The 61,298-nt window shown below is 43.7% G+C and overlaps 1 protein-coding gene across 1 annotated transcript; it reads right to left on the bottom strand.

Annotated features, from left to right (window-relative positions):
• Nucleotides 1–32,651: 32,651 nt before the first annotated feature.
• LOC128948940 (kinetochore protein NDC80 homolog) lies at nt 32,652–45,943 on the bottom strand. Its single transcript, XM_054293697.1, has 16 exons — nt 45,843–45,943; nt 45,268–45,354; nt 44,390–44,513; nt 44,090–44,262; nt 42,795–42,897; nt 41,886–41,975; nt 40,524–40,617; nt 39,296–39,402; nt 38,337–38,481; nt 37,834–38,039; nt 36,495–36,647; nt 36,133–36,222; nt 35,248–35,340; nt 33,622–33,752; nt 33,144–33,246; nt 32,652–32,789 (listed from the first exon to the last, which is right to left on the bottom strand). Exons 1-16 carry the CDS (start codon nt 45,941–45,943, stop codon nt 32,652–32,654), a joined length of 1,938 nt encoding a protein of 645 aa, XP_054149672.1.
• Between the last annotated feature and the right edge of the window lie 15,355 nt (nt 45,944–61,298).

The raw sequence follows: 61,298 nt of genomic DNA, 5'->3' as shown, positions 1-61,298 counted from the left end.
TGCAGTGCAGGTGGCTCTCCCCCCATTCACTGCTCTGGTGGGGCGGGATGCAGATGTTTCAAAATGTCCCCTGGGCTTCACCAGCTGAGCCGGCCTGTTGCTGCTTAGGGGTGCCAACGCTGCATTCAGTAAGCCCTGGTAAAACTGATAAAACATTGCATTCAAAGGGCTGCCTCACTTTATTGTAATTTGGCATTTTTGTCGTACGGTGTCGGAGGAAGGAGACCCAGACACCGGTTGGTTCATCCAAGTCCAGTTTATTGATCGAATACGGCGGGTTAAATACAGTTCTTAATAAGCTTCATACATATTGCAAAAGTTGAGCTCAGGATTGGTTAGTTACATATCAGCAACTACACCTACTTCTACATTCTTGTGCTTATTCTTCTGTTACATTCTGCTGATATTCAGGACTAATCTCACCTCCCTTTCCTCATGTTGCAGCAAGGCCATCCGGCATTCTTGCCTGTCAGCAGTCACTGAATCAGAGACTGCTGACCTCCCTTTCAAACTTAACCAGCGGCATTAAGTCAGTATGGCCTTTCTCAGCCAACCAACTCTTAATAAAATCCTCCACAGTCCAGTATGGTCCCAGTATGGTCCCAGTTTAGTCCCAGTGTAATCCCAGTATGGCCCCAGTATAGTCCCGGTTTAGTCCCAGTATGGTCCCAGTATAGTCCCAGTATGGCCCTGTATGGTCACAGTATGGTCCCAGTACGGCCCAGTATGGTCCCAGCATGGTCCCAGTATGGTCCCAGTATGGTCCCAGTATGTTCTCAGTAAGGTCCCAGTATGGTTCCAGTATAGTCCCCTTACAGTCCCAGTATAGTCCCAGTACAGCCCCAGTATGGTCCCAGTATTATCCCAGTATTGACCCAGCTTAGACCCAGTATAGTCCCAGTATGGCCTGGTATGGTCCCAGTATGGCCCAGTATAGTCCCAGTATGGTCCCAGTGTGGTGCCAGTGTAGTCCCAGTATAGTATCAGTATGGCCCAGTATAGCCCCAGTATGGCCCAGTATGGCCCTGTGTAGTTCCTGTATGGTCCCAGTATGGCCCAGTATGGTCCCAGTATAGTCCCAGTATAGTCCCAGTATGGCCCAGTATGGCCCAGTATAGTCCCAGTATGGCCCAGCATGGTCCCAGTATGGCCCAGTGTAGTCCCAGTATGGTCCCAGTATAGTCCCAGTATAGTGCCCGTATAGTCCCAGTATGGCCCCAGTATGGTCCCAGTATAGCCCCAGTATGGTCCCAGTATAGTCCCAGTATAGTCCCAGTGTAGTTCCAGTATTGTCCCAGTATAGTCCCAGTATAGCCCCAGTATAGTCCCAGTATGGCCCTGTGTTGTCCCAGTATGGTCCCAGTATGGCCCTGTGTTGTCCCAGTATGGTCCAACATTATCCCAGTATGGCCCAGCATGGCCCAGTATGACCCATTATGGTCCCAGTATGGCCCAGTTTGGTTCCTGTGATTCCCAATTTGGTCCCATTTGTACTGGTGATGGGCCAGGGAGAGGTTGTGCTCCTGCGGTGTCATGGTTGTGTCACCTGTGTGTGTCACCTGTGTCACCTGTGTGTGTCATCTCTGTGTGTCACCTGTGTCACCTGTGTGTGTCACCTGTGTGTGTCACCTGTGTTACCTGTGTCACCTGTGTGTCACCTGTGTGTGACACCTGTGTGTGTCACCTGTGTCACCTGTGTGTGTCATCTCTGTGTGTCACCTGTGTGTGACACCTGTGTGTGTCACCTGTGTGTCATCTGTGTGTCACCTGTGTCACCTGTGTGTGTCACCTGTGTTACCTGTGTCACCTGTGTGTCACCTGTGTGTGTCACCTGTGTCACCTGTATCACCTGTGTGTCACCTGTGTCACCTGTGTGTGTCACCTGTGTGTCATCTTTGTTACCTGCATCACCTGTGTGTGTCACCTGTGTGTGTCACCTGTGTCACCTGTGTCATCTCTTAAAGCTCTGTGTCACCTCAGTGTGTCACCTGTGTGTCCCCACCTGTGTCACCACTGTCTCACTTGTGTTCCCATGTCCCCGTGTGTCCCGATGTCACTGCTGTCCCACCCCTGTCCCCGTGTGTCCCTATTGATCCCCTGCTGTCCCTGTGTCCCTGTTTGTCCCTGTGTGTCCCCGCTGTCCCCTCACTGTCCCTGTGTCCCCTCACTGTCCCTGTGTGTCCCTGCTGTCCCCTCACTGTCCCCGCTGTCCCCTCACTGTCCCTGTGTCCCCTGCTGTCCCTGTGTCCCCTCAGTGTCCCTGCTGTCCCTGTGTCCCCTCAGTGTCCCTGCTGTCCCCTGCTGTCCCTGTGTCCCTGTTTGTCCCTGTGTGTCCCCGCTGTCCCCTCACTGTCCCTGTGTCCCCTCACTGTCCCTGTGTGTCCCCGCTGTCCCCTCACTGTCCCCGCTGTCCCCTCACTGTCCCTGTGTCCCCTCACTGTCCCTGCTGTCCCCTGCTGTCCCTGTGTCCCCTCAGTGTCCCTGCTGTCCCTGTGTCCCCTCAGTGTCCCTGCTGTCCCCTGCTGTCCCTGTGTGTCCCCGCTGTCCCCTCACTGTCCCTGTGTGTCCCTGCTGTCCCCTCACTGTCCCCGCTGTCCCCTCACTGTCCCTGTGTCCCCTCACTGTCCCTGCTGTCCCCTGCTGTCCCTGTGTCCCCTCACTGTCCCTGTGTGTCCCCGCTGTCCCCTCACTGTCCCTGTGTCCCCTCACTGTCCTGTGTGTCCCTATCTATCCCCAGCTGTCCCTGTGTGTCCCTTCTTGTCCCCATGTGTCCCCATGTCCCCAGTGTCCCCATGTTTCCTCAGCTGGCCTCGCTTGTCCCCAGTGTCCCCTCACTGTCCCCAGGTGTCCCCGATATCCTCATTGTTCTCTCTGTCCCAATGTCCCCTCGGTGTCCCCAATGTCCCCAGACATCAGCGAGCTGAACCTGCCCACACCGTGTGAGATCCATGTGTCCCCTCAGTGTCCCCAATGTCCCCTGTGTCCCCAATGTCCCCAGACATCAGCGAGCTGAACCTGCCCACGCCGTGTGAGATCCATGTGTCCCCTCAGTGTCCCCAATGTCCCCTGTGTCCCCAATTGTCCCCAGACATCAGCGAGCTGAACCTGCCCACGCCGTGTGAGATCCATGTGTCCCCTCAGTGTCCCCAATGTCCCCTGTGTCCCCAATGTCCCCAGACATCACTGAGCTGAACTTGCCCAAGACATGTGAGATCCATGTCCTGTCTCTGTCCCCTCAGTGTGTCACCATCCCCAATGTCCCCTGTGTCCCCAATGTCCCCAATGCCCCCTGTGTCCCCAGACATCAGCGAGCTGAACCTGCCCAAGCCGTGTGAGATCCATGTGTCCCCTCAGTGTCCCTGTGTCCCCTCACTGTGTCAGTGTCCCCTGTGTCCCCAATGCCCCCTGTGTCCCCAGACATCAGCGAGCTGAACCTGCCCAAGCCGTGTGAGATCCATGTGTCCCCTCAGTGTCCCCAATGTCCCCTCACTGTGTCAGTGTCCCCTGTGTCCCCAATGTCCCCAATGTCCCCTGTGTCCCCAGACATCAGCGAGCTGAACCTGCCCAAGCCGTGTGAGATCCATGTGTCCCCTCAGTGTCCCCAATGTCCCCTCACTGTGTCAGTGTCCCCTGAGTGTCCCCAATGTCCCCTGTGTCCCCAGACATCAGCGAGCTGAACCTGCCCAAGCCGTGTGAGATGGATTTCTCAGACCAGGACAATCTGCTGCACTTCCGGCTGCTCATCTGCCCCGGCGAGGTGGGTGTGGCACCTGGGGCACCTGTGTGGCACCTGGGGAACCTCTCTGTGTCACCTGGGGCACCTCCCTGTGTCACCTCTGTGTCACCTCGGGGGCACCTGGGGAACCTCCCTGTGTCACCTGGGGCACCTGTGTGTCACCTGGGGCACCTGTGTGGCACCTGGGGAACCTCCCTGTGTCACCTCTGTGTCACCTCGGGGGCACCTGGGGGGCACCTGGGGGGCACCTGGGTCATCTGTGGCACCTGGGGCACCTCCCTGGGGAACCTGGGGGCACCTGGGGGGCACTGGGGAACCTCCCTGGGGCACTTGGGGGGTGCCTGGGGGGCATCTGGGTCACCTGGGGAACCTCCCTAGGGCACCTGGGGGGCACCTGGGGGACCTGGGGGGGACCTGTGGAACTTTCCTGGGTCACCTGGGGCACTTGGGTGACACCTGGGGGCATCTGGGGAGCCTGGGGGTTTCCTGGGGGCACCTGAGGCACCTGGGGGGCACCTGGGGAACCTCCCTGGGGCACATGGGGAACCTGGCACCTGGGCGCACCTGGGTCATCTGTGTGTCACCTGGGGGGCACCTGGGGGCAGCTGGGGGGCACCTGGGTCATCTGTGTCACCTGTGTGTCACCTGGGGCACCTGGGTCATCTGCGTCACCTGGGGAGCCTGAGGCATCTGGGGCATCCCTGTCCCCATCCCTGTCCCTGTCTCTGTCCCTGACCCCATCCCCTCTGTCCCTGTGTCCCCTCAGTGCCGTTTCTGTGTCCCCATCCCCTGTGTCCCCATCCCTGTCCCCGGTGTCCCCTCAGTGCCGTTTCTGTGTCCCCATCCCTGTCCCGGTGTCCCCTCAGTGCCGTTTCTGTGTCCCCAGGGTTTCTACAAGGGCGGCAAATTCGTTTTCAGCTTCAAGGTCAGTGCGGGGCCACCCCGGGGGGTTGGTGGCCACCAGGGGTGACTTGGTGGCCGTTGGGGGTCACTCAGCGGCCACCAGGGGTGACTTGGTGGCCGTTGGGGGTCACTCAGTGGCCGCCAGGGATGAGCTGAGGCCACCAAGGGCCTCTGAGGGCTGGGGGGGCTGGTGGCCATTGTGGGGCTCGGTGGCCCCTGCCCGGTGGCCCCTGTGGGTTGGTGGCCACCAGGGGTGACTCGGTGGCCACTGGGAGTGATTTGGTGACCACCGGGGCAGTTGGTGGCCACAGGGGAGGTTGGTGACCACCAGGGGTGACTGGGTGGCCATTGGGGGTGACTCGGTGGCCACCAGGGATGACTTGGTGGCCACTGGACACTGCCTGGTGGCCCCCGGGAGGTTGGTGACCACCAGGGGTGACTCAGTGGCCACCATGGTGACTGGATGGACACCAGGGGTGACTTGGTGGCCACTGGGGGGGTTGGTGGCCCCTGGAGGTGACTCGGTGGCCACCATGGTGACTGGGTGGCCACTGGACACTGCCTGGTGGCCCCTGGGGAAGTTGGTGGCTGTGGGCGGTCACTGGGGGGTCGGTGGCCACCAGGGGTGACTCGGTGGCCACCAGGGGCCTCCTGAGGGCTGCGGAGGGGTCGGTGGCCACTGGGAGTGATTTGGTGGCCCCTGGTGGCCACTGGGGGGTTGGTGGCCGCTGGGAGTGACGCGGTGACCACTGGACACGGCCCGGTGGCCACCAGGCCAGCTGTGGGCTGGGGAGGGTTGGTGGCCACTGGGAGTGACCCGGTGGCCACCAGGGGTCACTTGGTGACCCCCGAGCGGGTTGGAGGCTCCTGGAGGTCACTCAGTGGCCCCTGGGAGGTTGGTGGCCACCATGGGTCACTCAGTGGCCATCAGGGGTCACTCAGTGGTCACTCAGGGGTCACTCAGTGGTCACTCAGGGTCACTCAGTGGCCACCATGGGTCACTCAGTGGCCATTGGGGGTGTTGCTGGCCATCAGTGTCACTCAGGGTCACTCAGGGTCACTCACAGTCACTCAGGGTCACTCACGGTCACTCACGGTCACTCAGGGTCACTCAGTGGCCACCATGGGTCACTCAGGGTCACTCAGGGTCACTCAGTGGTCACTCAGGGTCACTCACGGTCACTCAGGGTCACTGAGGGTCACTCACGGTCACTCAGGGGTCACTCAGGGTCACTCAGGGTCACTCAGGCGTCACTCAGTGGTCCCTCAGGGTCACTGAGTGGTCACTGAGGGTCACTCTCGGTCACTCAGTGTCCACTCAGTGGTCACTCAGGGTCACTCAGTGGTCACTCAGGGTCACTCAGGGTCACTCACGGTCACTCAGTGGTCACTCAGGGTCACTCAGGGTCACTCAGGGTCACTCACGGTCACTCATGGTCACTCAGTGGTCACTCACGGTCACTCAGTGGTCCCTCAGGGTCACTCAGGGTCACTCAGTGTCCACTCAGTGATCCTCAGGGTCCCTCAGGGTCACTCAGGGTCACTCAATGGTCACTCAGTGGTCACTCAGGGTCACTCAGGGTCACTCACGGTCACTCAGGGTCACTCAGGGTCACTCAGGGTCACTCACGGTCACTCACCGTCACTCACGGTCACTCAGTGGTCACTCAGGGTCACTCAGGGTCACTCACGGTCACTCAGTGTTCCCTCAGGGTCACTCAGGGTCACTCAGTGGTCACTCAGTGGTCACTCAGGCGTCACTCAGGGGTCACTCAGGCGTCACTCAGTGCTCCCTCAGGTTCACTCAGTGGTCACTGAGGGTCACTCACGGTCACTCAGTGCTCACTCAGCGGAAACTCAGGGTCACTCAGGGTCACTCATGGTCACTCAGTGGTCACTCAGGGTCACTCACCGTCACTCACGGTCACTCAGGGTCACTCCGTGGTCACTCAGTGGTCCCTCAGGGTCACTCAATGGTCACTGAGGGTCACTCAGGGTCACTCAGTGTCCACTCAGTGATCCTCAGGGTCACTCTGGGTCCTGGACGCTGTCGCTGAAACGCTGCAGGGCTGCGGAAATTCCAGAACATTCTGGAGATTCTGGAGGATTTTTTTTTTTAATTTTGGGGATTTTTTGGGAATTTCCAGAGAATTTTGGGGGTATTTCGGGGGAATTTTCCTGGGTTTTTCAGGGAATTTTTGGGGGAAATTTGGGGGATTTTTTTGTTAATTTTAAGGGAATTTTTTGGGGGGTTTGGGGGGAATTTTCCAGGGTTTTTTGGGGAATTTTCGAGGGGATTTTGGGGGAATTTTCCAGGGTTTTTCAGAGAATTTTGGGGGGATTTATTTGTTAATTTTCAAGGAATTTGGGTGTATTTTGGGGGAATTTTCCAGGGTTTTTTGGGGGCATTTTGGGGAATTTTCCAGGGTTTTTCAGGGAATTTTTGGGGGGATTTTGGGGGGAATTTGGGGGGATTTTGCATTAATTTTCAGGGGATTTTTGGGGTATTTTGGGAAAATTTTCCAGGGTTTTTCAGGGAATTTTGGGGGGATTTCAGGGGAATTTTTCAGGTTTTTTTGGGAATTTTTGGGGGAATTTTCCAGTTTTGAATGTCATTTTTACCATAGCAGAGGGTGCATTTCATGGAGCCGGCCCGGGCCGTTCCCAGCAGGGGCAGCAGCGTCCCCAGGATGGAGCTCAGGAACGGAACCATCCCGAAAACTTGGGGAAAAATACAGGAAAAGGATCAAAAACACGGAACACCCAACCCCAAATCCCAACAAATCCCAAAATTCCCAGCCCCAAATCCCAACATTCCAAAAACTCCCAAAATTCCCAACCCCAAATCCCAACATTCCAGCCCCAAATCCCAACATTCCAAAAAATCCCAAAATTCCCAACCCCAAATCCCAAAATTCCAGCCCCAAATCCCAACACTCCAAAAAATCCCAAAACCCCAGCCTTAAATCCCCAAAAATTCCAAAAAATATTTTCCTTTTTTTTTTTTTTTTCCACTTTCCTGGATTAATTCCCAGATTTTCCTGTAATTCCCAAATAATTCCCTGAAGACTGTCTGTCATTCCTGGATTTTCCCAGATTAATTCCCAGAATATTTCCTGTAATTCTCCCAGATTAATCCACAGATTAATTCCCACATTTTCCTGCAATAATTCCCGTATTAATTCCCATTTTTTCCCCATTTTCCTGGAATAATTCCCAGATTATTTCCCATACTTTCCCTATAATTCCCAGATTAATTCCTGCATTAATTCTGATTTTTTCACAGATTTTCCAGCATTAATTCTCAGATTTTCACAGATTAATTCCTGGATTTTCACAGATTAATTCCCAGACTTTCCCACATTTTCCAGGATTAATTCCCAGATTAATTCCCAAATCAATTCCTCTATTTTCCTTCATTGATTCCCAGATTATTTCCCCTATTTTCCCCATAATTCCCAGATTAATTCCCAGATTAATTTCCAATATTTTCCCCATAATTCCCAGTTTAATCCCCAGATTATTTCCCCCATATTTTCCTGGATTAATTCCTGGATTTTCCAGGATTTATTCCCAGATTTTCCCAGATTAATTCCCAGATTATTTCCCATATTTTCCGGAATTATTTCCCATAATTTCCCAGATTCATTCCTGCATTTTCCCGGGTTAATTCTGTGATTTTCTCAGATTAATTTCCAGATTTTCCAGGATTAATTCCCAGAATAATTCCTGTATTAATTCCCATATTTTCCTGAATCAATTTCCAGATTTTCCTGAATTAATTCCCGCATTTTCCCATAATTTCCAGGATTAATTCCGACATTTTCCAGGCTTAATTCCCAGATTTTTGCAGATTAATTCCCAGATTTTCGAGGACTTTTTCCTGGATTTTTCCAGATTATTTCCCACACTAATTCCTGGAGTAATTTCCCAAATTTCCCAGAAAAATTCGCATAATTTCCCATCTTTATTCCCTGAATTAATTCCCAGAATATCCCCAGATTTTCCCAGATTTTCCCGCATTAATTCCCAGATTTTCCCAGATTAATTCCCACATTTTCCCGCATTAATTCCCAGATTTTCCCGCATTAATTCCCAGATTATTTCCCACATTTTCCAGGGTTAATTCCCAGATGAATTCCCAGATGAATTCCCAGATGAATTCCCATTTCTGTGGTCTCACCGTCGGCCGCGGCGAGGTCGGCGCGGGCGCGCACGAGGCCGGGGCGGGGCGGCGCCGCGGGGGCCGCAGCCGCTCCTCCATTTTCCCCATCATTCCCACATTCATTCCCGGATTAATTCGGATTTTTTCCCGGATTTTTTCCCGGATTGTTCCCCCTTTCCCCTCTCACCGTCGGGCGCGCACGAGGCCGGGGCGGGGCGGCGCCGCGGGGGCCGCAGCCGCAGCAGCTCCTCCATCACCCGCGCAGGAAGCGCCGGCCCAGCTCCACCGGCAGCGCCCCCGCCGCCTCCTGCAGCTGCCGCTGCGCGTCCTGCAACACCGGAAAATTGGGGAAATGTGGGGCAATTATGGGGAAAATATAAGGAAAATTACAGGGAATTATGGGGAAAATATGGGGAAATTCGGGGGAATGATGGGGAAAATTTGGGGAAAATTCGGGGGAATGATGGGGAAAATTTGGGGAAAATATAAGGAAAATTCAAGGGAATTATGGGGGAAATTTGGGGGAATTATGGGGAAAATTTGGGGAATTATGGGGAAAATACGGGGAAAATTTGGGGAAATTATGGGGAAAGTACAGGAAAAATAGAGGGAATATTGGGGAAAAATCATGGAAAAATATGGGAAGAGTTGGGGAAAATTAGAGGAAAAATCATGGGAAATTATGGGGAAAATTTTGGGAAAATTCGGGGAAATTATGGAGAAAATTCGGGGAAATTATGGGGAAAATTTTGGGAAAATTAGGGGAAATTATGGGAAAATTCGGGGGAATTATGGGGAAAATTCGGGGAAATTATGGGGAAAATTTTGGGAAATTATGGGGAAAATTTGGGGAAAATACGGGGGAATTATGGGGAAAATTCGGGGCAATTATGGGGAAAATTGGGGAAAATTTGGGGAAAATTCGGGGGAAAATTTGGGGAAAATTCAGGGAAATTATGGGGAAAATTCGGGGGAATTATGGGGAAAATTCGGGGGAATTATGGGGAAAATTTGGGGATAATTTGAGGAAAATATGGGGAAAATTCAGGGAAAATTACAGGAAAATTTTGGGGGAAATTCAGGGAAAATATGGGGAGCATTTGGGGAAAATACAAGAAAATTACGGGTAAATTATGGGAAAAATGTGGAGAAAATGGTGGGGAAATTTGGGGAAAAATAGGGGAAAAGTCGGGGAAATTATGGGGAAAATACTGGAAAAAATTGGGGAAAATCCAGGGAAAATTCAGGGAAAATGACAGGGGAAATGTGGGGAAAAAAAGGCAGAAAAATCGGGAAAATGTGGGGAAAATACAGGAAAAATGGGGGAAAATTTGGGGAAAATTTGGGGAAAAAGAGAGGGAAATTATGGGGATAATTTGGGGAAAATGCGGGGGAAAATTCAGGGGAAAAGAGAGGGAAATTATGGGGAAAATGCGGGGGAAATTTGGGGAAATTATGGAAAAAATATGGGGAAATTCAGGGGAATTATGGGGAAAATTGGGGGAAAAATCATGGAAAAATATGGGAAGAAGCGTGGAAAATCTGGGGAAATTATGGGGATAATTTGGGGAAATTCAGGGAAAATTTGGGGGAAAATTGGAGAAAATTTGGGGGAAAAGTGGGCAAAAATGGGGGAAAATAAAGGGAAAAATTTGGGAAAAATTCAGGGAAAATGTAGGGAAAATATGGCAAAAATTCAAGGAAATTATGGGGAAAATTTGGAGAAAATTTGAGGAAATTATGGGGAAAATTCAGGGAAAATTCAAGTTAATTATGGGGAAAATTTGGGGAAAATTACGAGTAAATAAAAATGATGGGGAAAATGTGGGGGAAATTTGGGGGAAAATTTGCGGAAAACACTGGGAAAATCTGGGGAAATTTGGTGGAATAGTCAGGGAAAATATGGGGAAATTCTGGGAGAAATACCAGAAAAATTCAGGGAAAATTCAGGGGAAAAATATGGGGAAAAAATTGGGGAAAATACAAGAAAAATATGGGGGAAGTTGGAGAAAATTTGGGGAAATTCAGGGAAAAATTCAGGGAAAATTTGAGGAAATTATGGGGATAATTTGGGGGAAAATTCAGGGGAAAATTCGGGGAAAATTTGGGGAAAATTCTGGGAAATTTGGGGAAATTATGGGGAAAGTACGGGAAAAATAGGGGGAATATTGGGGAAAATTAGGGGGAAAATCATGGAAAATCTGAAGAAATTATGGGAAAAATAAGGGGAAAATTTGGGGAAATTCAGGGGAATTATGGGGGAAAATGGGGGGAAAAGGTGGGAAAAATCAGGGAAAATTCATGGAAAATACAGGAAAAATTGGGGGAAATTGAGGAAAAATCGGGAAAACCTCAGGGAAAGTCAGGGGAAAATACAGGGAAAATTCAGGGAAAATATGGGAAAAAATGGGGGTAAACACAGGAAAATTCGGGCAAAAATTCAGGGGGGAAAAAAGGGGAAATTCAAGAGAAAATACAGGAAAATTTGAGGAAAATTTGGGGAAACTACACAAAACATTGGGGAAAAATATGGGAAATTCAGGGGAAAATACAGGAAAATTCGGGGAAAATTAGGGGAAAAATCATGGGAAAATTTGAGGAAAACTGAGAAAATTACAAGCAAAAATCAGGCAAAAATCAGGGGAAATTCTGGGAAAAATATGGGAGAAATACAGGGAAAATTCAGGGAAAAATAGAGGGTAAATATGGGGAAAAATTGGGGAAAATTCAGGGAAAATATGGGAAAAATATGGGGAACATTTTGGGAAAATACAGGGAAATTACAGGGAAAAATTGAGAAAATTACGGGCTAAAATCGGGGAAAAATATAGGGGAAATTATGGGGAAAATTTGGGGAAAAGTCAGGAAAATCATGGGAAAAGTATAGGGAAAATTTGGGGAAATTATAAAAAAATTGGGGAAAAATTCAGGGAAAAATTCAGGGGAAAAACTGGGGGAAAATCGGGGCAAAACATGGGAAAATTTGGGGAAATTATGGGAAAAATGCAGGAAAATTAGGGGAAGCATTCAGGGAAAAGTCAGGGAAATATACGGGAAAATTATATTAATACTTGGGGAAAAATTGGGAAAATATGGGAAAAATACAGGGAAAAATCAGGAAAATACTGGGAAAATTCAAGGGAAAATACGGGGAAATTCTGGGAAGAATCGTGGAAAATTCAGGGAAAAATATGGGAAAAATACCAGGAAAAATCCAGGGAAAAAATCAGGGAAAAATAGGGGAAAATATGGGGGAAAATATGGGGGAAAATCACAGAAAATTTGAGAAAATAACAGGGGAAAATTTGGGGATAATTTGGGGAAATTCGGGGAAAAGTTGAGAAAATTACGAGCAAAAATCAGGCAAAAATCGGGGGAAATTCTGGGAAAAATATGGGAAAAATACAGGGAAAATTCAGGGGAAATTATGAGGAAAATATGGGGAAAAAGCAGAGAAAAATGGGGGAAATTTGGGGAAAATTTGAGGAAATTATGGGGAAAAATCGGGGGAAATTCTGGGAAGAGTCTGGGAAAAACAGGGGAAAATTATGGGCAAAAGATGGGGAAAAATATGGGGGAAAGTTGGGGAAATTCTAGGGAAAAATTGGGAAAAATACGGGGGAAATTCAGGGAAAATATGGGGAACATTTGGGGAAAACACAAGAAAATTATGGGAAAAATGTGGAAAACATTGGAGGAAAATTTGGGGAAAAATATGGGAAAATTCAGGGAAAACTTGGGAAAATTCAGGAAAAATCTGGGGAAATTACAGGAAAATTACGGGAAAATTAAGTGGAAAAATTTGGGGAAATTATGGGGAAATACGGGGAACATGTGGGGAAAATATGGGGAAAATTGGGGGAAAAATCCAGGAAAATTATGGGATTTGGGATCAGGGATTACCTTGGATTTGGGATGGGAATTTTGGGAATTTAGGGAATTTAGGGAATTTAGGGAATTTGGAATTTCTCACCTTGGCCCTGCTGATCTCGTGCGCCCCCAGGGCGATGGCGTCGTTGGGATTGGGAATTTTGGGATTTGGGAATTTGGGAATTTAGAGAATTTAGGGAATTTGGAATTTCTCACCTTGGCCCTGCTGATCTCGTGTGCCCCCAGGGCGATGGCGTCATTGGGATTGGGAATTTTGGGATTTGGGAATTTGGGAATTTGGGGAATTGGGGGAATTTAGGGAATTTAGGGAATTTGGAATTTCTCACCTTGGCCCTGCTGATCTCGTGCGCCCCCAGAGCGATGGCGTCGTTGGCCGCGGCCTTGCCCAGCTCCCCGAGGTGGCTCCGAACCACGGCGCCCATGGAGGCCAAAATCACTGCCCACTGCGGCGCCGGCAGCTGCAATCACCAAAAAACCCAAAAATTGGGAATTTGGGATGGCATCCACAGAGGTTTGGGGGTTTGGGGTCAGGGGAGTAGCTGAAATTCCCAAAAAAACTGAGAAATCCTCAAAAATCGCCAAAAAAATCCCCAGAACATTCACAAAAAAAAAAAAAAATCTGAAAAATCCCCAGAAATGCCCCAGAAAATTCCTAAAAAATCCCTGAAGATTCCCACAAAAATTCCCACAAAAATCCCAGAAAATCCCCCCCCCCAAAAAAAAAACCCAAATCCTCAGAAAACTCCGAAATATTCCCAAAAAATTCTAAAAAATTGCCGCAAAATCTGCAGAAAACGCTGAAATATTCCCAACAAATCCTTAAAATTCCCCAAAAAATCCCCCGAAAATTCCCCCCAAATTCCCAAAAAATCCCCAAACATACCCCCAGTTACCCAGCAAATTCCCTAAAAATCTTAAAAATCCTTCAAAATGCCCAGAAAAATCACAAGAATTCCTTTAAAAATCCCCCAAATCTCCATAATTCCCCCAAAATCCCCAAAAATCCTGGAAAATTCCAGAAAAGGGAAAACAAACAAAAAAATCCCCCCCAAATCCCAAAAATTCCCTAAAAATGAAAACCAATTTTTTTTAAATCCCAGAAAATGCCCCAAAAATCCCAGAAAATTCCCCAAAAAATGCCAAAAAGTCCCAAAAAAATCCCCAAAATTTCCCAACATCCCAACCTTGCAATGCACCCTCAGCACTCCAGGAGCTCCTCAGGATTGGTGGCTCCAAGGCCGCTCAGGGCCTCCCAAAAATCCCCAAAATCCCCAGAAAATTGCCAAAAATCCCCAGAAAATTCCCCCAAAATCCCAAAAATTCCCCAAATTTCCCAAGAATTCCCAAAAATCCCCAGACAATCCCCAGACAATCAGGAATTCCCACCCTGTGGTGCAGCCTCAGGAGCTCTGAGGGCTCAATGGCTCCAAGGCCGCTCAGGGCCTCCCAGAAATCCCAAAATACCCAAAAAAATTCCCCCCAAAAAATTCAAAAAATCCCCAAAATCCCCCGAATTCCCAGAAAACTCCCCAAACATTCCCAAAATGCCCAGAATTCCTAAAAAATTCCCAGAAAATCCCCCAAAATCCCCACCCTGAGATGCCCCCTCAGGCTCTCCCCGCAGTGCTCCAGGAGCTCTGAGGGCTCGGCGGCTCTGAGGCCACTCAGGCCCTCACAGAAATGCCCAAAAAATCCCCAAAAATTCCTTCTGCCTTCAAACTCAGCCTTGGAGAGTGGGCTGTACCTGGCCTCCTCCCCTTGCCTGGGACAGTGTTAGTGTCTTTGCTTTCCTTATCAGACAGGAGTTGTCCACTGGTGTCTGATAAAAGTGTCTGCAAAATTGAACGTTTTTCTTTGCAATGGTAGTCCTCTTTGTGTTCTGTAGTAAAGGACAAGAGCTTGTCCTCTGCTTCTTGCTGGTACTTAAGTGAATCTGGAGGAGGTTCTTAGGTGTTGCAGCTGAGGGTGGAACTTAATCTACCACCAGGCCACAGACCCCAATAGAGTCACCGATTCCATTTCAGCTCTCAGTGCAGGTGTAGAATGCATAATACATGTAATGTCATGTGGTTTTAAAATATGCAATTGACCTTTGAATATCATGTAGTGCTCATGTTAGGCAATTGCAAACATGAGAGATTAACAAAATGGGGAGAAATTATTATTCTTTTTCTTAATCTAAAGTTTTACATTACTGTGCTTGTGGAACTCTGAAAACATAAAGATAAATCACATTAAGAAAAAGAACAATTCAGTTTCTCAAAATATGTCAGAGAGCCTTTGAAGAGCAAGAAGGATGTAAGTAGATAAGCATACATTCTGAAGTAGCAGAAGTACTTTTGTCTGCTACTGAGGTTGTTTGCTTCACGCGAACAATTCTCAGGTACGTTCCACATTTGTCAGAGTCATGTTTACAGAGCCCTTTTCTCAGAGTGCTTAATCTTCTATTTATAATGCTTCCATCAATTAAAAGAAAGGAGTCCTTGAAGTGTAGTCTACAGCTATTTGCTGTATGGAAGGAATAGTATATTTTATATGCATTTTTAGAAATCAGTTGACTCAGAAAATCTAATGTGATCAGAATCCAAATAAATAAGAACAAGTCAGCACCTAATTTCCTTTTCAGTTTGGTGTGTTCCTATATATCAGTTTCCCCCTGTAATTTCCAGTGATGAATCAATGAGAATAAATTCTATATATTTTATATTAGAGCAAATTGGTGATAATGGTAAGTGAGGTCTCATGGCTGCCTTGTGCAGTAGCCTTATGCTTTCCTGTCTGTACTAGAAATAGCTAATACATTTTAAATAATATTTAGCCTTTTCATAGCTGCAACATATTGGTAGCTCATAATGATTAATTAGTTGGCTCAACTCTATTTCCTGTCACAATGATGAACTCCTATACTGTAGCAGAAGTCCTTGCTGTTAATCTGTCCCTTCAATATTGCCCATCATACTTTAAGGCCTATATCCCGTAATCCAAGGGTTCCTGTTATTTCTGGCTGATACACTGATCCTCCTCTATATTTCACAAGACTTTCCTGCTCTGTATTATGAGTGAGGTGTTTTAAAAATTTAAATCCCAGCAGTGCAATTAAAAAGATTTATGAAAATGCAGGATTAAAATCCCCTCCTCACAGAAATGTGCTGGATTATCTTCTGGATGGCATGGCTCACAGACTTAGAGATTCACATTTCTTTAATGAAAATAATTTTTGAAGTTACTTTTATAGGAAGAGATTTCAGGCTGCTTTTTGTTTTTACTCTCTCTAGCTGGACAAGATTTTATACAAATTCATATCCTTCTACTTGCCTCCATTTCTGAGCCAGCCATTGATCCTCTACTTGTTAGGGAATCATATGACCTTCATGTTGACTATTAATTTTCCTCACCTCAATAACCTCAGTAAGATTAGATTGCCACGTTCAGCTATGGCAACTGAAAAGAAGATATTTTGGTTATCATATCATGCTGGTTTCAGCTGGAGTACAGTTAATTAACTTCACAGTGGCTGCTGTGGAGCTGCATTTTGGATGTGTGCTGAATGGAAGGTTGATAACATCAAGATGTTTTTGTTATTGCTGGGTAGGGCTCACACAGAGCCAAAGCCTTTTCTGCCTTTCTGCCGCACTGGTGAGAAGGTGGGGGAGCATGGGAGGTTGGGTGGGGGCACAGACACGACAGGCGAGCCCAACTGACTAAAGGGATATTCCAGGCCATGTGGCACCACGCTTGGTGTATAAAGTATATAACTGTTCTTTCTGTAACTAACATGAACGTGGTAGAAAACACAGCAAGTTCAAGATTATGTATTAACATTTCTGTATTTTTAGGGGCTTAGATTTGGGGTTTTGCTTTTACATGAGGAGTTATTCCAAAGCTAAATTCAAATATCTGGTGTAGTAACACTTCAATGACATTTCTTATTGCTTCTCTCGATTTATCCATAGGAGGCAAATATTTTCTTTTGTTATTTAACTTCTTGTGGGAAGTTAAATATCTACAGAATATGTTAAAGAGGCTCTAAATGCAGTTTGACTGAGTTAAATGGTTTCTATTAGATCCCTTGCCATTATCTGTATCTCTTTGTCACTGATAATCTTCCACTTGTTTTAAGAGAAGTATTTTAGCATTTCATTGCAGAATGGAAAGTACAGGCACAACTGTATTTTTCCATTTTATTTATTTTTTTATATTTTGTCTTGATAAGACACAGGTAATTACTTAGACTAAGCCTCTTTCCATAGAAAGTCACTGTAGTATGACCCTATTAGAAGATGAAATAGGGCGGACTAAAAAAGAGAATTTTTTCTTGCTAGAAAATTTTTAGGGACTAGGTTGAACAGTGGAATTGTGTTTTGAACCATAAGCAAAATTAGCATATTGAAAAATCTATCTAGCCAAGTCTGGGAAATACTAGCAAGCATTGCTTGCTCCATAGTGAAAATTTAAAACTAATATGCCATTATGCATCAAATATATTAAAAGAAAGAACCCAAAAACTGTGAAATGCACAGGCTTCACCTTGACTATTTGTACAGGATATTGGAAGGAAAAAAAAAAAAGGTTGAAAGAAATCTTGGATGAAAAAGTGGAAAGGAAGTTAAAAACTGAGACTGCTGAAAAATGTTGCTGTTTTTCTTTTTTAATTAAGCTAAAGAACAGACATTAAAGTAAAACTTAAGAGAAACTATTATTTTACCAAAGAATCCTTACAAAATCTTTACAAGCTTTATAAAAACTCCTGTTTGTCCTTATCAACCCACCAATTCTAGAGTTTCTTAATTTTAATGCCTTAGACCAAGACATTAAATGAGTACGTACATAGTTAGATATGTTTCTGGGAGATCAAATCCAGTATTTGGATGATCAGATCAAAGACATGGTACAATATAATCAGTTGTGTGAAAGGAGATGGAAAATTAAATTATGTGGCTTAAACACTACTTTCCAAAACTTGGGTTTCTCTTATATTTTACTAGATCATTTTATATAAAATTCTTTAAGGAAGACCAATGATACAGTTGTTGTCAAAGTTCTTCTATACCTTAAATTATCTCAAACAGTTTGTTTTCTTGATCTATCAGACAGATTATCCACAAATCTTATTTTTCTTTTGTCAGTCTAAAATCTTTATCTGATTTTTCTTTGTCTCAGCAGACTTGCCACTTACTATGGGCTGCTTCATAGGAACAGATTCTCTCCTGGACAAATTGACTGTGATTCTGCAACTAGTTTCCTCCCATCTTGTACGTTAGTTTTATGTAACAATAAAGCAGCACTTATTATCTGTGTATTGTTTTTCACCTAGAGAGCTTTTAGAACATATAAGGATCCTGAAAGTTTCATGAAGCGTAAGATTTTACTGACATTCTATGGTTAATTTTGTTATTTAATCATATATTATGCATTAATTTTTATTAGTGCCTCTTTACTGACATTCAGAGGCTATGTCTGCAAAATTTACAAACCACTAGTATAGAAGTTCATAAGAGTTATTGTGAGATTTCTTCTTAAAATCCATAGCTACAGCATCATTGCCAGATGTAGACAAGTTTGCCAAGAATTTGAGCATTAATCAGCATTTTTTGTGGGTGGATGTAAAACACAAAAGGATGTTGTAGGCAAAACCAGAAAAATCACATTTTTCTCTGAACAGCTGTATAATAGCCACTTTCAAAAGCTAAATAGTAAACACAGAAGGAAAGAGTTTCACACCATAGAATGTAAGACAAAACATTTCTGGCTTCCATATTGTGGGAGTTATTATAGAGCAAAAAAAGCTATGTAAAAATTGCCTGTGTGCTTGGACAGCTGACTCTTCAAGAAATAAGTTAGAAATCAAAATCATTTTCGGAGCCATGTTAGTTGCCAACCATTTAGGCATTTGGAACTAATTAAGGAGTACACACAAATACTTTATAATCACTAGCTTGTCATGTGTCTATTTTGTAAAAGATTTCTTGTAATAAATGTTTTGTTCTGTGTGTAAAAATTTGAGTTGTTTTTAAATCCTGAAGTCATATTTACCTTAACGTTGATATATCATTCCTATGTATATGTAATGTGCGACCATAATTCAGAGTTGATAGGTAAGGATATCTTTTATTAACCAGTTATTATTACTGAAAAACACTGACAAGCTTCTGAGTAGAGAAGTTTTCTTCATAGCTGAAAGAGAAAAAGCATATTTGAAGCACAAAAAAAAAAAAAAAAGAAAAAAATTGCATAGAGTATCAGAAGCGCCAAATCTTTGAGAAGATAACTGGCACTTACAGTTAGGGGAGGTATTAATGAAGACTGGGAGAAAAGAAATGAGGCATATGTGTCCTTGGAGCAAAACAGATGCAAATTCTGATTCAGTAGCTGAACATGGATGGGTGTCAAGGACATTTTTCACTGTGGAAATACTTTTAAGTTTTAAAAGAGTTGTTGAATACCCATGTAAGGAATACATTCTAAACCCCATCTCAGTAAGACAGCTGTGGTAAGGTGTTTTGCCTGGTGAAACACCTCTCACCCTCAAAAAAAAAACAACCTAGCATTCCTAATTGTATCTCTGTCTTTAACATCTGAAGCTTTTGCCAGATGCAAGTTGCTGTTACAGGTTTTGGTTTTGATTTTCTGAAAATAAAACATTCAATACCAAAAAATTGTACGTTACGAATTGAACATTAAAAAGCTATATTAAATAAAGTTTTATTGTCCTATTGACAAAGAACATGAAAAAATTGCTTCTTCTTGGTCCTGCTTTTTTGTCAATGATTTTTTGACCTCCTGGTCCATTATTGCCTGATACAACTCTCTTGTGACTTTTGGAGATGACTTCTTTATCATCTACTGAGTATTGCTAGTAGCATGCTGAATGTCCTCAAGAAATACAAACCCCATCAATAAGGAATTTCAATGTCTTTTAATTCTTGTTATTTATTAATAATCACAATATTTAATTTCTTTTTGTTACCGAATTATTTTGTTATTTTTGAAATGTCTCAAAAATTGACCATGGTATATCCACAGAATTATATAATAATAGAATCATTGAGGTTGGAAAATACTGTGATGTCCAACTGTTAACCCAGTACCATCACCATGTTCACCACTAAACCATGTCCTCAAGTGCCATAGCCACAGGTTTTGAACACTTCCATGGTTGGCAACTCCACCGCTTCCTTGGGAAGTCTGTTCCAGTGCTTTACAACACTTTCTGTGGAGAGATTTTTCCTAATATCTAATCCAAACCTTCCCTGGAGCAACTTGAGGCCGGTTCCCTGGGTTCATATTGACTATAAAGGCATCTGATTTTCTTCTTGTAAAGCAAAAAGGCAATGAGAAAAAAAAATTATAGTGAAGCAAACAATATATGATGTTGATGAAACAGGAAATGTGAGTTTCCTTTGTCCTTCTCCTGCATGCTCCACTACTGGAACTTGATTTCTTTCACATCAGTGAATAGGTATTATGCCATTGCCCTTTTAATGTCCTGTAAGAGATCAACAATCAGTGCATGTGAGGCTGTGTTAGTATGTCATTGCACTGTGTCTGCCAGTAGTGAGACACTCACAGCAAATGCATAATACTTACTTTCAAGTATCAGTTCCGGTTAATTTTGATTTTCATGGATTGATCTCCTTCAACATGAAAGACGGAAGTCAGTAGCTAAGGTGTGCCAGACCAGGATTCAGATCTACTCAGTCAAGCAAGGATAAAAATGAACGATGGTGTCAAACAGAGAATTTCTACGTGCTACTTCCTGACTGTGTGATTTACCCAAGAATTGTAAAATTTAGTTCTTGGCTACTTTATTTCAGATTTCCACAGTTCAAGTGAGACTGCAATTTCTGTTCTGAAATAAATGGGTGGGATTTTGGTTTTGCTTAACCTGACAAATTTTATCCAGGATATTTGGAGCTTTAGCTTGACCTATGTGACAAAGCTTGTTAGGTGTGAAGAATCTTACCTGGATACTACCAAATCTCACTGGAAAAATTGGGCAGCAGCTTAGCAGTGCTTTAAAGATGGAAGTGCATTCTTAAAGAGATGGATTGGTCTCCAAGTGATTTGGAGGATCATATTCTTTTCAGAGAAAATTCATTGCTGTTGAATTACTTCTCAGCTGTATTCAGAGCTTTGACAGGCCATAAACAAACTTCAGTTTCTCCCTGGCTAGCCTGAGTGTCTGTGGTAGAGTCCTAATGGGTAAAAGAAGGAAAAGGGAAGGGAACTAGAGTGCAAAATCCCTCCATAGCTTGTTAAGATTAGCATACTTTGCAATTTAGGTTTGGAAGGAAATTCCTTTTAAAAACAGGTACATAATTTCTATACCTTTTCTTCACAGTAGAGAACCATGGAATTTCTTTATAATTCTGCTCTTGAAATTAATAGGAAATAAACTAGGTCAGTATTCAACAAATTAGGGAATTGTTGTACAAATATTGACTTATGTGCTGTGCTCACAGGATTGTTTCTCTTATTTGTTGTTTTGAGTGTCCAAGTGAAGATATAACATCAAATTTTTTTGAAAGAAGCAGAGTATTGTTCTTAAAAGGACTGGTTTGATTCCTGTGTAACTTGCAAAGTGTGTTAGCAAGAATATAAGAATCTGGTACTGACTTTTCAAAAATTGAAAATTTGTAGAAGTATACTAATTTTTATTTTCTTCTTTAGTTCTAATATTTTTGTATTTTAATATCTTGTCATAAACCATACCTATCATTCAATATATACTGCAGTGATAAAAAATGAATCATTTACTAAACATGCCTGTGTAAGTGGCATGAATTATCTGTTGGCCTGACCGCATTGTATTAGTACTGAAAAATTGAATTTATCTGTTTATTTATTTTGTATTTTCAGGTACAGATTGAAGAGCTGGATTATCATTACTTTCTGCCTTTGTTCTTTGATGGGCTTTGTGAAACGGAATTTCCATATGAATTTTTTGCTCGTCAAGGAGTCCATGACCTGCTGGAGCATGGTGGAAGCAGGATTCTTCCTGTTGTTCCTCAGCTCATTATCCCAATAAAAAGTAAGTGAACATGTAGGAGAAAAGTCCATAAATTGTATTTATCTTATGTAAATTTTTGAAAAGTTGCTAATTAAGCTGTAAAACATGACAGCCTGAACATCACATGAGAAATTACTGCAAATGTCAGTAAATTTCAATATATAAGGCCAGAAAGCTTATGCCTTCAATCACCTGATATGTGCAGTATTTCAGAATAGACTCTCTGGTTAATGTTTCTCTTATTACAGGGTTGCTCTTGGTCTTTGGAAACGTGAAGTGACATTTCCTTAGCTGATTTTCTATATTTACAATGTAAATCTGCTACTGTACAGACCAGTTCATCTAAAATGGCAGGAGAAGTCATCAGGTGGCATCTTAAAAATATTACTTTTGAAGGTTTTATTTTGTCAAACATAGTTTTTTTGCATAAAGAAGAATTGTAAAAACCAATGAATTATTTTAACACAAATTTAATACCACTAAACTTCAAGTGTATTATCACTAAAATTTATTTTCTTGAACCACCTAGTCTTTTAGATATACTGTTTTGTCCTTTCATTTCTTTAGGTCAGTACCTTGAAGAGATATTATTCTGAACCATCATCATTGTCTAGTTAGTTATGGTGATTCTTAAATCTGCATGCTACACTTATATGAATATATGCTCATTTTTGTTAAACTTGGCTTCTTTTTTATGATTAATCATTAATGGTATCATTGCTGCTCTTTTTCCTGTCCATGAGACAGTTCAGCATTAAATACAGTTTTGTAAAACAGGAGCTGAATATAGTTTGGAGCCTGATAATACTGAAATAATAGTGTGGGAAGGGTCAGAATTATGGTTTTTTCATTCAATTTTTTCTCAATTTAAAAAGATTGATTATAGGTGTCGCTATCTCTATCTTACCATAGTTTTGAAAATGTCAAAAGGATTATATAATCAGAATGCTTACTCTGTGACACTTGAGAAAGGTTATGAAAGCAATGTTACCATTTTTTCACTCTGAAGGGGAAACATGTAAGGAGAGGAATGATATCACTTCTTCAGAACTGTATTGCCAACATCACCCACATGTATTTGCAGTAGTATCATGTTTTTTGAAAGGTGAAATTTCTTTGGAAAAGGCTGCAGGTTTGTGACAGCATCTCCTCAGTTGGGATTTAAAAATCTTTCTAAAAACAGAATCTAGCTTAGATTTAATTACCTGGAAGCTTTAACTGTTACATAGCATTTAGAATTAGAAAGAGTTTTCTAGTTAAGGATATTTTTATGGGTTTGATATGTAGTGTTAAGTCATAATTTATGGTGCTGGAACACATTCAAGAATCTGCTAGCTAAATTTAATTGTTGTTTCTGCTTTATTTTATTCTAAAGTGCTTATTTTTTATTTTAAAAATGCTTCTCTATCAGTTTTAATATGTGGAGAGTCTAAGTGTTATCAATGATAAAGGCTTCTTCCTAATTAAAGCCATACTAATAGTAAAAGAAGACACCACCCGCCACCTCCAGGAGTCTGAAAATGTGTACTTTTAAGAGTTTTTTTAATTTGCTATGACTGTGTAATACAGCAGTGTAGTCGTAGCTATACATTTCTGTGACTCAGCATCCACAATAAACTCAGCTCTGTTTTACACAGATTACCGTCTCTAAAGTGTCCCACTGGGTGAGTTATTTCTGATTAACCAGTCTTCTTCTAGACCACTACCATCTTTTTACCGTGAAGAGTGAATCAATTGATTGTTAGGAAAGTTAATATATATGATCTAGGGCAAAAGGCTAAAAGGAGGTCAGAAAAACAACTCTACAGATAGAATGCTTTTAAAAGCAGTTTTCTCTCCTGCATAGACGTCAAAGGAATACGTTAGTAAAGACCTAAATGTTCTCAAAAGCCTTTAAATTAAATATTAGAATTCTGTATTATATTTTAATGATTTAAGGAGGAATTTGTCTTCCAGCCATCCTTGCTTAAAGAGCACACATTTGAACACTATATCATTAAAAATGAAAATAATATTATTTAATCCATCTGTGGGTTATTCTAAGCCCAAATCCTTTCATTTTTTTTCTTGTTAACCAAGCAGTGACTTAAAAAATGACAGGCAATTGAATTGAACAGGCATGGATTCCCTTCTAAAATACCTGAAACATGATTAAAATAATGAAGAAGAATGCATTCAGTTAAAAAAGAATTCCTTTTTTTTGTTTGTCACACTGGAAGGAACTTTTTTACTAGAAGGAATATTTTTACTGGGAATTCAGAGGAAGAAAAAAATCCCTCAGGTTGGAGGCATTAATTTCTGAGAGAGAAAAATGTTCAAAATACATTTTGAGTTCTCAAAATATAAATTAAGAATATATTGTATCACGCACTGGAAAAACATTATAAAATAGTTTATAAACGCAGTCATTGCATGACATAAAACTCAGAAGAAACAAATTACCTGTTTATGTCAAACTTGTAAGGAATCCAACTAAAAATAAATACAGCACAAACACAGAAAAACAGGATTACTTAAGATATAGGACTTTTTGCTCCCTTTCACAGAAGATATAGGCAAACCCATTGGCTGAGTTATTTCAGCTTCAGCAAAGATATATAAATTGAGATATATGGCAAATAGCAAAGTACTTTGCAGCAGTACCATGAAAGTTCTGACGCACAATAAACAGGCAGATATCTCCTTTGCCAGGAAGATCCGTATTGCTCTTTTCACATTACACACAGGTAAAAAAGCGGAGGAAGGAGGCTAATTTTGCCCCACATTGCAGATTGGATTGGTGGCAGAGGGCTGAACAGAACCCGGGCACAGCCCCCTGGGCTGGCAAACAGAGATGTCTGTAGGTTACATGAGGGTTCCTTTATTTGTAGGAAACAGAGGAGTCTGTCTAGCCTTTCGATGTTCTTCTCTGTGGTCATTATGGGAGTGTAAAATTCCCTCTGATGTTCATTTTTGGGAAAAATTATTACTTTTAATATTACATTTCCCATAACAAATGGATCGGAAAAGCCTGAAGTCCTTTTGCTGGCTTTTGTTAGGCTTCTGCAGCTCTCAGATTCCTGACTTCAGGGCTCCCAAATGTTCTCTGCGTGAGACACACGCGTAGACATAAACACTGAGGGAGCCAGAAGTTTCTGCACCTCTGTCTGCTGTTTCTGTGAGTGACATCAGCGGCATGCAGCGCAGTGCGTGGAAGCGCCTCCCCTGCTTTCAGAGGCAGCAAGCATGCTGCCATTCGCATTTGCTTTGCTTGCAATGTAGTTGTAGGAGTCTTCAACCCCTGCATGCTTAAAATCACCAATTGTTCCAGCTCCCACACTCTGATTTTTGCTAATGCAATTGTTTATGGAGCAACTTGGTGGTATTTGCATCTAGATGTGTAAAAACAACAACAACAAAAAATAGCTAAGGAACCCAACAGTAAAATAAACCAAAATTATTTTTAAAGTAGCATTACTTTTAAAATCAAATCATTTCAATAGTCTAATTTATAAATGCACTCCAATATATGAAGGAACAGTACATCAGAGCGCATTCATTGGAATGAATGGCTAGAAACGATCAATAGGAAGATCATCATATGGTTTTGCTAATGAAGATAATATTGTGAAATTAAACACTTGAGTATCTTGGGTCACTCACTTGCCAAAATCTTCTCTGTTCTGTGCTGTGAATCCTAAAACAGATATGTAGACAATCTGAACTTAGGCCTAAAGCTAGAAAAGCTCTCATCTTTGCACTTGTAACTTAGAAGGAAGTATTGTTTCTACACAGTTCCAGTCAGCAGACCGGTTCTTTTGATTGAGTCCAGAAAGAATAATCACCGTCCTAAGGAACACTGAAGTTTTCCTTCTTGAGACTTTTACCATGTTGTTAAACATAGCTTCTGTGATACAGTAAATCAAGGATACCTTAAACTTTGTTTAAAATATTTAATTAAGGTAATAGATATTTTTGTGAGTCAGATTTAGAGAATTGAATAGAGCACTCCTCTCTGTGTTACCTAGAGTCCTTTTTAATGTTTAATAAAATTCCAAATAAAACTGATTTCTCTTTTCTTATTGTTCACATTCTGTTTGCACTTGATTTCCATTTTCTTATTGTTCATTCTATCTGCATGAAAAATGTTGTCTTGGATTACAGTGTAGTTAATTCCTATTTAATGTCAAATCAGTGTCACTTTTGCATTTAGATATGTAAAGCTGGATGTGTTGCTAGCAGCTGTTCTAAGCATATTCGTAGTTCTCATATATTCACAGTATTTAGGCGTACTTAATGACTGTTAAATGCTTCCTTTCACAAAGTTCTGCAATGTTTTTATGGAATAAATATGGTTTTCTGGTCTGTTGTCATTTCCTTTCTCCAAATCATATAAGTTGATTTCTCTCACCTACAAAAAGTAAGTTAATACACTAACCTATTGTAATTTTCCTCCTGGCTGACTGTTCTTGAGAACCAGTACTGGTTATTAAGGTCACAAACTGAAAGATAAAAGCAAACAAGCCGGCTTTTATAGACTTAAAATGCTTTTAAAGAAATCAAAGATCTCTGATTTTTTTTTAAATTGTTCTGATATTCAAATACTAAAGCATTTCCCCTGCAGGTTTCATCAGCCAGTGCGAGTAGTTGCAATTAGGTTTATGTTCGATTCTTCTGCCCAAAACTGGTCATTCCAGGTATTTTCAACTGTTTTAGGAAGTAGCTCCTTTATTATCCTCTTTGCTCTTTTATATGAGGAGAAACCGTGTTCCTTATTCAATAAAGATAAATCTCATCCATGTTTGGAAAGTGAAATCTGTAATTAACATTTCTGACTTTTAAAGTTGGAGTTAGAGGTATTTATTCCTGAATTCATAAATGTATTATATTTAGCATTTATTAGTAATGAATTTCATCTGCAATTTTATCACCCAGTTTTTCTCTACAGTTCTTCAGAGTCAGCCCTTGTCTTTGGCATCTGGAATAACTTGATATTATCAGCATCTTTGTTATCATCAGTGAAGATTCTTCCAAATCACATTTGGATCTCGTGAAAAGGATGAAATTCAGCACAGATTCCTGCAAGGCCTTACTAGCGATATTCTTCCTCTGCCCACGGTTTCTAACTCTAAGTCAGTATTTATTTCCACGGATGCCATGGAGGTTCAGTGAGGGACCCTATTAAATTCCTTTTGAAAGTCTAAGAAAACTGTTTTAGCACATTCTTCTTCTTCAATGATCTAGAGAACATTTAGAATTCTAGATTGGGATTTGCAGTACAGATGCCTATACTTTGATTCTGCAGACCTTTTTTCTAAATGGCATCACATTTCAGTGATAGCAGACCTGTTTTCATCAGGACAGTCGATACTCAGTGCAGTTTTAGTATCTTAGCACAGAAAAAGGAATGTACACCTAGGAATGGATAGAAACTCTAGACTGGCATAGCCAATGAGCAGGTTTTTGGGACTCTCTTCTAAGTCCCAATGCTATATAATTAAACTGGGTCCACAAATGTTAATAGAATTCAAGCTTTATAGGAGCTGATGTAGTAAAATGCTACAATTGGAAGCACAGCTAAAGCTGAAAGAAGCCACTGACTGACTTTTCCTTCCCTATTTTGCTATATCATGTTTTTTGAAAGCATCAGTGTTTCGCTATGTATCTTAGCATTTTCTGTGCCTTAGATTGGCTTTACAAAAAAAGGTCTTTGATGACAAAACTGGCATAAAGTTTTCATGTCTTACCCCCTATTTATCCTTCCCATGGTTTCACTGTAACACATCATTCTTTCAGTTGTACAGAAAGAAATTTTTGTACATCTGCATTATTTGGATCAGGCTCTTTCTGGACTTCTAAAAGGTACGGAACACAAGGTTCTTATTCTGGTTTTTATTCACTCTTGATTGAAATGCTGTGTTTTGTAACAGTCTTCATTACTGTTCTCTAAGTTTAGCATAATACTATTCTGTAAGTACAGTTAGTTAAGTATTATGCACTTTGAAGATTTTGAACAAAATTTTCTAAACGTATGTATCACTTTAGTCACTTGCATTTTGAGAACATTTGATGTTAGGACTTCTTTGAACCTAACTCTGTGAATTTAAAATAGCACCTTAGTTAACAGGATTAAGTAGATCACAACAGTCAAGCATTTTCATCCTGAGTGCTTTTTACCTCACAGGACGGTATCTTGTTCTGCTTCAGGCAAAGAGTTGTCCTAAACTGTTGCCTCATTTACCAATTGAGTGAGAGATATGAATGCAAAATAAATTGGTTTTAATGTTTGCTTGCAAGACCTAAATGGAAAACGGAAATGTTGGTGCACTTCTAAGCATAGATTCACGTGGTACTTGAAAAAGAAGTTGAAGAGAAGAATTACATTATCAACATAACTTTTAACATAACGACCAAAATCTAGAGTTAGTAGTTGAGAAGAGACAGAAGTTTAGGCAAACTGATTCGATTCTGTAAAGCTCAGGATATCAATGTGCTATCTGGGAGAAAATGTTGTGATTTGCTCTGTTCTCTTCAGTGGAACTACATTGTGTCATGATAAAGATCCACTGTGCATTGGGAGAAATGCTGTCATGTTTCCTGACCTATAGAATCTATCCATTTTATCTGTCAGACGAGAACTGTGGCTTCTATTATAGACAATGTCTGGGACTGAGATAGGATTTTCCAAACTGCCGCATAAAAATAAAAGATATCAACTTATATAATTCCTAGGTCTTTGAGAGGTAAGGAGTTACTCAAGAAAAAGATTTGAATGTTTTAAAATAATTATTTCTATTGCTTTATATGTAAACATCTAGCTAAATGGATAAGCAAACAAGTGGCGTGTATCTTAAGGAAAGCTTTTGCTCTTAATGGAAATTAACAAAAGAAACACTAAATTTACATCAGTTTACATGAATTACCGATAAAATTTGTCTGAAATTAAAAATATAGTGAATTAACATTGATGCCTTGTGAAGGCTGACCTAGAAGAGAGGCTAGACAGCATTAAAGTCTTCGCTGAAGTCAATGAATTGGTATCTTATGTTGTCTCATTGGCAACAAGCTTTAATAAACAGCACCATGGTGTTTTGAATATGCTTTCAAATTTCATAACTATCTCTTACTTTGGCTTTGAATAGTAGAAATAGCACAAACTCAGCTTTTAAATCAGATATTAAGCTGATATCATTGTAAAATTTTCTTTAATTAAGAAAGTTATTATGAACTTCAGAAAATATTTGTTTGGAAAAGCTATAGCAGTACGAAATAACGTATGTTTGAATGAAAAATACTTCATTATATACTTCAATTGAGCTATTATTTAAGCTGGAGGATTTCTTGGAAAAGTATATCCTAAATCAGAAGCAAAATCTTTAGTTCATACCATTAAAGTAGAAAACATCAAAACTACCAAGCAACAGAGTGAATTTATTGGGTTGGAGTTTTTTGCTGCTTAAGAGAATGTTACAGTAGTTAAAGGACCAAAGAAAAAGATGTACCGATGAGGGAGGAAAGTCCTCTCAAAATCCTTCAGGGAGCAGAAAGGTATCTTTAACTGAGAAGCAAACCAGTTGTGCACTTTGCAGTTATTGTGAAGATCCATGTCTTCACAATAACAGATCCAGCAGACTTCTAGGCCAAGAGGCAACAGCCTAGAATGCTTTCTAAAATTGAATACTTTGAATATTATGCGTCTTTCCTTCATTTGGGCTATGTAGCTGTAGTGTACCAAGATTCCTAAATGGTCTGCTTTAATCCTGTGTAAGGATACTTTCTTCAATTTATGTTAACCTCTAGATGCCACTGATATTTTCCCATGTATTGGAATATACTTTTTTCATATACTGCATTCATATTTCCTTCCTTCCTTTTATTCTTGTGGGAGAATGGATTGTAGTGATGGTAGTACACGTAAAATCATTACCAGATTTTAAGAATATAAACAGGTATTTGAAAGTGGTGTATCTTTGGGGCAGGGACTGCCTCTAATTGAATGTTTATAAAGTGCCTAATATAATCAAGCCAGGAGCTGGTTGGCTGCTATGTGGTGATGTGGTGGCTGCAGACCTTTTGGGCACAGTGTTCATGTAATGATAGACTTTTCAATTATCAGAGAAGGAAGGAGATAGGTCAGCAGACCTGCAGCCTTAGACTTACAGAGGGCAGACTTTGGCCTGTTCAGGAGTACATTTGACAGATCCATCTTTGGGATCTTTCTAAGCTGGGCTAATGAAGGCCCACTTACAATTCCCAACAGAGTATAGTTTAATTAAATTTGTCCATTGGAGGACTCCTCCCCCTCCCTTTACATTTTAGAAATTAATTCTGCTTTCTGCCTGTTGTTCTTTTTGCATCGCAGATGCACTGAACCTTCGTAACCGACAGGTCCTCTGCACCACGCTGAAAGTCATCCAGCACCTGGTTGGTGGTGTCAGCTGAAGTGGTGGGGGAGGCCTTGGTGCCCTATTATCGGCAAATTCTCCCAGTCCTAAACATCTTTAAGCGCATGAATGGTGAGTTATGCTAACAGACACCGTGTCTTTCAACTCCTAAGGCAAAAAGGGGCTTGAGGCAGGGTTAATTAACAATGTAGTTAAGATTTATTACTGCATATAAACTCAAATCCATTTGGAGCTCTAAATAATGTAAACTCTCCCTCTTACTATTCCCTAAGGATGCACTGAAATTAACAATTTCATTTATTACTCCTTGCACATACAGTTTATTTAACACAGTACAGAAGCAGTGAAGCAGTTCTATAATCTTCCAATAATTAAATTGTAAACTTTGTAACAGTCTTTTGAATACATTAATAAATTGCAAAGCTTTTTTCCTCCCTCCAACACGTTAGTTTAGTCCAGCTGTTTTAGTCCACCTGGCTGCAAATGGTGAGGGAGAATTCCTGGGAAAAATGGGAATTACAAACTGGGAGAACTGGGAATTGGGAGAATTCAAACTGGGAATGGGGCTGGAGAGATCCTGGCTGCAAATGGTGAAAATTCCAGGGAAAAATGGGAATTCTGAACTGGGATAAATGGGAATTGTGAGAATTCAAACTGGGAATGGGGCTGGAGAGATCCTGGCTGCAAATGGTGAGAGGGAATTCCAGGGAAAAATGGGAATTGTGGGATGGGAAATTGGGAATTCAAACTGGAAATGGAACTGGGATTGGGGCTGGAGAGATCCTGGCTGCAAATGGTGAGAGGGAATTCCAGGGAAAAATGGGAATTGTGGGATGGGAAATTGGGAATTGAAACTGGAAATGGAACTGGGATTGGGGCTGGAGAGATCCTGGCTGCAAATGGGGAGAGAGAATTCCAGGGAAAAATGGGAATTGTGAGCTGGGAGAACTGGGAAAAGTGGAAATTCTGAACTGGGAAACTGGGAACTGTGAGCTGAGAAAAGTGGGAATGGAACTGGGAAACTGGAGTGGGAAATTGGGAAAAGAGGGAATGGACCTGGAAATGGAAATGGGAAACTGGGAATGGGACTGGGAGTGGAACTGGGGGAACTGGAACTGAGAATGGGAAACTGGGAATGGAATTGGGAATGGGAAATGGGGAATGGGAATTCAAACTGGGAAACTCGGAAAAGGAAACTGAGAAATGAACTGGGAATGGGAAACTGGGAATGGGAAATTGGGAATGGGGCTGAGACACTGGGAGTGGAACTGGGAATGGGGCTGGAGAGATCCTGGCTGCTCATGGTGAGAGAGAATTCCAGGGAAAAATGGGAATTCCCAACTGGGAAACTGGGACTGGGACTGGGAAAAGTGGGAATTCAAACTGGGAAATTGGGAATGGAGCTGGGGAAACTGGGAATGGGAAGCTGGGAATGGGAATGGAAATGGGAAATTGGATTTTTGCTGGGATCAGGGTTATGGGATTTATACAGTCAGGGTTTATGGGATCATTCCCATCCCAGGTCTGTTCCACGAGGCCCTGGCCCAGCACCGTGAGGAGCTGCAGCTCCCGCAGGGCTCGGGGTTGTGGGATATCAGGGCTATGGGGTTTGTAGGATCAGGGCTATGGGAATTTTGGGAATGTTGGGAAGGGGTTTGAAGGGAATTGGGAAGGGATTTGAGGAGACTGGGATTGGAATTTTGGGAATTTGGAAGTGGATTTGGGGGATTTGGGGATTCTAGGGATGGATTTGGGGAGTTTTGGAGAGGAGTTTGGGTGGGAATTTGGGAATCCAAAATTCCGATCCCAGAATTCCCAAAATTCCAATCCCAAATTCCCAGCCCCATCCCCAGCCCCTCTCCCTGCCCTGGCGTCTCTCGGACCCCTCAGAGCAGCAAATTCCTCTCAATTTCTCCCAATTTTAACAATTTTTTCCATTTTTTCTCACTTTTTCCTATTTTTACCAATTTTTCCCTTTTCCCCCCAATTTCTCCCAATTTTTTCCCCATTTTCCCAGCCCCAGCTGCAGCACCTCTCCCTGGGCCGCTCCCAGGGGGACCCCTCAGAGCAGCAAATTTCCCCCAATTTCTTCTCTTTTTTTCCCCAATTTCTTCCAATTTTCCCCAATTTTTTTTTCCCAATTTTTCCCCACTTTTCCCCATTTTTAACCAATTTCCCCCTTTTTTCACCATTTTCTCCCCATTTTCCCAGCTCCATCTCCAGCCCCTCTCCCTGCTCTGGCGTCTCTCGGACCCCTCAGAGCAGCAAATTGCTCACAATTTCTCACAATTTTAACCAAATTTCTCCCATTTTTTTTTGGTTTTTCCCCCAATTTTCTCCCAAAATTCCCAATTTTCCCCATCTTTAACCAATTTCCCTGTTTTTTCCCCCAGCACCAGCTGCAGTACCTGTCCCTGGCCCGCTCCCTCAGTGACCCTGTGGAGCAGGAAATTGCTCAAATTTCTCCCAATTTCTCCAAATTACCCTAAAATAGCAAAAAAATGCACTAAAATGGGGCTAAAATGGCAAACAATGGCACTGAATGGGACCAAAACCTTATCTTCATCTTTCTAGTGATAAGACACTTTCAGCCTTCTTTTTATAAGTGTCTAGGATGCTGGTCAGGTTTGACAATAGACCTTCAGGCATGAATTCTTCATCGTCTCTTTCTATTCTTGCATTCTGTTCTTCAAGGTATTTCTAGAAAAGAGGTACAGAGAGCTTTATTAGCTCTGTCATGGCCTGTATTTTACTGATTCTGCTAAAGCATTTTAAGCAGTCATTGCACAGGTTAACTGATTTCAGTTAAACACCTTCCTGAAAGACGCCTCTCAGAAGCAGGTTTAACCTGACAGGATGTTACTGCTGACACTTAACAACCAATTCTGATTATTTACACCAAAGGTTTTGTCAGAAAATTTAACTAGAATCCGCAGGCTTAGTAGCAGCTAAATAACTGATACTTCCTTAGAAAGAGTAAGCTCTAATTTCCAAGTGTTTAACTGCAAAATGTCTCTAGAGAGATTTAATTCTGAATATCAAATTTTAGCTTACCACTATAGATTCTATATGAGTAGCAACTGTTTCTACAAGACGACTCAAGTTAGAATCAATTTTTCTGTTCTCTTCTGTTGTTCTTTGCAAAACAACTTGATATCTAAAAGGTAAAGATACTCAGAAGGTCATGTCCATAATTGGAGAATTCCTGACATTTACAACAATCACTTCAAGTCTGATTTATCATCACGTTTAGCCATACTTTTTTTTCCATTAGTATTAATTTGAACCGAGTTACAATATATTAATGCTCAACTTAAAGAAAAACCCTTACGTGGAAAACAGGAGTTCTGATACAGCAGACAAATATTTTAGCAAAATACTGTTGAGGAGAAACATCTTTCAGTTGTTAACTTGTGAAATTAACACACTGAGATGGATACCTGATGAAACAACTGTATGTTACATTCCAGAAAATATCTTTATCCTTAAAAACCAAAATAAACAAGGCAGACATGGAAGTTAGGAGCCTTACTCTCTTTCGATATCATGCAATTCAGTTGCAGCTTCACTGAGCCCATCATAGACACCACTCTCAAGTAATTGTTTATGCTTCTTAAACAATTCCCATTCATTTGCATATTTCTTGTCTTCTTCTTCTATCTCCTGTTGTCATAAGGAAGGAGAAGAAAAAAAAATGGCCTCTCTCAAGTATAATTCGGATCTTTTTTTCTTTCTGTTACCTGATTATATCCTAATACTTGAATTCAAAATTCACACAAATAGTTCCAAGTTCAGAACTGAAAAAAGCCCCAAGGATATCCCTCCCAAACCTAAAGTTTCTGTATCATCCCCATCCCAGAATAAGCCTAACCATCTCTTTATTCCTTTAACCACATTTAAAGGCCTGTGTTGCAGCTACTTTCCCTTCCGAGTTAAAGCTCACAAAGTGTTGTTTAGATAGTCTAAATAGCTTAGAAATGGCACATTATGAACAACTGTTTCTAGGTTAAAAAATACAACCACATCTGAGTAAGAAAATAGCTTTTCTTTTTTGTCTGAAAGAGAGTATAATTCCAAATAATCATCTCTTCTAGGAGAATGACACTGTTGATGCTATACAGTCCACAAAACCAAACAAAATTCTGACGTCAACTCAACATGCAACTTCGGTAGATTACTGAAACATCATCCTTCAAAAATAATTTTAATACTTAAGACTTACAAACAGCATTTTAAATATTAGAAGAGGAATTAAATGACTAAGCGTCTGGTGGCAAGTGTGTATTTTATGAGCTTAACTTTGGAGAAAAGTATATGCAAGAGCACAGATCAAAAGGTAAATGTCATGTGGTTTTGAAAAATAGAAACTAAATTAATTGCCTTTATAAACCTATATATACACCTGCCTCAGCAGGTATTAGCAGCGAAATAGCCCTGTTTCATGGCTGTAGCACAGGAGTTTGGATTTACAGGAGCATATATGGTAAATATTGGTGTAGTTCAAAGAACATTTTTCTGCAGGGCACCACGGCCCCGCTAAAGCAGTGTTGTCAGAGAAGTTGGGAGCTACCAAAATAGCCACTCAGTTGTTAACAGAGAGGGTTATGTTTTGTTGCTGAACTGCAAGTGGGGAAAAGAATAGGGACTGCTCCTGTGCTGGCAAAGGAAGCTAAAGGAAGTAACAGTTTGAGATCATTAAAACAATTTAACATGCTTTTGGTCAATGTTTTCCTTTGTTTTTACAGAAGCTGATTAAACATGTTAACTAAAAACTGTAAAAATGTATTTATTATATACAAATCGATTAGACAAGACAGGTTCTGTTGATCCTAAAATTTCCTTCAAGCACATGCCCGGAGATATCCTGAGGTCAGATGATTGTTGCTGCTTTTATTACTGGATGCAGGAATTTATGATTTACAGGATCTGCTACAGTAGGATGCCAGATTCTCTTACAAGAAAGTGAAAATTGATTCAGTTAAGGTGGCAGTCAAATCACTTTTCTGAAAAGAATGAAAAAATCCTCTAAGAGGGAAGGAAGAAGGTAAAGGCAGAAGCCCAAACAAAAATGCAACCCAAAAATTTATCGATATATACAAAAATTGAGGATAAGGCTATCATTAAGGATAAGTTGTCATCAAGGTGTAAGAAGTTGTACCTTAAGCTTCTGCTGGTAAAGATCATCCAGCTCTTCAGCTTCTTCTGTCAGCATTTTCACACTGCGTTTCTTGTCCTCTAGCATTACATTCACCTAGGATGAAAACATAACCAAGGAAGTATGGTTCAAAAAGAATTCCAACATATAAATCCATGCCATCACAAACCACACCTGGTTAAACAGGTTAAACCATTAAACTAGGCTAGGCTGGGATGGCATTATCCTTCTTCATAGCAGCCTATGTTATGCTTTGTTTTGGATGAGGGGCTAAAACAGTGTTGGTAACACACCAAGTTTTGGCTACTGCTGAATAGCGCTAGCACAGCAGTCCAAGGCTTTCTGTGCTTCCCAGGGCCCCTCACTGAGCAGGGCAGGGACAGGCAAGAGACTGGGAAGGTGCATAGCGAGGCCAGCTGGCCAAGAGGACATTCCATACCGCAGAACACCATGCTCAGGTAGACGAACGAGGAAATAAAATTCTCCTTCTTTCAATCTGTCCCAAATCCAATAGTACTAAAAATCTTCCCGATGACAATTTGTCGGTGATGGTAAGCCACACAATCAACTGGAACGGGCAACTTATTAGAAACAAATACTTCCAATGGTTATGGTCAAGTATATGTAAGCTACATAAACTTTAATTCAGGGAATACACGATATTTCAACCAACAAAGACCTCAGTTCTTAGAAAAACTTTTAGGTTCCATTACAATAAAAGCAGTTTTCTCACAGTTTCTCCCCCTCTACTTGTCCTCAGAAAAACCCCAAGTAATTCAAGAAACCAACCCAACACATCACACTTTAACTATGCAAAAAGTTGAATGAAAGAGGCAGATAAGGTTTTGGGGTTGGTATCTTAGCGTTAATCTTCTTTAACTAACTCACCTGTTCCAAAGTGTCTTCCAGAGTAAATTTCCGTTGAGTGGCTTTACTAATTTCTTCCTCAGTCTCATTGATGATCTCCATGAGGGGAGCCTGTAATACGTATACAAGAAGATTGAACAAATGCAATTTGCTAATCTGAACCAAGATGCACCCCAGTACATCTTTCCCTTTTATTTTTTTTAGGCTACTGTATTCTCCCATACCAAATCTCTTTCATATACTGCAATGTCATTATGGTGACTCATCACACAAGCTTTTCAATGACATTTCATTGTGAGATTGAGAGACCTTCCCAGCATTCCCAAAGAAACACTTTTTTTTTGTGAGTGCTATCTAAAGCCTTCAGTGTTGATTCTACTTACCATGATCTGAGTTCTGTATTTGACTAGGAAATTTGGTCCTAAATCAGGATTAACGTGCATGGTAAAGTCGTGGCCTTTGGAATTCTCAGCACTTACTGGAATTAATTTCAGCTTTCGAGCCAGTTTATGATACTCTGCCAGTTGCTTTTCAATCTGCTCAGAGGAGAAAAGGGCACAAATCATAGAAGAGATACAAGTGAAAAGATGTGCAAGAAGTATTCATATAGTACTTTAAACAAGTTCCTGAGTTGCTCTCTGTAGCCATAATTCCTTGCTACCCCACAGTATTCAAGAGCTGCATGCAATGCCAGCACAGCAGTTTGCTGCATTAGGTACTGTTTTATGGTTCGTTCAGAGTTTGCACACTGAGGTTTCTTAGTGTCTATGGCTGAGAACACTGAATGCTTTCACCTGTGGTTTTTCCGTATTCATCTGCCATAATTTTTCCTGCCTCAAGTTTTTGAGAATTAGCTGATTGGGAACTAAAAATGTGCTGGAAAATAATACTAAACAAATGATCAGTTATAAGGTCAATATGCCTTCTCTCATTAGTTTTGACAGGAAATGCCACACAGCCACACATCCTAACAACAAACTAACTTGAGCATGCCTTTAAACAAAGCTTATTAAATGCTTTAATTTCTAATTAATGAGTGCTATTAAATGCAAACATTAAAGACCCCAGGGTTTTTTTTCCAGTTTTATATGCTTCATACTTGCACCTGAAGATTTAAGTTGATAAAAGTGCTTGATAAAGGGTGACCCTACCAAACATATTTGAAATTTTTTCTTTAGTTCTCCAATTGGCAAAGCAGAAGCTTTTAAATCCCATCACTTCCAGGACTATATCTTTTCACTCTGTTTGAAGGGATTGAACTTGGCCCTTGAAATATGTTACAACTGCTACACAAAGAACTAATCAGGCCCTAAATGCATGCAAAACTATTGATTCAAATTCACTAGTTTTGCCTTACTTCCTTGCTCTGAAATATTAACATTAGCCTGTAATTTCTTGTGTTATCAAAGCAATGGCATGCTAATGTTATCAAAGCTCTAAATGCTACAGCAGTGACAGCTTACCATGCTTCATATTCTAGACACATCTCTTACGATGCAGGAAAAAAGTACATTTCCACTCAGTGCAAAACAGAAAAAGGGGAAAAAGCGCAACATTTTTCAGAGATACTGTAAACAGAGGCCATTCTTGTCAGTTTTGCCTGGTTAGATACACGTATGGTGGTGTTCGATTATTTAGGAAAGAAATTATCAAGAATCCAATTTTAAGCTTGCATGATGAAAACTGGCAGCCACCTCTGAGTGTTGTGGGGTTTTCACATACCGCGTCTCTCTTCCTAGCATATTTCATCTCTTCATTCCACATCAGTTCTCGTTCTTCTTGCAGCTCCTTATTCAGCTTGTTAATGGTTTGCTGCAGCTCATTTCTCTCGTGATTTATTCTCTCAATGTCTGCAGCTGAGTACTTCTGGTTATCTAAGATGTGCCGGAGCCGGGCATTCTCCCGCTTCGTGGCTTCTACTTCTGCCTCTAAGTACATAAAACATTTGTGAAATGGACATAAAATACCAGCCTATATACATAAACCTCACCTCTGTATTGTATGAGTAAATGACACAGTTATTACATAACATTACCATTTCATTACTCCAGTGTACAGAGAGCTATCAGACAAAAAACAAATTTTTATTAGCAATTCATTCTGGAAAGTTTATTTGTAGCATCGTGCTACTCCAAGTACCTTGCTCTGCTCTCAAGCTAAGAACTACAATTATTTGAAGACTATTTCTAGCTTCACTGTCCTGACTGTGATCAAGTCCTCCTTACCTGCTGCCTCAACTTCATCATTAACACTTTCCAGTTTTTGATCAAGGATGGATATATGAGATTTCATTTTAGCGAAATAAGCCTGGTAGTTCTGGACGTCTGCTTCAAGGGACGATTTCACATTTCGTAGCGTTGCTATACGATCCTAGGAAATGGGTGAAAAGAACAACCACTCTTAGATAAATATAAAATAATGACTTCACTTTCCAGATAAGACAGTAGAGTAATTGATCAACATCAACAGCACAAATATAGAATAAAGAACTTTAATAATTTTTTATCTCTGTGACAGCTAAGTCCAGTCAGGACACCTTTAAAATAAAAGCAAAGAAGGCTGAAAAGATTCTTGCATTTCAGCATTATGTCTCTCATTTGCATCAGACAGTGCTTTAGACAATTCTTACTACAGGTAGTCCACAACTTAACTCTAATAATACATGGAGGGCAGATGAAACAGGGGCATGGAAAACCAGGAATAAACTCAGCACATTTTGCACAGTTGGCAGGAATTTCAATTTGCCACCTGCACAGCCACTAACCCATTTTTAAACTCAGGATGTATTAAAAGCAGAATCCAGAGTTTCAAGCAAAGTATTTTCCATAAAATATATTTGTTACCACTGAATCCCATGCCTCATATTTGAATACCAACACACTTGAAAAAAACAATGTTGACATTTATATTAAAAAATTTGGTTCAAGTATTTTATTGATATTTCAGTCAATATAAGACCTTATTACCTGTAAATACCTGCACATTATCAAACAAATAGGTACTGAAGATTCCACAGAAAAAAGCCTTGTTCTCTAATAGTATAGAGTCTGTAAAAATCTGGCCTAATTAAAATCTCAAAGCACTGAAATTTTTCCATTTGTTATGTATCATAAGTATCTTCATTCAGAAATGGTTGATATTATAAAATTCAACTCCTCCATAAAAACAGACACAATTTACTAACCTGCTCACTTTCCTTTTCTTTTTCTAGTCTTGCAATCTCTTCTTGAAGTCTTTTGTTCTCAGCTTCTAAACTTTCCATCTGGAATGGATCTACATTAAATAAATCCTCTGTGGGAGAGCAGAAGAGAGACTCGAGTTACAAATTTATCTCAATATCACCACCTATTTTGAGTACCTGAACTTGAGCTTCAGCACAGTAAATACCCATTATCTAGATAATTATTTTTCACTAAAAAATAACTAAAAACAACCAAGAAACTTACCAGAAAAACCTTTCATTAAAATGTAACCAGGCAAAAACCCCAGAAGAAACAAGAAGAGAAATGGGTTTCTCGGTCCTCATGTCAGAAAGAGTTCTCATGCCAAAGTCACTCCCAAGAGGTAAGGGTTTCCAAACTCTCATGCAGCCCACACCACAGGAGAGTGTACAAGTCAGGACTACCTTGTGAAGCTAGAACAAATCAAACTTACTTAACAACCTCTTTCTTATCCATATACTTCCTTGCTTCCTGAGGCATCTTTTCCCCAACTTAATTTGGCTTTGCCAAAAAATGGGATCATTATTTTTTCCCAATATCCAGTAACAGTGTGGTATCTTGTTTCCTCTCCAATTGATGGCCCCAGTTTGCAAACAAAGGGCCCTTAGTCTGGCTTTTCATAGGAGAGCAAAGAAAGTAAGACATGTTTTTCTTCCTTTTCTCACATTGTGTTTGTATTTCTGCAGGTGGTGAAATGAGCGAGTCAAAAAAACCCAATAATTTTCTACCTCCCTGAAGACAAACACAGGTGCATGCTGAATCACATACAGAACCCTCACAACAGAGTTTGGAACTCTTGCAGACTGCTTTCAGATCTTCAAAAGCTGAACTTTCTTGTCAGCTGTGCATCCTCTGAAAATATTTTTCTTTTTTTTAATTGTTAGCTTTTCCAGACAGAAACAAGAGCCATCTGCATAGATGGAGTTCACATCTGAAGAATTGTATACTGGTTTTCTGTGACAAAGACATTAAAAAATCAGGTGACACAGCTACAGCTGATAGCAGATCATGACCTACCCATCTGTACTGCTCAAAATACACTTAAAAAAGAGAGCATTAAGTTGAAGTAACTGAAACATACTTAGGTGTTTCAGACTCCCTTAGATCACTTTCACTCATAAACTGAACAAACTGATGCTAGGAGAAAGGAAACCAGTAACACAATTGAATACTTAGAATTTAAAAACTTACTTAATTTTGACTGCACTTCAGCATCCAACTCTTCAAAGGTATCTCTCCCTTTCATGGAAAGATCATAGCACTTCACACAGTAGTCCATGAAAAGCTGAAAGCAATTTAAAATCTTTCATTTCAACAATTCCAAGACCTGTAAAATATCTGGATAGTCTAAAGCTACTCAATCAGTGGAATTAAACAGACATCAAAAATATCCTTAATGCTTCGATTGTACTTTTGTAAAATTAATTTTTTTTCCTCCCTTTGAACATAGAATGTCAACAGATTATATATTCAGGCAGAAGGAGACAACTATAATTCACACTAAGAAAGGTCTGGAAATCCTGTATTTCTTAAAAAGATATTTAACAAATATTGTAGATAGAATATTTAAGAATTTTTCATCTTGATGCATATGATTCTCTCAGGCTAGTTTATGGAAACTGCAGCTCTGTTTAACAGGCCTTTTCTATAAATATGACCATTAAAATTCAGATCTGCAGGTCTCAAAGTACTCTTATCTAGAATTAAAGAAAGGTTACCCAAAAAGAATTTGCTGGACACTAAGTCACAGATGCTTCAGAAGCAATTACACCAGTATTGTGAATTTTGTATCTATATATATATGCAGAAGTGCCAATGTAGAAGAACGTATTTCGTTTAAAAGCATTGTTAGTTGCCAACCATCATGTTGTAACCTTAGTCCAAAATTATGATTTTACTTTATTTTTGCAATTTCTAATTAAATGTTTTAGCTTATAATGCAACCCTCTCCAAACACCTGCTGTGATTTAACACTGAGTTAAATCTGAGTAGTTCTAATAATCCATGATAAATTAAAAAGAAAGCAAGCTGTTGGATTAAGAGCTCAAATTATACTGCCACCCTATTTTGTGGCTCAGAAATAAAACTTTACAACCAATTTTTACATAGTAAACTGAGTAGATATTGGCACAAGTCACTATATTTAGAATTAAGTCACTGTCTTTATACTGCACTGCAGTTAACCTCAGAGGTCTTGAGAGCTAAAGGAAAATATTTCGGAAACTCTAAAAAAATAAACAGCATAATGATGCCCTTTCTCTACAAAGGACAACAGTATATACTTGCAGAATAAGGTGAATATAAAATAAAGAGAATATTTTGTTTAATACCCAGTCTACACCAATAGACTGATCATCATACCTGCTCAGGAAATAGTTGATCAGGTTTTTTACACAATGCTACTCTACCTCCTAGAAAGCATTGTGAATATAAAAGGGAACAGAATCTATAAATACATGACCCAGCAATCTAAACTGTAATTAAATTGTGTTGTTACAGCACATGGCAAAATCCAGTTAAGCAATTCTGATACTAATTTCCTTTTTATGGTACCTTTTTATGTACAATTCCATCATCTGTCTCTCCTCCCCAGCTCTGTGTGTCATCGAACGATGGTGCATTTTCCCTGATCGCATTGTACAGCTGAAAAGCAGAGGTGCACACAACAAAGAGCAAACATGAAGACATCCATTAGTTTCCATGCTGGTTTTCGTGAAAAGAAGCAGAGTAACACTGGATTAGGATTTCAGCAGGCAGGTTGGAATGAACCTGTGTTGAGCTGACTAAACACACAGGTAAAGAGGCATGAGCTAGACAGTCAACACTGCCAAATTCTCTCGTGTCTTTTGAGCAGAAAAGGACAGGGTTTTCCTGGGCACTCAATTCAGCAGTGGTCAACTTCTGTCACAGATGCCAAATTTTGCTCAGTCCTGAGTTGGCAGCAACAACTGTTAGGACTACTAAAAAACCCAAACAAACCAAACAAAACCAAGATTAAATAAAAAACACCCCACTCAAACCAAAAACTTGCCACTCTGTATCAGAATCACAGAACATTTGAATCATTTCAATTGAAAATCCCATCCTTAGATTTCAAATTTAGGGGAGAATGGCAGATGTCACAACATTTGCGCTGGAGATACACGTTCCATTCGGTGATTATACTCATTAACTTCTCACGTTTATTGTATGTACAGATCAGCATTTTGCCACCTCCTTTTATACATTAATTTATCCAGTGCATACATGTAAAGAAAAAACCCTATCATAATATAACATGAAAAGCTCACTTTAAAAGTTACCAAAACATTAGGCCAAGGGTCAGCTCCCAGATGACAGCTAAGAACATATATGTTTACATATATGTTAAACAAAGATTTGTAGAAAATACGTACTGAATCTGTATTGAAACTAACATTCCAGCCTGGAAAGTGAAAATATTTATCTTAAGACAAACATTACCTTGACACAATCAATTAACCAAATCAAAGCTGCCACAATCTGAGGCCAGGTTCGTGGTGCTCCCACAGCGTACATGGAGTTTTTTGACAGAGCAAAGGGGTACCTGTACGGCCAAAGAAGATACACTTTTAATAGCTGTGGCAGACAGTGATGAAAACAAACCAGCACATTTTGAAAACAAAGCAGCATGTTTTTCTATGTAGATGAAAGCACAGAAGGAAGAGCAAACTCAATTCTACTGTACTTCAAAGGAAATTAGTTGAGTTCTGACAGTACAATTCTATTCAATTATCATGGGTTTCTCATTTTGCAACTCATGGAATAACATGGCCTGAAAGGGACCTGTAAGGATCTACAAATCCAACTCCCTGCTCCTCATAGGACTGCCTACAACTAAACCATATGATCCAGAGTGTCATCCAGATGCTCCTTGAGCTCCCAAAACTTCAAGTGACTTGTCAGAATTAGTCATTTTATCCAGAATTACACCCCTGGTGCAGCAGAGTGGAATCCTTTGCAACATTTTAAGCTATATCAGCAGTTTCAAATGTTATAGATTAAAACAAAACTTTATTAAAATGCTGAGAAGTGTGCAAAAAAGATTTGCACCTACATTTAAGGAGCCCTGGCACTCTGACACCATCATGGGTATACAGTCCCTGTTTTTTTTTTTAAATGAGACTGAAAATTCACTGTTATCAAGAGGCAGAGGATTTTCTTTCCAAGACAATGTTGGGGCATTAATGATTTCAAACACTGAACAAATTCAGCAGTAAACCACTCAGCTACTTAGTGTTTTTCTCCCCTCAACAGTAATTTTGTTATTTCCACATTCTGCTTTGAAGGCAGAATGAGAAAAATTGCAGGAAAACATATTTTAAACTAAATTAAATTTGTTTAAACTAAAATTAAATTGTCTTGATCCAAAATTCTGGAAATTTTAGTTCTTAGATTCTAACAAAATGAACAGAAAGGCCTGTAAAAGAAAATTGTGCCTTGTCCTCCAAAGTTCTATACAAATAATCAATTAAATTTTACATGACAAAGCAAGATTCCCAGAGCTTATAGTTCTGTAAATTCAAATATAAAATGTATAGCAGATGCTGAAAATCAGAGAGTAAATCTAGAGTTAAACAAAAGTGAAACAAAACAATCACAACATTGTACTTTTAGAGTCTCATCTGAATAAATAAACCTATCCATTCCGCCCAACTATCAATGCAGAATTCTTAGCTTTTAAATTTCTAGCCATAGCATATCTATTCAGCCCAGGAGACTAACAATAATCATCTTACCCAAGGGCTTTGAAAATTTTGGGAATTTCCTCTTCAAATTTTGAGTCAGGCAGTTCATAAGAAGGGCAGAGGAATTTGTAGATAAAGGTGAAGATCTTTAAAAAGTCCTTAACTGATGGAGATTGTAGTGATTTCACGGAAACATCGTGGGCATAAGCATTCTCAACAAGGAACTGTGCAAAAGAAACACGGAATACCAGTCACTAAATAAAATTTATAGTTGAAACCAAGGGAAATAACCACTTTGCCTAGCACATTTTACACCTCATAACATACATGCAGAACAAGTTCATATGTTACCTCATAAAGCTTTTGGATACATTGTTGGATGAATGTCTTGTCATGAAGGGGCCTGGGATCCTTTATCTTTTTTGTCCCAAACACACCGTACAGGCTGCTGCTTGACCCTCCAGCCCCGCTCGCGCTAGGGACAGACAATGAATACAGGTCTTGTGACAATACATAGAAAGAAGAACTCTCTTCATGTTTAAGGCACAACTGCTAGCTTTATGTTTTCTTTCCATTTGTTATACAAAGTGATACTTGAAGTTTTCTCTTTGTTTAAGGTCATTGGAAAAACATCATCACCCTGGAAGTCACAATGCCATAAGTACAACAAAGATTACTGCATCCTAGATGAATACTTTCTTCATTTTATTGAAATAAATAAACTTTTAGAGAGCAGAAAAATACCCCAAAGATGAAAAAAAATAATGTTGGTGACTGTAAATAAACTCTAAAAATATTTAAGGAATATTTAAAAGGAATAACCCCTGCAACAATGGGGTACTATCAAGAAGATACCCATAACACAGAAAGTCATGAGCTAAGTAGAAAGATTATAGAGTTTTGGAAAGTTAGTATCTTAGAGAGAGGAAACTAATGCAGAGTATACTTCAGATGTCTTTCTTCCTTAAACAAGAAAATGTATTGAGATACTCTTAAGGTCTGCAGTGCACATCATTCCCAAAAGAAAAAAAAAAAAAGCTCCCAAAGCAATTCCTGCTCCAGAGCATTATTGTTTAGCGACCAAGGACTGGAGGAAGGCAGACCTGAAGGTCTGCTTGCCTCAGATCCATCATTCCCTATAGTGAAAATCTGTCAAGAAAGAAAAATACCAAAATTAGAGGACCATTTTTGTTTTAATGTACAGTGCAGACAACAAAAGCTATCCATACCTGTTCCCCAAACAGCTGGCTTTTCCTTCTGAAGCTACAGATGTAGGTTTGCTCATGCTCAGCTTCTCAAAGGTGCTTCTGTCCTTCCTGAGGAGCAGAAAAAGATTCAAGTGACTACTACTACCAATTCATACAAGAGCTATAGTAAGTAGCTCTTATAGTACAGGACTGTAAATAGAATCTAAAATATTTAAGGAATATTTAAAAGGAATAGACATAGGAATAGACCCCAGCATAGACCATACATAGCTCATACAAGAGTGATACAAACAGTCATATATTCCTAAGCGCCTTCATCCCCCAACATCTTAGAAAGGTTAACTGATGCATCCAGCTATCTCCTCAGAAACATGTAACAAAGTGTTACAATTTGAAACATGACACAAGTACACAGAAAGGAAGTATTTTTGCAAAACTGGAGCACATGTGCAAACACCCTTGGCTGTAGGGAGCCTTCTTCTCACTGTCTTGTTTTTTTCCCCTCAGTTGCTACTCACACTCAAACACACTATGATAAATCTCTTCAGAATTAGTTTTATATACTTATTTTTAGCAACATGACCAGCCAGACTTACAGCTGAGGTGTCTGAAGATCCGTCTTGTTGGTGTCCTGCACTCTCAGTGCCATCTTAGATTGTCGACTGCTGCTTCCAGCAATACTCGAGCTTCCACTCATTGTGACTGCTGTAAACCACAATCCCTCAGTATTCCAGCAGTATCAGAAAATCCAGGACCTAAGGGTATTTTCTTTTCTAAATGCCACAATGATTTTCCAAAGGCTCAGAATAAACAAGTAGACCTGTACATTGGACCAAAAAAAAAAAAAAAAAAAACCCAAAAAAAAGAAGAAAGAAAAAAAATTATGTTAGACTCCACAAATACATAAGAGCAGCCACAGCCCTTTAAATCAACCATTTTATTGATAAAAAGTGTTATTGTTCCTTCCAAACCTACTGTTTTGCCTTTCTTTATATTTGGTCATTTCAGACCTACGGGTCCCAAAAGCAAAAGAGCTTGAGAAATTTTTCATTTCAGTCCACTGGGAAAAAGGCCACACTACCACGAGTACACAAGTACTGCTTACAGCACGTCTGCTGTACATCAGCTCCTGAGCTTCTTGTTCTGAGCCCGCCCATTCCTCTGCAACTTCCTCATTTGTAACTAATACATATCCCTTATTGGAAAAAAAAAAAATTATATTTGGATACCAATTGCTAGTTAAAGATGGGACAGTGTGCTGGGAAAAGTGCCAGCATGAAGAGAAAAGGGAAGGATGTTTTTAAGAAAATACCTCCTAGTAGTCCTTTAGGTGAACTTTTAATAAATTGGGATACTAATGAGGGAATGAAGTATCTAGATAAGAGAAAAATGATAAGACACTGTACAGAAATATGGCCTAAAGAGAGTATTGCTGAAGGACCTTTTTATTGGCCCTGGTATGGGACAAAAGAAAGATGGCTATGTATAGCATTAATTAGATATGTCAATACCAGAATAGAACCTTGTGACGAAGAGATTAGATATGCTAAATGTTGGTTAGAAAGGGACAAACAGGAAGAGGAAATAAAATTATATAAAATATCCAGAGAAAAAGAAAAAGAAGAAACTGGGCTACCAGAACGGAGACCATCTTAGACCATCTTCCTCCGCCTCCCCCTCCTGATCCCTTAGATGACCTCCTGTTACCTCCTCAACCGACTCCTCCTATAGACCACCTTCCTCCTCCCCCTCCAACCTTGTACCCCTCAGTACCATCTCACGAGGTGGATGAAATTTCAGTATCTGCTTCCACAGGAGTTTTAAAATCACCTCAACCTTCTAATTCAAGTTGTCCTGCTCCCAGCATCCCCTCTTCTGTATCATCTCCTTTCCCAAATATACCAGAACCTGCCCATTCTAGTACTCCTTCAGTTTTGCAGAGTCCCTCTGGTTCCTCAAGTACCCAGACACTGGTCTCTAGTACCACTCAGAGTGTCCATACCCCAATCTTGGCTCCCAAAACTTTCCAAAATACTCCTTTTTATTTTTCCCCCATATTTCAGCCCATAACCCAAAGTACCTCTTCCCCTATTCTTATTCCTGGAACATCACAAAACACTCCTTTTTATTTATCCCCTGTACCCCAACATACTGAGAGTCACAAGCAGGAGGAAAGTTTGCAAACAAAAGGTCAGGGAGTGAAAAAGGCCTGTTGTTGTAAAGATATAGAGGAAAAGAAATTAATTGAACCAGATGAGCTTGTAGCAAGCCATCAGTATAATACAAGATTCCAAGCAAAGAAAATTCAAGGTGAATGTGGGAGAACTGAAAAGTTGTTTCCTCTGAGAGAAGTGCCTATGGGGGGGGCAGAGGTGGTATTGGTTTTGTGAATGCCCCATTAACCGCCTCTGAAGTTAGAAATTTTAAGAAAGAAATTAAGACCTTATTAGAAGACCCAATAGGCATCTCCCAACAATTAGACCAATTTTTAGGGCCTAACATCTTTACGTGGGAGGAATTAAATTCTATCCTAGAAATACTGTTCTCTTCTGAAGAAATACAAATGATTCGTACTGCGGGTATGAGGATTTGGGAAAGAGAAAATAGAGGAGGTCCTAGAGGAGAAGATAAAATGCCTGTTAACCCACCTAATTGGGATCCAAACCAGGAAGAGGGAAGAGCGAGCATGAGACAATATAGGACACTAATTGTAAGAGGGATAAGAGAGGCAGTCCCAAGAACAAATAATGCAAGATTGGCACTTGATAGTCACCAGGTGTCGCAGTCGAGGCGGTCACGACATTAAAGCAGAGACCACAAGCACACTCAGTCTCAGTCTCAGTTGTCTCTAAATTATTAATCAAAATGGACTTTCACTTGAACTGTTTAGAAAATTAAAACATACAGACCTTACTCAGTGTCGTCTGTGGGGTGATCTCCGGTTAGGACTGTTTGCAACCGTTAGCAACCGTTGGCAACAGTTGGCAACACTTTATTAGTGAAAATGGCTGATACACTTTCCAGTCGTTTCCCCTCCAGTCGCAGAAGGCTCCCATTTTTCCTTCCTTGATCTCCTTGGTTCAGCTTCTTCTTCTTGCTTCTCGCTCCTTTAGCCAACAGGCTCGCTGCTAGCCTCTTCCACAATTCCCCCTTTTTTTTTTGTTTTTGAACTGTAAATACAGCTGCTATGGATTTTTGCAGGCCCCTTTGCAAAAACCCAAGCAGAGAGGGGACACACAAAATCACAATCACAACCATCAACAGAATTCCCACTCTCAATGCAATCGTTCCTGTCCTTCATCCATCTTTAATTACTGATATATGGTCTTAGCCAGTGTCATCCGCACGTTCTGCCTCAGCTGCGGAACCATCGATCCTGTCCTTTCCCGCACGGTCTAAGTAAGGTTTGACACAGCGAGCAGGAACCCATCGAGGACCATTATCTGTCAAAACACAAGCATAGGTTGTCAGGTTATCAGGTTATCAGGTTATCAATTCTACTGGACCAGACCATATACCAGTAATCAAATCCTTGACCCACACCTTGACATTTCCATAACTTCACTAATATGGTAAACGATGGTTTCTCTTGAATATTATTGAAAACTGGAAAAGCCATAGGGTTATCACAAGCAACATTTGCAATGGCACTGCTCTCCTGAGGTACTCTTGGAGCACCTAACCTTTCTATTATGTCCCAATTATTTTCTTCAACTGCTTTCCTCCTAACAAATTCCCAGAACTCCTGAGGGTGTTGAGGAAGCACAGTTACTTGACATGGAGGCAAAGTCCATGGGGCAGTAAGGCTAGAGCTCTTAGGAGATGAAGGGACCAGAGCTCCTTGCCCCAACTCAGGTGTTACTGCGGGCGACTCATCACTTGACTCGCTGTTGCTGTCACTGTCAAGTAACGGAGGATACGGCCTTGCAGATTGTTCAAGCCGCTCAGAGGGAAGCGGGGGGGCGGATGGCTGGACCAGAGAGGAGGGAAGCGCGGGGGCAGATGGCTGGGTTTCTCTCTCCGCTAAAGACATTTAGCTAACTGGCGTAGCAGTGTAGTATATACAGGCACCGTCGCGAGCTGCTGCGCAGGTGTGAGATAAGGAGGCTTAGGGGCCTGATAACAAGAGGCTAGGGCAGGTTGTCCAGAAGTTTTGGCAGCTTTCCCAGAAGCCTTGGCAACCAGCCCAGAAGCTCTGGTAGCCTTCCTGGAAGCTTTGGCAGCCTTCCCATCAGAGCCCCCTTCTAGCTCAGAGGCTCTCAGGGCTCTGCCCAGGGCCCCAGCTGCCAGGGAACCAGGACAAGCAAAACCAGATGGGATGGATACTCCAGGGACCTGGAGAACCATTCCCAGCAACTGGGAAAATCCTAGGCGCTCCATCCACCCATAGATGCGGTCTCCAAATTTGCCCCAAAATTGGGTCCAGCTTTTAGAGGCCGTAAAGAGCAAGTCCAAGTGACTGGATGACCTTTTTAGCCCAGAAAGCCCTGCAGCTGATGGCACGCTTCACAATCAGCAGGGGACACAGCTAGGCCAAAGCCCAGACCTCTGCTGGGAGCCTTTCTCCTCAAATACCCTTCAAACAAGCCTCCATGCAAGTCACTTGGGAAAGTTTCTTCCAATGATCCATTTCTGGCACATAACTACACAGGCTTATGTGAAAGATTCTAAAGCAATTGCTCTGGAGTCAAAGAGGCAGCACTAAGGGTCCTTGTCATCTCTTTGTAGCTAAATCCCACTCTGCAGGAGTTGAAGGAGTTTGGAATGAGCTAGAGAGCGGACCTCTGAGTTTTTTACATGATGCCATTGCATTTTCTTCACTTCTACACAGACAGGAAGGGTGAGTTTGGCTGACATCTGCACTGCATGGCTCACAAGGCCGCAAGACTTGTAGTTACAAGAGCTTTGAAGGATTTCTTGGCCAAGAAGACACTGCCAACAAGGATATTTGGGGTTTGGAGCTAACCCTTCAATATTTCATCTTATGGACTCATGCTACAGTGTAAGCTTTCTTAGTCAATCATGTTATGACACACGAACCTACAGCACTGCATCCTAAGCTTCTTGTTTTCCATTGTAACTACTTTTATTTTTTCTAGATCTTGGACTCTAAAACTCCAAACTTTCCTCCACTTCAACATTCGCCCCCTTGTCTCTGCTAGAAACTAGAAATCCTCATTCTCATTTCTAGCACCTAAGTTTGGAAGCCCTATCCAAGGTCTCAGATCAAATCCTGTGCTTAATTCTAAGCTTTGCTGACAAGACCAAAGGTCTGAGATTTCCCTGCATTTGGGTTTCCCACAACACTGATGCTGTTAGTTCCACAGTGCCCGGGATCCCTCTTGCAAGTCAACTCTGTCAGGATCAAGGCGGCTGCCGGGGGGCTGCTTGTGGCCTCTGACAGCCCATTGCTGAGGGCTTGCCAGCGCCCCAGCCCCTCAGGGGCTGCCCCAGCCCGGCCAAGCTGCCCGGCAGCAGCGCCGCAGCCCCACCGCAGCTCCAGAGCAGCAACATCCAGAGGCACCTGGGAGCCCTCAGCGAGGCAGCCAGCAGCACCCGGGCAGGAGGACACGGATGGTGCTTCCTGCCTGGCACAGGGCTTGTGGCCATCTCCAGGCACCGCTCTGGCAGGGATCCCTGCAGACCCGGCCTCTGCCCAGCCTCTCTGTCACCAGCACAAAGGCTTCAGCAGAACCACCAAAGGCCAAGGGGCTTCTGGCCATTGCCCCTTGCCCGCTGCACGCCTGGGCAGCTGGCTGAGCACAAGCACCTTTTTCTCCCTCCTCCCCTATGCCCTACTGATCCTGGGCAGGAAAAGAAAGATCCTGGGAGTCTGTTTATTGTAACACATTCCATATTTACATAATAAAGGAAAACAAAAAGAAGAAAAGAACAGTCTTGAACACAAGGAAAATCCCTGCTGGCTCAGGGCCCAGCAGACAGAGCCTCTGGGATAATCTCTCCATGGAGCTCCAGCAGCAGAGGCGGCCAAGCCCTGAGACAGGAAGCCTTTTCTTCCACGCCCTGCGGAGCCGATCTTCCAGGTCCTCCAAGACGGAATATCGAATTGTAGCTTCTGCCCTGAGAATGTGTAAAGTTTGAAGAGTGAGCCTTCTGACAGAAAGGCTGATGTCATCTGCCATTTCTTCAAGGGCTGCAAGAGAGAGGAACAGAATCACGGTCAGATCCCGGATCGGCGGGGACCCGAGAAGAGCCCCCTGCAAGGGCCATCCCAGCCGGCTCTTGCCATGGCCAGGAGGGAGCAGGGAGCAAGGGGATCAGCAGGGAGCAAGGGGATCAGCCCGAAGCTGCTGGCCACGAATGGCCCACGGGGCCCTGAAAGCTCCGTGTGCTCTGCCCACGGGAGCAGAGCCCTCCGCAGCCGGGGCAGGGCTTGCGGCTCATCCCCCGGCAGCCCGCGCTGTCAGCCTGCTGCCCTCACTCACCAGTGCAGATCAGCTGCAGCTCTTGCTGCTGCCCCCTCAGGCGCCGCCCGGCCATGCCTGTGAACACAGAGCCTGTCACGGCCCCAGCGGCACAGCTCCCTGCCAGCGGCGCTGCCGGCGCTGTGGCCACACGGGCTGCTGGCCAGGCAGAGCTCAGCCCGGGCCCTTGCCGCACGCTGCCGCCCCAGGGCACGGCTGCCAGAGGGCGGCAGCAGCAATGCCCGGGCCAGGCGGGGCTCCACGGCGCCCCAGGGCACGGCTGGCGCTGCCGGGGCAGCAGGCGGGGCTGGGGCCAAGCTGCGGCGGGCCGGGGAGGGGAGGGGCCCGAGCTCGGGACTCACCCATGAACCTGATGGCCGCCTCTCACTGGGGCTCGTGTGGGCTCTCCACGTAGCGCAGGGCCCGGCGCAGGTGCTCGGCCGCTCGGCTCCTGTCCTCTGCCAGCTGCAGAGAGCGGCAGGAGGGAAGGGTTGGTGCGGGCTCAGCCCCTGGGCCGGGCGCTGCCTGCGCCCAGCGCCGGCCACGCCTGCCCGCCCAGCCCTGAGGCGCGGCCAGCAGCCGCTGGCCAAGGGCTCCCGAGGGGAGGGGCAGAGGGCCGGCTGCTGCCCGGGGAGCCGCGGTGCCGGCCCGCCCCGCAGCCCCGCCGGGCCGGGGCTCCATGGGCACCCGGCTTGGGGCCATGGGAGCCTGGAGCAGAGCTCGCGCGGCCTCTAGCTGCAGCAGCGGGCAGGGGCACAGCTGCCAGCCCCGCACACTGAGCACCGCCCTCAGGGCCCTTCTCCAGGCTGAGGATTCTTGGCTGCTCTTACCAGGCTCTCGCCGAACCTCCATGTGTGATCCACCTGTAGCGTTTGTTCGAGATTCCTTCTCTTCAGGAATCTGGCTGCAGAATTCAGTACTACACAGGAGGCCTGGAGAGCAGCAGAGAGGCACAGATGGCCCCACAGGCCAGTGCCACAGCCTGCAGGAGGCTGCAGCCCGCAAGGTGCCAGGGCAGGAGACAGCCCAGCCCCTTCCCAGGGGGACAGCAGCCGGCCACAAGTCCTCACCTCAACAACAATCTGATTTTCATCATGGCAGTGGAAGTAGAGTGGGACCAGGCTCTGGCGCACGTGGGACTTCAGGGCCTTTCTTCCACCTTTGGTTAATGAGTCCAGCATCTCTTGAAAGACACACATGGAGCTCAGCTGCACCTAGCTATCATCCTGTATGAAAGGAAGGGCAAAAGACCTCAGCATCAACTGCTTCAGGTCCCCCAGGGCACAGGCCTGCATTTCCACAGGGCACCAAGGGTCCGGGCAGCAGCCAGTGGCCGTGGCTGTGGGCACAGGGCCTTACATGGTCAAAGAGTGGCAGGAGCGCCTCAGCCAGCTGCAGGGAAATGGGGATGGGTATTAGGGCACCATCATCCAGGAGCAAATATCTTAAAAGAAGAATGGTCATCCCGATCATGTCGCTATCATTTTCCTGCAGGAGCTCCACAAGACTTCCAGTCAGGCTCCACATTTTTTCAGCCTGTGTGGAACACAAGTTTGTGAAAGGCCACCCTGCTGCCGCAGGGCCCAGAGGCCAAAGGCCTGTCCCGAAGCACTGAGGCAGCTGAAGCGGGAGGCAGGAGAGCTGGGAGCAGCTGCCCCAGCGCCCGAAGGCCAGGCAAGGCCAAGCGACTGCGTTGCCCCGCCCCACGCTACCTGCAGGGCTTCAGCCACTGCCCCCTTCTCACCATCAAGGGATTCTTGCCCAGCACTACGAGGCCTCGGAGTGCCAAGTAACGCCCGGCCATGTGCTCGCTCTGCAGGTTCTGTGCCAGGATCTCCAGAACACTGTCACTGCATTCCCTCAAGTCCAGGCACTCAAGGACCTGAAAGGCACAGGGCAGTGACAGGGGAGCCGGCCGGCAGGAGCCCAGAAGCGCACAGGGCCGGGCCCAGGCAGCAGCACAGGGCACGGGCACTGTCCTGGCAGCTGTGCCTACGAGTGGGCAGAGGGCTGGGAGGCAGCTCAGCCAGGCAGCGCTGGCCTTGAGGCTCACCTCCACAAGGAATGCCAGGGCAGGGAAATCCCAGTATGGCATCTCTTCACCGAGCATGGCGAGCAGGTAGAATGCAATCCCGGAAAAAAAGTGTATGGCTGAATTGCAAAGTATCCTGAAGAGAGAAAAAGGAAACAAGACCCTGATGCAGTGGGGCAAACCTCTCCCAGGAGTGACTCACAGAGTTCTCATCTTTCCCCACCACCGTTCCAGCAAGGGGGCCTGGGCCATTTGGGAGTTGGTTGCTCATGGGCACCCTCCTGTCCCAGCCTTTTCCAGTGTGCTTGGCCGTCCCTCAGTGACAAGGCCCTCTGGCCCATGGCCACGGGGACTTTGTGGGACACCTGGGCACAGAGCAGCAATGTCAGAGGCAGTGGGGAGAAGGGGATCTCACCTGGCCAGCAAACCCACGGCATAGTGGTGGGTGTCAAGAGAGAGCAGCGTGTCCCAGGCACACCTGCGTTCCATTGCCACCACCACATCCTCGTAGTGGAGAAGGCAGAGCAGGGACTTCAGGGTCTGCACTGCAAACCTGTGTGCACAGCAAAGCCCAGGTCACACTGGCAGCACTGGCTCCTTGGCAGGCCACATGGTAGGGACAGGAGGAGTGGGATGGAGCACCTGTTGGGGCTGGTGGCAAGGCCGTGCTCTTCCTGGCATCCCTTCCAGAATGTATCGACCTCCTCTGCATATCCAGAGTGCTGAAGAACACTTGGAAGAGGAGACGCACAAATAGGCAGGGGAAATACACCTTTAATATCCGTGGCAGACGGGGCACCTGGAGGATCTTCCACATCACCACAGTTGCCTGCAAAGGACATAGCCCCCCGAGACAGCGCTCAGTGCCGAGGTGTGTATGTGGCAGGGCCCAAGCTTAGCAGGGAGAGGCCCCGAGAGACCTTGGCAGGGGGAGCACGGGGCCTGGTGGGGCTGAAGCTGCCCCTGGGCCAGGTTTCAGGCCAGCGCCTGAGGCAGGGAGATGCAGTGGGGGAAGGAGGAAGGAGAGCTGCTGGAGAGGCAGCCCTGGGGCCAGCAAAGGCCATTGTCAGAAACTCACAGTCAGGCCAAAGACACCCGTTTCGTCCCCATCGGAGGTGCACGTGCTGTGCTCTGGCCAGCTCCCCAGCACATCCAGGAGGATCAGCAGTGCTGGCTCTGCAATCCTGAGCGAGCACATGATGGTCTTCCACATGGCCATGGCAGCTCTGTGGGGTCAGAACTCTGTCTCAGGGGGGTCTCAGACACAGCCCTGGGCTGGCTGCCAGTTCTGCCTCTGCCCACTGGCCCTGGCCAGCAGCAGCCAGACAGCCCAGCCCTGTGGGGACAGAGCCCTGAGGGGCAGGGAGGGAGCATGGCAGCAGGCTCGGGGGCTGACATGCAGGGGCTGGCCAAAGGAGCAGCCAGAGGGCCCTGGAACTCTCTGCTGCTCAGACACCTGGGCCAGGCTGTACAGGGTGATGGGCTGGGGAGGCCTGAGCCCTGTGGGCAGATGGGCCCCATACCTGTCACAGGACGGGGCCACACGCAGGAGCGTCATGACTGCGTCATTTGGCTGTGCTTCGGTGAGATCCAGCAGGGTCTTGTCCAGCCTGTGCTCAGCACAATCATTGGCCAGGAGCCACTGGTGGATGAACCTCACCATGGCGGGCACCTGGATAATGCACCAGGAGACTTGGAAAGCTGCCAGAGGGAGCAATGTTCCCAGCTTCCCCAGAGGAGTGCTTCCCTTCCCAGCACACTGCCATGTGGCCCCAAAGGCTGACAGCAACCAGCATTGCTTGGCTTGGGAGGCCAAGGAATTCCTGGGAGGATCAAACCCTGGCCTCAGGCTGCTTACTTGGTTTGGATAGTAAAAATTTTCCTCTACAAGCATACACAGGAGGGCAGCGCTGGGCTTGGTTTGGAAGCTGGGAGAGTAGGGTCTGAGCCCAGTGCCCATGACGATGGTCTCTTCCTCCTGCATTCTATTGATGAATTTGCAGACAAACTGTAGGAGAAGGGCAGGAAGCCGGGGATGTTGCAGGGAGTGCTGCACACACGGGGCTGGGCTGAGCAGGGACAGCAGACCCAGCCCCGGTGGGGGTGGCTGCAGGTACTGGCACTGTGCTGCAGAAGCGGCCACGGCTGGACTCCTGCTCCTGTGTGCGCTCCAGGGCTGCATCTGGCAAAGAGCGAGCGCAGCCAGAGCTGAGGGGCTGCGGGAGAGGCCGGACAACACGGCCCAGCCCTGCGCTCCCCAGGCAGGGAGAGCCCCGGCATGCCCCAGGGGATGGAGCACGGCCCCTGCGGGGTGTCTGCCCGGCCCCTCTTCCATCCTGTCCTTGGGCACTTCCCCAGGGGATGGCATGGCATGGCATGGCATGGCATGGCATGGCATGGGGCCAAGCTGGCTGCAGGCACCAGTCCTACAGTCAGGCTCTGCCACTCACCCTCCTGCGATGGATGGAACGGCACCACCTCCTCGGTCTCCTGTGATGGGGCAGCTCCATGGCCTTCTTCCTCCTCCTCCACCCAGGCAATCTTGGGCACTACTGGGGGTCTCTGCTCCATATCTTTGACTGGGTTTGTGGCAAGTTGCAGGAGAGATGCCTTGGAAAAGCTCCAAGTCGCCAAGTCCTGCAGTTGTGCCTGGAAGGCACCTTGAAGAGAGAAGCCTCATGAAGGCTGCAGGACAGCAAGTCCTGCACTCGGTCTCAAGGGCTCCTGCCACAAGGACCGGAGACTCCTGTCAAGGACTGTGGTCTGGCCTCGAGCTCAGCTGCAGGAACAAGGCCTCATAAACGCTCCAGGTGGGACACGAACGAGCGTGCTGTTGTCAAGGTCCGCCCGAATGAACGGGTGACGGATGATTTTTTGGTGCAAAAAATAACCAACAAGGCACAGGGGGTTTGCAGTAACAAATCAACAAAATGCAATTTTTTTGATAATAACCACAGCTGAATATGCGTTTGGTTAGGGAATCTGGGGAAGAGAAGGGTAAGACAAGGGAAGAGGGAGGAAAGAAGGTCAGGGAGGGGCTATAGCTACCGAAAGGTGTCGTTGTCCTTCGGGGGTCCAGCTGCCGAAGCTCACTGGTGCACGTCTCGGGAAGATCTCAGAGGATGGTCGGATTGCACCCAAAAATATACCGTTTTTCATTGGGGGAAGGGTAGCCAAAACTAGGTTTCCATGGAGGGGAAAAGAATAGGAACAGGAGGAGGGGGATGTTTATTCCATTGTTTTCATCGCCGAATGCTCACAGGTACATTTTTATGGGCAGTTTTTCCCCCCCTCCCCGAGCTGGGGGGGTGGTCAGTCCCAGTCTCTGGAAGGGGGTGCCAGGGGGGTGCCAAGGGGGTTTCTTGTCTTGTCTTGGTTCCTTGATGAGAGGATTCGCATCTCTGTTTGTCTGTCACGGTGGTTGAAGGCAGGCAAGAGGGGTCTTCTCTTGGAGGGGGGAGCCACCCCAGAGCTCAGACCAGCCAAGTCAGGAGGTAAGGAGAAAGTCCAGATCCATTGTTCAGAAAAGGGCAGCATGCCCCTTTCGAGTACAGCATGGCATGTTCTGCAAACACCACCTGTGAACACACTGAATAAGCATGAGACTTTCTTTCCCAACTGGCTCAACAGTTTTTAACCTTTCGGTGGTCTTTTCTCATGACAATTGTGAGGCAAAAAATGAAAGATTTTCGGATAGACTTTCACACCCAGGAGCAGCCCAGCACTCTCCAGACCTTCCTGAGTCCAACATGTCGTGTCCTCTGCCCCCGAGCGCCCTGGCCATTCCCTCTAAACAACACAAACATTGACCCACCTCTGCAGGAGTAGCTGATGGCCCCTTCTCCTATTGCAATAAAGAGATGGAGCTGACAGCCAGTGTCCGGGTGGCAGCGGCAGCAAAGCCCAGCCGGCAGCAGCACTGGCTGAGCTCCATGGCCAGGAGCAGCCGTGGATGCCCACGGTGTGGGCAGGCAGGAGCCAGGCAGGGGCTGCTGTGACCAGCGGCGGGGTCCCGAGGGCTGGGGGAGCCCATTGGGCAGGCAGCAGCATGGGGCTCCCGTGAAAAAGCAACCCCATTTGCTTAGTTCTTCAGTTTTAGAAATTATAAATTGGTAGAAATATTTCAAAATATTTTTTCTGTAGAGAGACATCCCTAAATATTTCTTCTCATTTCCTATAGTCGTTAAAGATTTTTCTGAGTAGTTTTAGAATCCAGGAAAAGTGACCTCATTTTGTCTTCACTTTTCATCTTTAGAAATATTTAGAAATATCTTTTGTAGAGAGAAATCCCCAAATGTTTCGTTCCTGTTTCCACAACATATCTGTATTTTTGAAACTAGTTTTAGAGTTCTGGAAAATATTTTCCCCTTATACAATAAAAAATAAAATTGCATTTCAGTGGTAATCTTTATTCTAGGAAGAAGTAAGACCCCTTCATCCAGCCAGTCTGCTGCAGAGGCTCTTTTCCCGCAGGAGCTTTTTATCTGGTCACAACCAACACATATAAAACCTTTTCCCAGATATTTCCTGGGATTTTTGACAAGCTCCCGTCTTAGTCTTCTCAGACAAACTTTGAGCACAGAGGGAATCTCCTCAAGTTACCATCTTTGTTTACTTCTGGTGGAGCTCCCTCAGTTCTAGAGCAGGGCCTTCTCTCAGCTTCCTGCTGGCGCCGGGCTCTCCTCCCGGCCTGCTGGGCTTTGTTGGGTGGCACAGCCTGTGACGTTGCTCCCACATGTGACTGAGGGCACAGCTTAAGCAGAACCTATCCATCCTCTCTGCAAAAACATTTATCACTGAAAGACACCAGGTTTCTGAAATAATTTGGGGAAAGTCTTGGTCATGAAGCTTCTCCAACAAAGGTGGGCCTTTCCAGGTGATATCAGCACACCTTTCAGGGTTGGCAGGTGCCTTACTGCGCAGAGAACTGTCTCCCAACCCACTGGGCCTGAGGGGCATTTACTCTACCACAATGCCAAGATTTCGGCTGCAGCAGGAGAAGGAGCTGTTGTGAGTGAGAAGCTGAATCAGAAGCTTCAGAGTGCTCAGAAAGTCCTCACAAATAGGTACCTGTCAGTGGGGATGTGGATCATTCCTCTTGGGTTCAGGTGCAAACAGGGCATTTTGAGTAACATTTGCAGCCTGTACTGGCTCCCTCAGGCCGTACACAGGCCAAGGCAGCAAAGGAAACTTGGAAAAAAGCATTAATTCCATAAAAGTGGTGCTGTGAAAGCAGGAGATAGCAAAGCACGGCTGAAAGCACGCAGTGTATATGATGTAAAATTATTGTTTATTGATATACTGCAACATGTTGTTCTAATGGTGGGAGGGAAAAGAAATAATGATCAGTTATCTCATTAATAATGTTCATTTTCTCTTCCAGTATTGCCAGCGGGTTGAGTTAATTGTTAAGCATGACAGTTGGGCTTTAATATCTCAGCTGTAGATTTCAGTCACAGCAGTCTAGTTTAATAATTGGGTTTCTTTCTCCCTCATTTTGACTATAGCATACTTATAGCAATTATTAAAATTCAGCATAGCACAAAAATAAACCATTTGAAACCTCACCAAAAATGGCAGCACAACAGAGCTCTGCTTAGCATTTAGTAGAGAATTCAGAACAGTTTCTTGGAAAACAAGGAACAGCTTCTCTGATCATTCAACAGCCACCATGTGAACGTGGGCACTCAGTGAAAGCCAAGAGTGCTTCAGGTGAGCCAAGGCAGTGTTGAATAGGTTGCTGTCACTAAAAAAGCGCATTCAAACTTCACGGGAAATTCCCTCTGAAAATGCAAATTCATATGTGGTTCTTTAGCTATAGGTAGTTCAGCCAAGCCATGGCAGTTTACCAGCACTGGCAGAAAGTTATTTCAACACTGCATCATCAAACTATTCTGGAGACTTCACAGTCTGCCTTGGAATGGCTGTAGGTGCCAAGTGGACACAGCTTCTGCTGTGAGGAACTTAAAATCCTCCTTACTGCTCTTCCAGACTCTTTAAAGACAAGGTTTAACCTCCAGCAGGAGCACAGCTCTGCATAAGCTCATTGACCCCAAAACCTATAGGCATCAAGGCACTCAGCCGAAATCCTGCACATTCCCACCATGCCAGAGAGAAATGGGGCTTATTGCAGGACTGACAAATAGGCAAGACTTTGAGGGGTGAGAGTGGAATGAAAATAGAAAACTTGAGAAAAGCCTGGTGTTTATAGCTTTGGGAGAAAGGGCAGCAGGACTGTAAGCTGCGTGCTCACCATCTCCTCCTCCAGGTGCACACAGGGATGGAGCAGCCCCAGTGAGTGGTTTCAGGCATTGAAACCACTGTAGACTTTGAATCAATTCACAAGTGAAAATAAAGACAGAATAATCACAGAATCCCAGACTGGTTTGGGCTGGAGGGACCTCAAAGCCCACCCAGTGCCACCCCTGCCATGGCAGGGACACCTCCCACTGTCCCAGGCTGCTCCAAGCCCCAGTGTCCAGCCTGGCCTTGGGCACTGCCAGGGATCCAGGGGCAGCCACAGCTGCTCTGGGCACCCTGCGCCAGGGCCTGCCCACCCTCACAGGGAGGAATTTCTTCTCAACATCCGACCGAGTACCTGGTTACACAGACACCAGGAACTGTCTCACTCTGCAGCAGGCTGCAGTGAATGTCTGCTGAAATATGACACACAGAATCCACCACAGGTTCCTCCTGCACGCATTGCCTGCACTCCTCTCAGGACACAGCTCTCAAAACCAGTCCCAGAGTGCTCCTGCTGCCCAGGAGGAGATGGGAAAGGGCTGTGCCCTGGCTACAGCCTTGGCAAGAGCTCAGCAAGAGCCATCGATGTCACTGCAGCCCGAGAGACAGAACAGGGAGAGAATTTCTATTTGCCCTTTGAAGCTGAGAAGGGACTAGTTTGTGTCTGAACAGCATTCCTTCACGCCTCCCCATATTATCTAAAAGTAGGAGACTTAGCAATTAAGCAACCCTCAGATGAATAATTGAGGAAAACCAAAGACTGGAAAGATACCAAAGGCTTCCCTCACAGGACTGCAGAGTGATGCATTGCTTTGGAACTGCAGATAAACCAGGCCACAACCAACCTCATTCTCTGGCCACTATTTAAGAGCCAGGAGGAAAAGACTGGAAGCAAGAAAACACCAGCTTACTACAAGTTTTGCCCTGAAACTCCATTGGCACAGGAGCCCCAGGCTTTCCTGCATGATGCTTCGTGACTCCACGATGCTGTTACAGCCACGCTCAGCTGCTGCACAGCCCATGCGTCGTTCACTTGAGCAGCCTGAGCCTGGGAACACCAGGGAGTATTATCAGAGCACAGGGAATGCTGCTCTAATTGTTGGTTTGCAGTGTTATGTGGATAAATGATCATCTGGGGAAAGAAACATGGTGTATGTATAGCTAATCTACTTAGAATTTGTTGTAAATTCATAATCTTGAATATTAAAACTATTCCCTATTCTCACGTTAAAATAACTCCTCAGTATTTTCATCTGATCTTACCAGAAATGCTGGACTTTGCTGTCCACCTCTCCCATTCTTACCTCTTGCACTGCCAGGAGAGTGCTAAATAGATGAATTGCCAGCTCCCT

This window comes from Melozone crissalis, unplaced genomic scaffold (assembly GCF_028551555.1).
Source record: "Melozone crissalis strain CALT ecotype California unplaced genomic scaffold, PUWL_Pcris_2 ptg000178l_1, whole genome shotgun sequence".
Taxonomy (NCBI): domain Eukaryota; kingdom Metazoa; phylum Chordata; class Aves; order Passeriformes; family Passerellidae; genus Melozone; species Melozone crissalis.
The sequence above is the reverse complement of the archived record's forward strand: the minus strand, read 5'-3'. Positions and strand labels throughout refer to the sequence as shown.

Coding starts and splice junctions, on each gene's coding strand:
- LOC128948940 (XM_054293697.1), bottom strand. CDS start 45,943: ATGAGTGGAAGCTCGAGTATTGCTGGAAGCAGCAGTCGACAATCTAAG. Junction 38,040..38,336: donor TGATGAAGTTGAGGCAGCAG/GTAAGGAGGACT, acceptor TTATGTACTTAG/AGGCAGAAGTAGAAGCCACG. Junction 33,247..33,621: donor TTGCATGATATCGAAAGAGA/GTAAGGCTCCTA, acceptor TTTACCTTTTAG/ATATCAAGTTGTTTTGCAAA.